The following is a 64,683-nucleotide window of genomic DNA, read 5'->3' as shown; positions in this document are numbered from 1 at the left end:
TGTGGTAAACTATTCCCAGACCCCCTGCGCCTTCCCCTCCTCCTTCCAGCTGAAGAACAATATAACCCTTCTGGGCCAGGCACAGACAGGTGCTGGCGATCACCATACGGCTCTGAAAATGGACCTCAGAGGCCGGTATCCGGGTTCTCTGAAGGCTACTACTGTTTTCAAACAGTGTAATCAGACCTTTGAAACTCACAAGTCAACTACACCCCTACAAGCAAGAATCCTTGAGCCGGAGATACACATGGATTCAAGGATCATTCATGACAACAGACTAGAAAAAGAGACACTTTGGGAGACTATCCTCGACTAAGACAAGAATTTGCACAATATAAGCTTGAAACAAAGTCCAAAGTGACGTAAACGGAGACATCTGGCAGCTCCCGGGTGGCTCAGTCGGTTAAGACGCCGACTCCCGATTTCGGCTCAGGTCACGATCTCACAGTCTTGAGATGAGGCTCTGTGTTGGGGTCAGTGAGGAGCACAGAGCTTGCTGGGGATTCTCTCTCTCCATCTCTGCCCCTCCCCTGCTCATGTTATCTCTCTCTCTCTTTCAAAACGAATAAACTTTAAAAAAATTTTAAAAATAAAAAAGAATTGGAGACATCTTGGCTGAGAGAAAAGAACCCCTCCGGTGCCTAATAAAGTTCTCCAGCCCACGGCTTCTAGAAGTGGTGAAATGCCTGGCACCAACTGGTCCTTCAGATGATACACACTTTCTCCACTGCTCCCTTGCACACCCATAAGGGAAAGGATGATTTTAAAATCAGAGATAAATAAGATGTGGTTTTGTAAGCACAGTATTTTCTTGACTATATTGCATATGCGTTTCAGTTAACAGCTAGTTGGATGGCTTCTGTTTATAAACTTGTGTTTTAGAAATGAATTCTTGATATTGACAATTTAGAAATGTTCAGTATACTTCTGGGGGCTGATTCTTTCCTCCTCGACTGTGTACCTCTCTCCTCCATATCCTGCAAAGCATAGCAATTGGGAGCCTTTAAAAAGTGACAAGATGTCCTTTTATTCATTACTGTCTCTCGATCCTGGAGAGATCAGGTTCTAATTGCTTGTTTCCATGAATTTCGTCCTAAGCCTTGGATCATGGAAAGCAGCAGCAAGAAACTATCCTCAACTCAAAACTTCCTAGGAAAATCATAAAGTTGTCTCATTCAAAGGGTTCAGTTGGGTCCATTAAGTGACTGCAGGAGGTAGCATATCAGATGATTCAGTTATATAAAAGAATACCTTCATTGTAAATAGGAAGCTTTTCGTAATGTTTTATCATACATATGGTATTCAAACTCACCATACTGTACTGATTTGTGAATAAGGGTTTTAAAACTGGTAAAAAGAAATAAACAAAAGCAGCATGAGAGAAGCAGCTAGTTATATACAAAGTAAAACCCCACAAAGCTATCGGCTGATTTTTCAGCAGAAAGTTTGCAGCCAGAAGGCAGCAGCATGATAAATTCAAAGTGCTGAAAGAAAAAAACAAAAACAAAAAACCTACAACCAAGAATACCTGGCAATTCTCCTCAGAATTGGAGGAGAGGTAAAGAGTTGCCCATACCAAGGAAGGCAGGGAGGGAGGAAAAAAATAAAGGAGTTCATCACCACTGAACTGGACTTACAAGAAATGTTAAAGCACTTCTTAAATGGAAAAGAAAAGGCCATAATTATAAGAAAATTATGAAAGGAAAAAATTTCATGAATAAAATCAAATAAATAGTAAAGGTAGCAATCATTTATGAAGCTAGTATGAGGGTTAAAAGACAAAAGTAGTAAAAATCAACTCTATCTAAAAAATTAGATAAGAGGACCCACAACCTAAAAAGATGTAAAATGTGACCATATATACATAAAACATGGACGGGGGAATAAAAGTGAAGCTCTTTTAGGATATGTTCAAACTTAAGTGACCATCGACTTAATACAGACTGCTATATATATTTATATATATTTTTTATATATGAATACAGGCCACTATATATTTATATATGTACATTTAAAAATTTTTTAATGTTTGTTTTTGAGAGAGAGAGAGAGACAGAGCACGAGCAGGGGAGGGGCAGAGAGAGAGACACCCACACACACAATCTAAAGCAGGGTCCATGCTCTAAGCTGTCAGCACAGAGCCCAACACGGGGCCTGAACCCACAAACCGTGAGATCATGACCTGAGCCAAAGTCGGACGCTTAACCAACTGAGCCACACAGGCACCCCTATATGTATATTTTATATGTGAATTTCATGGCAACCACAAACCAAAAACCTATAATAGATGCCCAAATATTATAGGAAAGATAGCCAAGCATAACCTAAAGAAACTCATCAATCACAAGGGAAGAGCAAAAGGAGGAGGAACAGAGAAGAACTACAAAAACAACCAGAAAACAACTAACAAAGTCGTAAGACATGCATCCTACCAATACTTAGGTTGGATGTAAATGGTCTAAATGCTCCAATAAAAGACATGAGGTGTCTAAATGGATAAAAAAGGAAGGCCCACCTATAGGCTACTTAGAAGAGACTCACTTCAGACCATACAGACTAGAAGTTCAGAGGGAAAAAGATATTCCACGCCAATGGGGGGAAAAAAGATGGGGTAGCAATACACATTTGGCAAAAAAAAAGAGTTCAAAACAAAGAATGTAACAAGAAAGTAGGGCGTTAAAAATAAAAGGATAAATCCAACTAGAGGATATAACAATATCCATGCACATAACACTGGTGCACTTCAAACAAAAATATTAACAGACAAAAAGGGTGACACTGACAATAATACAATAATAACTTAGGACTTTAACATCCCACTGACATCAATGCACAGATCATCCAGGCAGAAAGTCAATAAGGAAACAGTGTCCTTAAATGGCACATTAAACCAGGTATACTGAACAGATATATATAAAACGTCCCATCCAAAAACAACAGAATACATCTTCTATTCAAGTGCACATGGAAACTTCTCCGGGATATCTCATGTTGGCCACAAAACAAGTCTCAATAAATTTAAGCTTTAAAGCCTATTAAACATCTTTTCTGAACACATTGGATGAAACTAGAAATCAATTACAAGAAAAAACTTGAAAACGTGGAGCTTAACAACATGCTGCTGAACAACCAGAGGAAAAATGAAGAAACCAAACAGAAAACTTAAAAGTACATGGAGACATAAATGAAAATGAAAACACAACCCAAAATCTTTGGGACACAGCAAAAGGTTCTAAGAGGGAAATATATACCAATACAGGCCTGCCTGAAGAAAAAAGAAAAATCTCAATCTAAACTTACACGTACAGAAACTAGAAAAAGAATAAAACTCAAAGTTAGAAGGAAGAAAATAATACAAGATCAGAGCAAAAATTAAATGAAAGAGACTAAAAAAACATCAAAACAAAACAAAAAAACAAACCAAAAACAATAGAAACATTCAGCAGACCCAAGAGCTGGTTCTTTGGAAAGATAAATCAAATTGATAGCCAGACTCATCAAGGAAAAAAAAAAAGGATGACACAAAATCTGGAAAGAAGTAACAACCAACCAACACCGCAGAAACACAAAGAACTATGAAAGACCTACTATGAAAAATTACCTATCAACAACTGGACAACCCAGAAGAAATGGATACATTCCTAGAAACATACAATCTTCCAAAACAGAATGAGGAAAAATAGAAAATCTGAACAGAATGATTACCAGTTATGAAATGGAATCAGTAAAACAAATCCCAACAAATGAAAGCATTCACAGGTGAATTCTACCAAGAATTTAAAGAAGAGTTAATACCTATTCCTGTCAAACTATTCCAAAAATTAGGAGAGAAAAGAAAGCTTCCAAATACATTCTATAAGGCCAGCATCATCCTCATACCAAAACCAGACTACAAAAAAAAAAAAAAAAAAAGGAAATGACAGGCCAATATCCCTGATAAACATCAACTCAAAAATCCTTACGACAATACGGCAATTCACCAATACGTTAAAAAGATCGTTCGCCACAATCAGCGCTATTTATTTTGAGGATGCAAGGATGATTCAATGTCCACAAAATCAACGTGATACACGTTAACAACTGAAAGATAAAAATTATGTGACTGTCTCATTAGATGCAGAAAAAGCATTTGACAAGTTCAATATCCATTCATGATAAAAACTCTCAAAAAGTAGATTTAGTGGGGACATACCTTAATATAATAAAGGCAAAAACGTGACAAACCCCTAGGTAACTCTATGAAGAAAAACAGAGCTTTCCCTCTAAGATCAGGAACAAGACAACAATGTCCACTCTTGCCACTTTTATTCAAATAGCACTGGAAGTCCTAGCCACAGCCATCAGACAATGAGAAGAAACAAAAGGTATCCAAGTTGGTAAGGAAGAAGTAAAACTATCACTATGGCAGGTGGCATGATTCTATATGCAGAAAACCCTAAAGACTCCACCAAGAAACTAACAGAATATGTGAACTGAGTAAATTTGCAGTATACAGAATGAACATACAAAAATCTGCTGTGTTTTTATATAAAAACAACAAAGTAGCAGAAAGAGATACCAATTCCCTTTATAGCTACACCAAAAAGAATAAATTACCTAGGAATACACTTAACCAAGGAGGTGAAAGACCTTTACTTTGAGAACTATAAACACTGATGAGATAAACTAAAGACAACACAAATGGAAAGATATTCCATGTTCATGGATTGGGAGAGTATTATTTTTTTAAGTTTAATTTTGAGTGAGTGAGGCGGGGGTGGGGGGCAGACACAGGAGAGAAGCAGAAAGAGGGAATGAGAGAGAATCCCAAACAGGCTCCACAACGTCAGTGTGAACCCCAATGTGGGGCTCGAACTCACAAACTGTGAGATCATGATCTGAGCTGAAATCAGAAGTCAGACACACAACCAAATGAGCCACCCAGGTGCCCTGGATTGGAAGACTATTATTAAAATGTCCACACTACCCAAAGCTCATTGCAATCCCTATCAAAATACTAATAGCATTTTTCACAGAACTAGAACAAATAATTCAAAATTTTGCGTGGAACCACAGAAGACCTTGAATAGCCAAAGTAATCTTAAAAACAAAGCTGGAGGTATCCCAGTTTCAAGTTTCAAACCCCAGTTTCAAGATCTACTACAATAGTCAAAACAGTATGGTGCTGGCACATAAATGAACATTTCAATGGAATACAGTGAGAGCCCAGAAATAAACCCACGATTCTATGGTCAATTCAGGTATGACAAAGGAGGGAAAAATAGCTGGTGGGGAGAAGAACAGCTCTTCAACAAACAGTGCTGGGAAAACAGGACAGCGACATGCAAAGTGGATCACTTTCTTCCACCAGACACAAAAATAAAATGGACTAAAGACTTAATGTGAGGCCTGAAACCAGAAAACTCATGGCAGAAAACATAAACAGTAATCTCATGGACTTTAGCCTTAGCAACGTTCTAGATCGGTGTCCTCAGACAAGGGAAGCAAAAGCAAAAATAACCTGTTGAGACTACACCGCCAATAAAAAGCCGTGCACAGTGAGGGAAACCATAAAAAGGCAACCTACTGAATGTAAGAAAATATTTGCAAATGAAATATCTGATAAGAGATTAATATCCAAAAAATATAAAAACGTATACAACACTAAAAAAAATAAAATCTAACTAGAAAATGGGCAGAGGACCTGAATAGACATTTCTCCAGAGAAGACATACAGATGGCCAAGAGGCACAGGAAAAGACTCTCAACCTCACTAACCATCACGATATGCAGATCGAAACCACAATTAGGTATCACCTTCCAACAGTCAAAATGGCTGGTATCAAAAAGACAAGAAATAGGCGTTGGTGAGGATGTGGAGAAGGAGCAAGCCCTCGTGTAGTTTTGCTGGGAATGTAAACTGATGCAGCAACTGCGGAAAATAGTACGGAGGTTCCTCAAAAACTTAAAATAGCAATAATACGCGATCCAGTAATTCTAGCCCTGGCTATTTACCCAAAGAAAATGAAACCACGAATTCAAAAAGATATATGCCCCCCGTTTTTATTGCAGCATTATTTATAAGAGCCCAAGTTATGAAAACAACTTAAGTGTTGATTAATAGATGAATGGCTAAATATGTGTGTACACACACACACACACACACACACACACACACACACAGAGGAATATTACTCAGGCATAAAAAAGAATGAGATCTCACCATTGGTGACAACATGGGTGGACACAGAGGGCATGATGCTAAGAGAAAGAAGTCAGAAAAAGATAAATACCATATGATTTCACTTCTATGTGGAACTTAACAAACAAAACAAATGAAGAAACAAACAAAAAAGCAGGAACACAGCCACAAATGCAGAGAACTGGCAGTTTCCAGAGGCAACTGGAGTGGGCATTGTAAAACGGGGAAAGGGAGTGAGAAGCATAGGCTTCCTTCCGGTTGTCAAATGAAGGTGACAGGGATGAAAGGTCCAGCGTGGGGACTACAGGGTATTCTAATAGCGCTGTGTGGTGACAGATGGCGGCTACACTCGTGGGGAGCACAGCATAACACGGAGCCATCAAATCGCCATGTTGCACACCTGAACCCGACGTAATACTGTGCGTCAGCTAGGCTTCAAGAATGCAAGGATACTGCATTCTTTCATCGGCAATATCATTACCACGACACCAATAAAAGACGACTAAACCTTGCCGGTTAAAAACTGGCGTTCGTGTTTTTTTAAGAAAAAGGTAATACGTGCGCATTTACAGAACATTTTAGACACGCAGTAGAATCCCACAACTTAGAAACAGCATTGTTAAAATTTGAGTCTATTTTCATTTAAGATTTCTTCTCTATGTGGGCACATATTTTTTAATGCTGATTTTTTGACAGAGAGAGCAGGGGCGGGGCAGAGAGAGAAGGAGACAGAGGATCCAAAGCGGGCTCCACACCGAGAGCAGAGAGCCCGAGGCGGGGCTCGAACTCACACACTGTGAGATCATGGCCTGAGCCGAAGCCAGACGCTCACGCGCCCCGAGCCCTCCGCCGTCTTGCACCCTCCTGGGCTGTGGAGCAAGAAAGGCACCGGTTCAGGCCGAGGGCCCCACCTGGTGCGCCGCTCCAGACCCCCTAGGCCTTGCTGCGTCTCTGGCAGCACTGATCTTAGACCTTCCTCGCGACCCTCAGTGCCTCAGTTCCCGGCACGTCACCCACGGTCGGTCGGCCATCTCCGGCCTCTTCCTTCTCTGCTCCCAGCCTCCGGGCCCCCCTGCCGCCCCCACCCTGCTGCTTCTGCAAGTTCAAGGTCCTCTTCTCGGGCTCTGCCCTGGCACCGCTCCCTCCCCCGGAAGCGCGCGCAGCCTCTCCCATTGAGCAACGTGAAAATGGACGACCGTCCCTGTTCCTGCTTCCGCGGTCCGCTCTCCTCTCTCCTTCCCCTACGTCCTGCCTGCCGTCCCTCCCCCGTGGCCTGGAGGCTGCTCAGCAGGGTCGCCGGTGGCCTTGGGTCTGGCTTCCAGGGACAGTGGCGTGTTACAGCCGTCAGTGGCACTTGCTGCCCACAGCTGACGATTCCTCGGATCCAACTCTCTGTCCCGTCCCCCATCGCTCTCGCTTTGCCTTTGGACGGGCTTCAGACGGTTGCCGCTGCACGTTACGCAACACGCCCTGCGTGACCCAAACATTCGGCCCTCGCTGGTCCCTTCCCCTCTTGCTCACACTGCGATCTGGCCCTGAGCACTCGCCTCGCGTCCCCGTGTCTGCCCCTCCTCTCTGCCTCGGGGACGCCTGCTCCCAGGACCCAGGCACCACGAGCCCAACCTGCCCCAGAGCTGCACCTCCTGTAAGCCCGACCGGAGTGGAACCTGTCACAGGTCACCAAGTCCTGTCGATCCTGTCTCCTAAACCCGCCTGAGCAGACAGATATTGGACACATTTTTTTTTTTTAATGAAGACAATTACTTCATATTAACAAAAGGAACGCAAAGGAAATAGAAGAGGGTAAAAGGGTAAAGAATATTTGACCTAAGACTGGATTAAAGGGAGACAAGGGGTTCTGATCCAATGGCGACCCGGGAAGGCCCCGACCTGCCCTCCCCTGCAGACACAGCATACCCGCCGCTATTTGCAGAGCGACTCCCCCTGGAGAGCGGGAGGCTAGCAGGTTCCGCGAGCGACAAACAGACCGTGTACAGTACAGGGGTGGGACCAAGACACCCTAATGGAGGGAACCCCTCTGCCTCCTATTCTGTGAGCTGCAGCGGGAGGGGACACCACTGAGGGTCTGAGGGCACATTCGCCTGCTGTGGGGCACAGAAAAAGAGGCGCATTTTAAAAGCACGTGCCCATAACCCTGTCAAAACACTGGGGGGCGGGGGGGGAGCGGGGGTGGTTACTGGACCCCTCTCCAGATCAGAAAAGCTGGCAAGCAGCATGGCAACCGCCCTGACAGCACAGACAAGAGCGGGTCTGGGTGCCACATGTAGCCCACGCCTCTGGGAGCCCCCAGCCCCTAACCCACGCCCCGAATTCCCCGGGGCACAGAAAAGCACGTGTGGTTCAAAAGAGCAACTAAAACGTAAAAGACGCAGTACTAGAACTCGGCCAAATGGCAGGGAGCCGCTGGGACTCTCTCCGGGTCCCAGGGGCTGGCAAGTGACACGGTTTACGCTCCCCCCCTCTACCTTGATAGGGCAGACAGGAGCGAGGGTTGTGCACCCCAGCCGGTCTAGCACGTCAGTAAACCCTGAGATCCTAGCCCACACCAGCCACAGCGGTTCAGCCGGGGGAACCCCAGCATGGCTCACATAGGAACACCACCGGTCAGCAAGCACTACGGCACCAGTGATCTCACCGAAGTGACACAGGTTCAGAGAACCTCAGAACATTCCAGGCCTGCATCGCTTTGACTCCAGGTGCCACACCAAGGCAGCCCTTGGCTTGCACCCACTTCAGCCTCAGCTGTCTGACCAGGGCACCCTTTGAGAGGAGAGCCACAGGAACAGCCCCACCCCACACCAGCTCCTGCCCATCCCACTCTGGCAGCCCCCACATGGAGTGCCGGAGGACACACAGCCCATGACAGCCACAGCTCCAGCCAGCCAAAGTCACCAAGCACACCGTCTACACAGGGGACATTGATATACAAGTCATTCCTTCAAGCTTAGAAATAGCTATTCTACCTAATTCATAGAAAAATACATAGTTAAACAAAATGAGGAGACAGAGGAATGCGCTCCAATTGAGACACCAAGACAAACCTCAGGGAAAGGGAAAAAAAAAAAAGCTAACTGAAATGGGGATCAGCAATCTACTTGGCAAAGAATTCAAATTAATGTGTGTGAGGATGCTCACAGGATGGAGAGAAGAGTGCAGGAACTCAGCGCGAACTTCAACGAAAAGATGGAAACTATTAAAAAAAATAGCCAGAATTAAAGAACAAAATAACTAAAGTGAAAAATGTGCTACAGGGAATCAACAATATTAGAGGATACAGAAGAACGGACCAGTGATCTGGAAGACACGGTGATGGAAAGCATCCAAGCTGAATAACAACAACAAAAAAAGAATTTCAAAAAGCAGACTAGGTTAAGAGATCCCTTGAACAACATCAAGCAAACAGACACTTGCATTATAGGGGTCGCAGAAGAAGAGATGGAGAAAGGGACAGGAAAATTATTTGCAGACATGAGAGCCTGAAAATTTCGCTAACCTGGAGAAAGAAACAGACATCAGGTTCAGGAAACAGACTTTCAAACAAGATGAGCCAGAGGGGGTACAACCCCCAACATATAAAAATAAAAATGTTGAAGATTAAAGATAAAGAGAATTTTTAAAGCAGCAAGAGAGAAATAGCTAGTACATACAAGGAAAATCCCATGAGGTTATCAGCCGATTTTTCCAGCAGAAACTTTGACTAGATCATGCTTGTCCTTTCTGGCCTGTAAAGTGCTGAGAGGAAAAAACCTGCGACCAAAAATGCTCTACTCGGCAAGGTTATCATTAGACTTGAAGGAGAGAGAAAGAGTTTCCCAGACAAACACATGTTAAAAGAATTCATCGCCACTAAACCAGCTTTACAAGGAATGTTAAAGACAGTTCTTTAAGTGGAAAAGAAAAGGCCGTAATTAGAAGAACATTATAAGAAGAAAACATTTCATGAGTGAACTCAGACAAACATTAAGGAGTAGTGCAATCACTTATGAAGATTCAAAGACAAAAGTAGAAAAAGCAACTATCTAAAAGAAATTAAGGAAAATCACTAAAAATATGGAAAATATGAAAACATACTTAAAACATGGAGGGTGGGAGCAAAAATTAAAGTCTCCAAACTTAAGTGACTATCAGCTTGATATAGACTGCTATATATTTAGAATATTACACATAAACCTCAAGGCAACCACAAACCAAAAAACATAATAACTTCAAGAAAAATAAAGGGAAAAAAAGCCCAGTATACCACTACAGGAAGTCATCAATCATAAGGAGAGCAAGAGAAAAACAAAACAGAGAACTACAGAAACAACCAAAAAACAATGAACAAAATGGCAAAAAAAAAAAAAAAAAAAAAAAAAATACATACCTCTTAATAATGAGGTTAGGGACACCTAGGTGGCTCAGCTGATTGTTTGACTCTTTTTTTTTTTTAATTTTTTTTTAACTTTTATTTATTTTTGAGAGACAGAGTGCGAGCAGGGGAGGAACAGAGGGAGACACAGAATCCGAAGCAGGCTCCAGGCTCTAAGCTGTCAGCACAGAGCCTGACTCAGGACTCGAACTCACAAACCACAAGTTCATCACCTGAGCCAAAGTCAGACGCTCAACCAACTGAGCCACCTCAGCGCCCCGAGTGTTTGACTTTTGATGTCGGCTCACGTTGTGATCCTCGGGTCATGTGATTGAGCCAGACAGTGAGCATGGAGCCTGCTTAAGATTCTCTCTCCCCTCTCTTCCCCCTCCCCTACTCATATGCAAGTTCTCTCTCTCTCTCTCTCTCTCCCCCCTCTGCCCCTCTGCCCTACTCATATGCAAGTTCTCTCTCTCTCCCCCCATCTGCTCCTCTCCCTTATTCGTATGCAAGTTCTCTCTCTCTCTCCCTCTCAAATTAAAAAAAAAGTTTTAAAATTATGATTAGGTTAGATTTAAAAGGTCTAAAAGCTCCAATAAAAGACATGAGGAATCTGAATGGATAAAAAAGGAAGACCCATCTATAGGCTGTCTAGAAAAGACTCACTTCAAACCTAAAGACACATACAGACTGTAAGTGAAGAGATGAAAAAGATACTCCATGTATTTGGAATCAAAGATGACCAGGCGAGCAATACTTAGATCAGAGAAAATGATAGGCTTAAAAAAGCAAAACAAAACTGTAACAAGAGACAAAGAAGGGCATTACATAATGATAAAGGAGTCAATCCAACAAGGGGACTGAGGATTTAATAACTGTAAATATCTATGCACACAACACTGGAACACCTAAACGTAAAACAGACATTAACAGACATAAAGGGAGAAATTGACAGTAATACAATGATTAGGGGACTTTAACACCACACCTATATCTGTGGCTAGATCATTCAGGCAGAAAACCAATGAGGAAACAGTGTCCTTGAAGGACATATTAGACCAGAGGGACTAACAGATATATAAAACATTCTACCCGAGAACAGAATACACATTCCTTTCAAGTGCACAAGGAACATTTTCCAGGATGTACCACGTTAGGCCACAAAACAAATTCTAATAAATTTAGGAAGATTAAAACCATATCAAGCATGTTTTCTAACCACAACCAGTATAAAACTGGAAATCAATTACAAGAAAAAAACTGGAAAAAGCACAAACACACGGAAGCTAAACAACAACGATACTAAAAACCAGAGGGTCAGGAGCGCCTGGGGGGGCTCCATCAGTTAGATGTCCAGCTTCAGCTCAGGTCACAATCTTGCAGTTTGTGGGTTCAAGCCCCACGTTGGGCTCTCTTCTGTCAGTGCAGAGCCCACTTCAGATCCTCTGTCCCCTCCCTTCTCTCAAAACAAACAAACAAACAAACATTAAAAAACCCACAGTGGGTCAAAGGAGAAATCTAAGAGGAAATTTTAAAAAAGGAAAACCATGGAAACAAATGAGACACAAAAACCCAAAATGTTTGGGAAACAGCAAAAGCAGTCCTAAGAGGAAAATTTATAGCAATACAGGCTACCTTAAGAAATAAGAAAAGTCTCAAAGAATCTCACCTTACACCTAAAGGACTAGAAAAAGAAGAGCAAAAGCCTAAGTTTAGTGTAAGGAAGCCTATAATGAATATCAGAGCAGAGAGATTAAAAACAAACAAACAAAAACAAAAGAGAGAGGAAATAACAAGGACCACAGAAGGGCAAGGAAATATGAAAGACTCCTATGAAAAATGATATGCCAACAAACTGGACAACCTAGAAGACATGGATACATTCCTAGAAACATACAATCTTACAAAACTGAAGCAAGAAAAAAATCTGAAGCAGGAAATCTGAACAGAACAATAACTAGTCACAAAAATGAATTGGTAACAAACTAAAGTCCAGGACCAGATAGATTCACAAGTGAATTTAAAGAAGAGTTAATTGCTAGTCTCATCAGACTATTCCAAAAATTAGAAGAGGAAGGAAAGCTTCCACATATATTCTACGAGACAAGCATTACCCTAATACCAAAATCAGGCAAAGACATGGAGGAGGAGGAGGAGGAGGAGGAGGAGGAGGAGGAGGAGGAGGAGGAAGAGGAGGAGAAGGAAGAGGAGGAGGAGGAGGAGGAGGAAGAGGAGGAGGAGGAGGAAGAGGAGGAGGAGGAGGAAGAGGAGGAGGAGGAGGAAGAGGAGGAGGAGGAGGAAGAGGAGGAGGAATAGGAAGAAGAGGAGGAGGAGGAGGAAGAGGAGCAGGAGGAGGAGAAGACGACAGATGAGGAAGAGACAGATGGACGACGAGGAGGAGACAGACGGACGATGAGGAGGACGAGGACGAGGACGAGGAGGAGGAGGAGGAGGAGGAGGAGGAGGAGAAGGAGGAGGAGGAGGAGGAGGAGGAGGAGAGGACGGATGAGGAGATGGATGGACGACGAGGAGGACGAGGAGGAGATGGACGATGAGGAGGACGAGGAGGAGGACAGGGAGGAGGATGGAGAGGACGAGGAGGAGGACAAGGAGGCAGACGAGGATGGGGGAGGACAAGGAGGAGGACGGTGAGGAGGACGAGGAGGACAGGGAGGAGGACGGGGAGGACGGAGAGGATGAGGAGGATGAGGACAAGGAGGACAAGGAGTAGGAGGACGAGGAGGAGGATGAGGAGGATGAGGAGGAGGACGACGAGGAGGAGGAGGACGACGAGGAGGAGGAGGACGACGAGGAGGAGGAGGATGACGAGGAGGAGGAGGACGATGACAAGGAGGATGAGGAGGAGGAGGAGGACGAGGAAGAGAAGGATGACGATGAGGAGGAGGAGGACGAGGACGATGAGGAGGAGGAGGAGGAGGAGGATGAAGAGGACGAGGAAGATGAGGACAAGGAGGATAAGGAGGAGGACAAGGAGGACGACGAGGAGGAGGAGGAGGACGATGAGGACGAGGACGATGAGGAGGAGGACGATGAGGACGAGGACGATGAGGAGGAGGACGATGAGGAGGAGGACGAGGAGGACGAGGACGAGGAGGAGGAGGACGAGGAGGAGGAGGACGAGGAGGACGACGAGGAGGAGGAGGACGACGAGGAGGAGGAGGACGACGAGGAGGAGGAGGATGACGAGGAGGAGGATGACGAGGAGGAGGAGGACGATGACAAGGAGGATGAGGAGGAGGAGGATGATGAGGAGGAGGATGACGAGGAAGAGAAGGATGACGATGAGGAGGAGGAGGACGAGGACGATGAGGATGAGGAGGAGGAGGAGGATGAAGAGGGCGAGGAAGATGAGGACAAGGAGGATAAGGAGGAGGACAAGGAGGAGGACAAGGAGGATGACGAGGAGGAGGAGGACGATGAGGACGAGGAAGATGAGGAGGAGGACGATGAGGAGGAGGACGAGGAGGACGAGGAGGAGGAGGACGAGGAGGAGGAGGACGAGGAGGAGGACGAGGATGAAGAAGAAAGGAAATGACAGACCATGATCACATGAATCCAAAAATCCTCAACAAAACATTAGCAAAGTATATTCAATAATACATTAAAGGGATCATTCACCATAATCAAATGGGGTTTACTTGGGGGGATTCATGGATGGTTCAATATCCACAAATCAATGTGATACACCACATTATTAAATTGAAAGATAAAAACTATATGCTCATCTCAATACATACAGAAAAAGCATATGACAAAATTCAACATCCATTCATGATCAAAACTCTCAACAAAGTAGGTTTAGAGGGAACACACCTTAACATAATAAAAGGCCCTATGTGACAAACACAAAGCTAACATCATATTTAATAAGGAAAATCTGAGGGCTTTTCCTTTAAGATCAGGAAAAGGACAAAGATGTCTGCTCTCACCACTTTTATTCAAAATAATTCTGAAAATCCTAGCCACAGCAATCAGACAAGAAATAAAAGGCATCCAAATTGGTAAGGAAGAAGTAAAACTGTCACTATTTGTAGACGACATACTATACAAAAAAAAAAAAATTCTATGGGGTGCCTGGGTGGCTCAGATGGTTAAGCATCCAACGTCAGCTCAGGTCATGATCTCATGGTCCGTGAGTTCGAGCCCTGCGTCAGTCTCTGTGCTGACAGCTCAAAACCTGGAGCCTGCTTCAGATTCTGTGTCTCCCCCTCTCTCTGACCCTCCCTCGTTCATGCTCTGCCTCTGTCTCAAAAATAAATAAACATTAATTTTTTTTCTTAATTCTAAAGGCTTTATCAAAAAAAATATTAGAGGTAAAAAATGAATTCAGTAAAGTTGTAGGATGTAAAATTAATATGCAAAAATCTGTTGCATTCCTATAAACTAATAACAAAGTAGCAGGAATAAAAATGAAGAAAACAATTCCATTTACAATTTACAAGTCCACTTACAATTGCACCAAAAAGAATAAAACACCTCAGTATCAACTTAACCAAGGAGGTGAAAGACTGTACTCAGAAAACTATAAACATTGACGAGAAAAACTGATGACAGCACAAACAAATGGAAAGATATTCCATGTTCATAGGCTGGAAGCATATTGTTGAAATGTCCACACTACCCAAAGCTATCTATGGATTCAATGCAATCCCTGTAATATACCAATAACATTTTCCACAGAACTAGAACAAATAATTCTGAAATTTGTTTAGAACCATGGAAGACTTCAAAAAGCCAAAGAAATCTTGAGAAAGAATAAAGCTGGAGATATCACCATTCCAGATTTCAAGATCTACTACAAAGCGGTAATAACCAAACCAGCATGGTACTGGCACAAAAACAGACAAAAGAAACAATGGAACAGAGTAGAGAGTCCAGAAATAAACCCACGCTTCTGTGGCCAATTCATCTATGACAAAGGAGGTAAGGACATACAAGGAGGAAAAGACAAGTCTCTTCAATAGATGCTGCTGGGAAAACTGGACAGCTACATGCAAAAGAATGAAACCAGACCACTTTCTCTTACCATGCACAGAAATAAACTCGAAATGGATTAAAGACCTAAATCTTGGCATGAAACCATAAAACTTCTAGAAGAAAACATAGGCAATAATCTCTTTGACATCAGCCTTAGTGACATTTTTCTAGATATGTTAGGGTTAGGGTTAAACAAAACAAAAACAAAACAAAACAAAAAACAAAAGCAAAAATAAACTAATTGGACTAACAAAATATAAAGCTTTTTCACATCAAAGGAAACCATCAACAAAACAAAAAGGAAACCTACAGAATGGAAGATTTTCAAATGACATATTTGATAAGGGATTAATATCCAAATATATTTAAAAAAACCTTTTATAACTGAACACCACAAACCCTAAATAATCCAATTAAACATGGGCAAAGGACCTGAATAGACTTTTCCCAAAGACAACGTACAAATGACCCACAGACACATGAAAAGATGCTCAACACCATTAATTATCAGGGAAATGCAAATCTAAACTACAATGAGATACCACCTAACACTTGTCAAGATGGCTAGTATCAAAAAGACAAATATATTTTGGCGAGACTGCGGAGGAAAGGGAACCCTCCTGCACTGCTGGTGGAAACGTAAAACGGCACAGCCACTATGGAGGTTCCCGCCCAGATTAAAGTAGCAATACTACAAGTCCAGTAATTCCACTACTATTTACCCTTAGAAAATGAAAACACTAATTTGAAAAGATATATGCATCTCTAGGTTTACTGCAGCATTATTTATATAACCAAGATATGGAAGCTACCTAAGTGTTGGTGATAGATGCATGAAGAAGATGTGGTATACGCGATGGAATATTACTCAGCCATAATAAAGAATGAGATCTTGCCATGTGACAACGTGGATGGATCCAAAGAGTATAATGTTAAGTGAAATAACTCAGAGAAAGACAAATTCCATACGATCTCACTTATACGTGGAATCTAAAAATTAAAGAAACAGACACAAGAAAAAGCAACAAACAGACCTACAAATACGGACCTACAAATACGGAGAACTGGTGGTTGCCAGAGGGGAGAGCGTTGGGCAAAATGAGGGAAGGGGAGTTAGAGACACAGGCTTCCAGTTTGGAATCCATTGTAGGGATGAAAGGTACAGCATAGCAAATATAGTTAATGGTATCGTTTTAGCATTGTAAAGCGATACTTGGGGTGAGCACAGCATATCTAGTGTTTGAATCACTGCTGTACTCCTGAAACAAATGTAACACTGTGTTTCAACTACACTTCAATGAAAAATAAAAATGAAGACAAGTTAGTCTTCTCTTCTCCAGAGGAAGAGAATTTCAAGGACAGGAAACTACACAAGCAAAGACCTAAAGGGAGGGGCACAGGTGGGATATTCAGGGGGAGTGGGCATCAATAGCACCCCTCTTCTTTGCCTCCCTCCCCGTTCTGTCTGAACCAATGGTGAAATAAGACAAAAAGACGCAGAAAAGGAAAAAGGATCATTTTTACTAAAGCAGGTAAAGGAGAATGTGGTTTAGTTCACTGTGGCTTCTGATGATTGAGCCCCATCATCAGCCAGATGACTGCCCCCCAGTAGCACTCGATGGAGGTAGACCTCCTCTGGTGCAGAGAGCGCCCTCTGCAGGGCACAGCTGAGGTAGATATCCTCCTTACTCTAGCGCAGAGGGCGCCCCCTGGTGGGGACAGCTGAGCTAGACCTTCTCCTTGCTCTGGGGAAGAGGGCGCCCCCTGGTGGGCAGAGCTGAACTAGACCTTCTCCTTGCTCTGACGCAGAGGGTGCCCCCTGGTGGACGCAGCTGAGAACTGGGGCTCCCCAGGGGAAGGGGAGAGCTCAGTACAAGGGGACAGAGTGCCACAGCTGGAAGAAGGTTCCTACTGGCTTCAAGCCAGGGAGATAGAGTTCAATGGTTAGAGCTCAGGGACCCAGGGCAAGAGGGTGTGACGTGAGCCCACAGATGTGGGCAAGGTCAGGGGGTGTCAGAGAAGGTCAGCTCTTTTCCAGGTGGCTGGCAGAGAGATGGGCATGAGGCAGGTGCTTAAAGTTTTCTCCTGCCGTTGGGACCTCAGACAGCACTGGTACAGGTATCAGGTTGAACCATTTTCAGTTGTTGTTTTGGTAGAGTAAAAATTGGTTGCATATCCACCATTTCCAATGGTTCAACTTAGTACATATAGTCCTTCGGAGCTGTGGACAATGTCCTGCGGAGCTAGCTCGCCGCCCCCACGCTCCTGGCTTCACCCTGTGCTCCAGGGTATGTTTATGAAGCGCCTATGAGTGACTCTGGTTAGGCGTTTCCCTGTATTTTTTGATTTGCTTACTGTGTCCAGCACAGGCCATTTCCCATACTCCAAGATCAATAAATATCAAGTAAATCATCGAAAAACGAGTGGAAACTGCAATCTGGATGATTAGCTGATTTATGCCTTTAATGAACCTATGTCACTGTCCCCACGGTGGGCAGGCACCCAGGAGCTCACCGCCGCCATCTCGTTTCTCACAAAGCCAAAGACAAACGGGAACAGCACCCTTCAGGAGTTCGCCCGATGAGCAGGCATCTTCTGGGCAGATGAAACTGATGTGGCCTGATCGTAACAGGCTCCACTGGGACCTATGGCAGGGCCCAGGGGGAGGCGAGTGGAGACAGCTGGCACCAGAGGGGCTCCCTGTGCCACCAACACACAGCCTCGTGAAGGGGTCCCTTTCTGGCCTCTGCTGGCTGAGGAGGACATCTGGAGACGGCTGTGGTCGCCCCAGCACGTTGTGTTCAGCCCACGGGACACACCGGAGGAACGACTGGGTGTGGAACAATCAGAACTTCCCATTGTTTGTTTGCATTGTGTGGAAGCCGTAAGGGTTCACACTCATACACGGTTTTAAATAAGCGTCAGACACGGCCCCAAATGTTTAACGTACAGCAATTCACGTCATCTTGACGACGGCACTCAGAGGTGAGGACTGTCATACATGCAAGAAGCAGCTGAGGCTCAGGGGGATCCAATGGTCTTAACCATTTCACGGAGGAGGCAATCTTCACCATGTGGTCCACGCATGATTACTATACTACACACACACACACACACACACACACACACACACGCACACACGCACGCACCACAACCGGCTCCAGCTTGGTTGTTTTGTTTTTTACTAGGAGGTAAAGGTTTGTAATGCTTGGCTTAGAACCTTCCATGTGAATAGGAGGCCGGGGTCGCCCGTGAGTTCTGACCCACAGTGGGAATCTGGGCAAGTCCCATGGGCCCTGTGGACCTCAGTTTTGTTTTGTTTTGTTTAATTTTTTAAATATTTATTTTATTTACTTTGTGTGTGTGTGAGTGTGTGTGTGTGTGAGAGAGAGAGAGAGATAGGCAGAGAGAAAAAGAATCACAAGCAGGCTCTGCACCGTCAGTACGGAGCCCAACTTTGGGGCTCAATCTCACGAACCATGAGATCATGACCCGAGCTGAAATCAAGAGTTTATCCACCCAGGTACCCCTGGACTTCAGTTTGTCACAGAAGGCTGTGGACACAGTGATCTTGGGTCATCTCTAGCTGTCACCATTCCCAGGACAGCACTGTGGCAGTGGATTAATCCCCGTGATGAATCATTGGTCAAACAAGAGCTTCAGTGGGGGGCAGCGTAGGTGGCTCAGTCAGTTTAGCATCTGACTCTTGGTTTCGAACCATGATCTCATGGTTCATGGGTTCGAGCCCCACACTGGGCTCTGTGTTGATGGTGCAGAGCCTGCCTGAGATTCTCTCTCTCTGTCCCTTCCCTGCTCATGCTCTCTCTCAAAATAAACAACACTTAAAAAAAAAAAAAAAAAAAGAGCTTCAGTGAGGGTAAGTAGCAGTTTTCCATCGAGCTTAGCGGCCTCACTGGAAGTGCTTCGGGGATTAAATCCATAATTTGGGACCTTTTCATATTAGAGGGATATGATTTGCAAAGTTAAGCTTAAAAGAACAGGAAGAAGGTTTGGAGTGGGGGGGGGGGGTCTCTCCTTAGTGACACAATCGTGGCCTCATTGCCCTAGTGAAATCCAGGGGAAGGGAGGCTCCCTCCTCAGGAGAACAAGTGGAGTATGGGATGGGGGTGGGGTGTACTAGGGGAAGATTCAGGAGATCACAAAACAGATTACAGAGCACTGAAGAGGTCTCCTCTCTGTGGAAGAAAAGGTCTGTCAAGTACCATACAATTTATGGATTGAGAGCAGCTCTTATATAGAAGGGAGAAATAGTACTGAGGTAAGGCTTTAGCACAAACCATTTCCAGGTAAATTCCGGTGCCTTCCATTACCATCTTGTAGAGCATACTGGAGACAGAAAGGAATGCAGCCAGACCTTCAGAAAGTAGGGGACAGAATGAAAGCCTGCCATTTGCAACAACGTGGATGGATCCGGAGGGCATAATGCACGTGAAATAAGTCGGAGAAAGACCAACACCATATGATTTCCCTCATATGTGGAATTTAAGGAAAAAAAGCAAAAAAAAAAAAAGAGAGAACAAAAAAGACTCTCAAATATAAAGAACAAACTGATGGTTACCAGAGTGGTGGCAGGTGGGGGGTGGGGTGTGAAATAGGTGAAGAGCATTAAAAGTACATACACATAATAAGCACTGAGTAATGTATAGAAGTGTTGAATAGTATACACCTGAAACTAATATTATGTTAATTATACTTGAATAAAAATTAAAGAAAAAATTTTAAGGTATAGGACAGGTTTGCAAAAAAAAAATATTTGGGACCCCACTTAGGAACAGTTTTTCCATTTGGTGGATTGTTTAATCCTGAAAAAGGTTTAAAGTGGTGTTAAGAGCAAAGTATTCACCTTTAGGGATTTGGGGTCCACTCTTGTTTACAACATTCTTTTCTAACTCCAAGATTTTATTTATTTATTCATTCATTCATTCATTCATTCTTATTTAGCACATCTTTACAGGCAGCGTGTGAGCAGGGGGGAGAGGGAGGGAGGGAGGGAGGGAGGGAGGGAGAGAGAGGGAGGGAGGGAGGGAGAGAGAGGGAGGGAGGGAGGGAGAGAGAGAGAGAGAGAGAGAGAGAGAGAGAGAGAGAGAGAAAATCCCAAGCAGCCCCCACATGGTCAGTGCACAGAGCCTGAGGCGGGGCTCGAACTCCTGAAACCGTCAGATCATGACCTAAGCCGAAGTCAGATGCTTAACTGACTGAGCCACCCAGGCGCCCCTAATTCCAAGATTTCAAATGGGCACCTCTCATCTTGTAAGTTCCTTGAAGAGACCTTGACTTACCAGTATTTGTATCTCAGGGGCTTGCCGGGCACCTGGCACGTTATAAGCTTCCAAATTACCTTTATGTAGAAAAGGATGAGCCAACCTTGCAAACACCATAACCTTGTTGGCTTTTTAACTGACGTTCTTATTTAGCACATCTTTACAAAGGTCCTGGAAGTGGAATAAAGCTTCCTCTTGTCCCAGAAGCCACGGACACATTTTAAAATGTAACCGATAATGATTTTTCCCCGACTATAAAATGACGCACACAAAAGTTGGAAAAGATAGGAACGTTAATGAGGAGATGGCCCTGATCTCATTAACACATTAACATTGTTTTATTCCCTTCCAGGTTTTTTCCTAAGCACTATCTTTAAATGCGACTGTAATTATGCTATATTCCATAGCCCTTTTTTCATTGTGTTTTAAGCATCTTCCTTGTATCTCTGCATGTGGGTATTTAATAAGTATCAGAAACTCATCCTGGCAATACAGAACTTCTGGTCTTCTACTCCGAAGGAGTCTTTTCTTAGTTTTTATCACGAAAATGTCAAAATCATCCATGCAGTTGCTCTAGCCAAACACCCAGGGATCGTCTGGAATTCTCTTTCCCTCACCACTCCACCCAGCCCATTCAACCGTTCTGCTTCATCTAGAAAACACATCCCAAACCATCCTGTCCATCGCCTCTGCTCCTCCGAACTCATCTGAGCTTCCAAAGAGGCTCGGTCATACTCCCACCCTGTTGGGGAGAGTGATCAAAAACACCTGGCCACTGACTGACCCCTGAGCCGGACCCGGCCGCGTGGAGGCTCCTCCCCTCCCCTTGGGAGTGTGGGTTCCACTTGCCTTTCCGCTCCCACAGGCTGCTCCAAGGACATGGCCTTGAAATGGTGATGATGGAAACACCTGCACAGTACATGTGACTGAGCCCAGTTAGGGCCTTTTATAAACAAGGTTTGCAGGGCGGTGTGGGATCTACTCATCTTGCTGTTGCCCAAGACAAGACTCATTTGTAAGTTTCCTTTGCTATTGTTCTTTTTAATAATGTTTATTTATTCTTGATAGAGAGAGACACACAGAGTGCAAGCGGGGGAGGGTTAGAGAAAGAGAGAGAGAGACACACACATACAGAATCCGAAGCAGGCTCCAGGCTCTGAACTGTCAGCACAGAACCAGACTCTGGGCTTGAACTCACGAACCGCGAGATCATGATCTGAGCCGAAGTCAGACGTTTAACCTACTGAGCCCCCCAGGCACCCCCGTCCTTTGCTATTGTTAAGATCACCACCTACCAACATGGAGAGGCCTGCTTCTTTCCTCTGTCTCTCCCTGTCCTCTGCCGATGGGGGCTGATGTCAGGTTATACCTGGGAAGCTCCTGAGAGGGTTGTGAATCGACATCCCCCCCCCAATCCATCTTCCCGCAGAACCATCATTTAAAAATGTAGAAGATGCTGCCACCCACATGCATTTCTTTTGGACTGTATTTTTTTTTTTTTTTAATTTGTAACGTTTCTTTATTTTTGAGAGAGAGACAGAGCACAAGCAGGGGAAGGGCAGAGACAGGGAGACGCAGAATTCGAAGCAGGCTCCAGGCTCCGAGCTGTCAGCACAGAGCCCCAAGCGGGGCTCAAACTCATGCACCGCGAGATCATGACCTGAGCCGAAGCCGGACGCCCAACCGACTGAGCCACCCAGGCGCCCCTGTATATTTTTTTTAATCAGAAAATCAGGTGCATCAGGTGAGCAAGGGACCAGTTGGGATGCCCACCTGATATGCCCTTTTGCTGTCAGCTCTGGCTGCCCTCAACCCCCTACTGCAGCCATCCTCCGTTCTCCTCCTCCTCCAGACCTGAGTTCAGGGCTCACCCAGCACTACTTGTCCCTACAGCCGTTGAAAGCACAGACCGGGTCAACCTCGCCTGAGCAGCTCCCCCCATCGCACCCCCACCGGCCCCATAGTTAAAGGCGAGGGCACCTCGGGGAGGGCTCTACGGTCATCCAGCCACACCCAGATCTAGACCCATGGGGTGTTGGCAGGAGACCAGTCCACAGCTCGCGGGCACACACCGACTTCCCAGACAGCACGGTGTCACCACCCCCCCCAACCCCCCCCCCCCCCACCCCCCAGCACAGGAGACAGTCTCACACTAGATCCAGCAGCTCTCCCACCGAAGGAAGTGCCTTCTCGGCCCAACTTGGGCCCACGGGGCAATCCCGCTCCGACTCCTGGAAGCCCAGGGGGACTAACGGCACCCAGGCTCTAGCTAGTCCTCTCAGCCTCCTGGGTTCCCCATCCTGGACTCCACTCCCCAGAAAGATCTAGGCACAATAGGCGCCCAGAGCGGGTAAGCAACAAGCCAACACAACCCACCGACCACACACACGTGTTCACACATAGAACAAAATGCAGGCACTTACTTGCTTCCTCCAGGCCAGTCTTTCCCCGACAGCTGCGAGTTGAGTCCCAGGAGACCCACACTGCTGGTTTCTCCGGGCTTCCCCTGAAGAGCAGCCTCAGCACGTAGCTCTCTCCCCTGACCCAGCCCGACGTCCAGCGCCCTGCTGTAGGGGACCCGGCCCCTCCAACTGAGCCCCACCAGCAGGAAATACTCCCTCTTTTGAACACCATGGGGGGATGCCCACGGGCTGGGTCCTGGTGCTGGGCTCCTCAGGAGGCAAACAGTGCAGATACCGCCTGTGGGGTGCACACACGTGGCTGGGGCATGGGGGGCAGTAAGTGGGGGTCCCAACGGATGAGCAGGGAGAGGACAGGTGGGATTTTCTGAACATCACCGCCTCCAGAGCTGCCGCCAGTCTTCACTTGGAAGAAGCCAGATCTCCAGCGAATCTCGGGAGTCCTACAGGTGGCCTGCATTGCATTTGAAAGCGGAGGGGATTTTACACAAGGAGGTTTCTATTGGAAACTGCTGTTGATCAACTGGAGGCTCTGGCCGCACTGGAAGAGGCCCACAGTAGCCACTGAGTGGCAGGTGCTGCCTTTATATGGCCCTTGATTCTCCAGTTCAGCACCATTTGTTTCACGGCTGTCTTACACACGGTCTGCGCCACTCACATCCTCTGCCTGACCCCTGCAGGCGCATCCGTGACCTAGTGAGCATGAGGCTACCGGAAACCGGAAGTCAAAATGGCGCCCGCCTCAGCCTTTCCCGGAAGTCCACGCCTACTGGGTGTGGCCTGCAGCTCAGGCACTGGGCGCGTTTTAATGCATGGAAGTGTGATCGTAGAAGATAATGGCAATCGCTATGAATTGACAACAACTGATTACATTAGCTTGTCGTCACTTTATTGTTTATTCAAGTTGCCTGCAATTTACACTAGAGATCATGAGGAAATGGGAAACATGACAGGCATTTTGGGGAAGAGAGATGTAGGGGTCAGACAGGATGCCACGGAGGAGAAGGTAACTGTGACACCAGCATGCCAAGGGGAAAAAAAAAGAGAAAGGAATCAAGTATGGAGGGAAACAAGGGAGCCCTGTCGGCAGCGCTTTCTACCGAGGGTCTTTGTCATGTGCTGCTTCACCGCTGTCTTTCAGTCACCGCTCAGCATGTCTGTCTTCCTTTGCTGTAGCTGTTTCCTCGATGGCCCTCAAGTTTTTCAACTATGACCCCCCCCCTTTTTTTTGGCATCGAGCTGAGAGCTTTCCTCAAAAAATCTGTGCCTTCGACTTTGCGTTTTGAATGAAAATGTACACGAATGCCTGTTTCGAGCCTGCAGAAATGAAGGAGGCCCCAACACACACAGTCTGCAGAGAACAACTTAGGCATCAATCACGGTCTATTTAAAAAGATATGCATAATATTTTCTCTTAATCATGCAACGCATTTATTATACTAGACTTTAACGTCTCATACACAGGGTACAGTTCCCGTGCAAAGCTTAAATGATCCTTCCAACATCCCTATGTGAGCAACAGACACACTTCATCTGAAAGCAGTCAACTCCTTGATGATGTCTCTGATTTTAACAAGCATAAGTTTATGAGCGTGATCACAGTAAATACTCTCAACTACCACAACTGTAAATTATGTACCACTTCCTTCCAACCTCAACTATCACTTTCCAAAGGTAGTATTTGCCTAACTAAAAGAAAAAAAAGATGTGGAGACCACACGGGGCTCCTAAGGAGGAGTATCCAGGGGCCTTCCATCACCCTGGAATGAAGCCCAAACTCGTCATGAGTGCCCGAGGGTCTGATATGACCCTGTGACCTCCCCACCATAGCTCGTCCACCTGCACCTTCATGCACAGCCTCTAGCTCAGGGTTTCTCAATTTCAGCACCAGTGACGTTTTGGTCCCAACATATCTTTGTTTGTGGAGGATGTTGTGGGACGTTTAGAGCCATCTCTGGCCCTCTCCACGAGCTGCCAGCAGCACCCTCCCACACTGTGGCAACAAAAATGTCTCCAGACACTGCCAATCACCCAGGGTGGGAATCAGTCCTGTCGGGAATCACTAGTCACATCCCACTGAACAAGCCATACATCTCCCCATTTAGGCCCCTTATTAAGGCTCTCCCCCAACCTCACTCTTGCTTAGGCATTGTCACGTCTGCCTCCTTCTCGGTTCTGACCTCAGTTTAGATGTCATCTCTGCAGAGGGGTCTTCTTGACCAATCAGACTGAGGTGGGCCCTCCAAAGTCACCCTGCACTACATCACTGCATTTGAATTTCTCCATATCCTTTATTAACACGTGAAATGATCCAGCTTATTTGTTCACCATTCTCTCGTTGGGCTATAGTTTCATGAGAGTAGACACTCGTCTGTCTTCATGAAGAATCCTGACTATGACCACCAGTACCAGACATATCGCAGGTATGTGACAATTATCAAATGGACACACAAATGACTTCCTTCTTCATTACTGGGAGCTTTTTTGACAGTCAAGGAGTGATGGCAGAAGGGGGTTGCAAAACGCTCGGGATAATTCCAGGCCATGATTATTTGAGAAAGTCTGGGGAGACTTTGTTTTGTTTTGTTTTTTAATTTTTTAAAAATGTTTATTTATTTTTGACAGAGAGAGACAGAGCATGAGCGGGGGGAGAGGCAGAGAGAGAGGGAGACACAGAACTGGAAGCAGGCTCCAGGCTCCAAGCTCTCAGCACAGAGCCCGACGCGGGGCTCGAACCCACAGACCGCGAGATCATGACCTGAGCCGAAGGGAGACTTTGTTTTGACAGCATCCTATAGCCTCAGCTTTCTTAGTCTGGTGAACTAAGTGCTGGGGTCCCAAGGGAGTGACCCCCACCGATCCAATTTTCTTATCAAGCAGGTTCCACGTGGCCTTCCAGGCTCAGACAGTCCATATCTGTGACAACCCAAGCAGAAGTGAAGTGGGTAGAGAGAACAGTCACATCTTGGAGGGTTTATTGACTTAAAGGGAGCATTGAATGTTGAGTCCGGAATAGGAAGCTAATCCAGGAAAAAGGAAGGAGCCCTGCTGGGAGCTAAGGTGTGAGAGGGTGGAGGCCACATTGTTGGAGGCCCGGATGACCCTCCCTCTGAAGCAGCATGGTCCCCCATCCTCCTGACCCCCTCGGTCACACACACTCCTCCTTCACATCTCACAGGATGCGTTTCCGGGGGGCCCCAACCAGCCTCTTGATTCTCTTCTCTTTGCCAAAACACAAGCTAATTCCAGCTCTTTCCTACCTCTCTGAAGCTGCTGATTCAGTGAGTCACTTTCTATCCTCATTGTCTTCTTTGCTCTTGGCAGACTTCCTTGCAGAAAAAAAATCCTTTGCAAGATTAACATTGACCACAAAGGATATGCTTTTCTACCTTTTTTTTTTTTTTTTACATCTCATTTTTCAATCTCAATTGATTTAATCTGTTGCAACTACAACTCACTACGATTAAACATTAGAGGCAGAAGCGTGGTGGGCGGGAGGCAATATTGCTAGAATATATATCAAATATTGAAGTTTTCAACATAAAAATAAATCACTTTATTATTTTCTGTAGGCATACAGCTGCTCAAAGCAGCACCCTCCCGGGTGGCAAAATTAGGTATCGATTAGTAGAGAACACATGCCCGCTGAAATTGACTGAGCTGAGCATCCAAGACTCTGTGGCTTTTTTCCCTAGAGGGAGAAACCCAAGCAAGAGTCTGTAGTTCTCTCCTACGTGTTTCGGAGGTAGCATGGCAGCTACCTGTGCCCCGTGTATGATTCTCCATGCTCACACACCCGTGTGTGCCAGGCTGGGGTATCTGGTACTTGGACTCACAGGAATTTGTCATTTTTATGGCTCTGCGATGAGCCAAGGCTGAGGAATGCTCTGGTTCCAGCTGCTTTTCCACCTGGATAGATCTCAGTGACAATGCTCAAGAAGTACATTGGGAAAGCAATTGGAAAATCACTGAGAACAAGATTCCAGACTATTTTATGAAGGCTCCATTAAACTGTCATATACCCACAGCTACCCTCCCCCACACACACCCCACAGCCCCACACACAGGATGCCCTGGTTACAACTCAGCACTAAGAATTCTGAAATCTCGATAGAATATACTAGATGTTAAAAACTGCTGGGAGGCTTTTTGCCTCAAGAAGCTAAACCCGGTACGTCACTGTTGAGGCTGACTCTGATATGAAATCTACTTACAGTACATAAATGTAAAGAACCATTTTGTTCTAGGAAAACTAGGAAGTGCGCTGAATGCGTACGTTTAGATGAAAAACAGAGCCTTCCCTCTGGGATTATAAAGCCAACCCCCACCTGCCCCAGCAGCACATGTGCCCCGTGTATGATTCTCCATGCTCACACACTCATCTGATGGGAACTATCTCCAGGGGTGTCTCTTTCTAGCAAGTAATTTGAGACACAGCAAAAATCCCCTCATTGCTCAAGCCAATTAGATGGGATTTGGGTTGTTGAGATGTGAAGCATGTTAAACCCACAGATATTCACTCAGACTGACAGCTGGGGTGGGGGTTACCCCTTGTCTTGGTTTCCTGGGGCTGCCATGACAAAGTGCCACAACCCAGGTGGCTTAAAACAGCAAACACTTATCCTCTCATAGCTCTGGAGTCTAGAAAGCTGAAATCAGGAGTCAGCACGGCCATGCTACCTCCGAAACACGTAGGGGAAGACCTTTCCTTGCCTCTTCCGGCTCCCGGTGGTTATTCGCGATCCTCAGTGTTCCTTGGTTTATGGCCACAGCGCTCTGGTCTCTGCCTTTGTTACATGGCCTTCTCCCTGTGTGTCCGTGTCTCTGTCCAAATTTCCCTCCTTTTAAGGACACTAGCTATATTGGATTGAAGTCCATTGTAATCCAGTAACAATTTCATCCTAACTAATTACATCTGCAAAGTCCCTATTTCCAAGCAAGGTCACATTCTGAAGTACTGAGGGTTAGGACTTGAACGTATGAATTTGGTGAGGGGCACAATTCCACCCACAACAGGGTCTTACCCAGGAACTCCTGTAACAACACCCTGCTTGCTCTCAGAAACAACCTGGGCAAACTCTGCGGGGAGTCGAGAGGTCGAGCCGTGGTGGTGCCCTCCTTGCGTACTTGGATCGGTGATTTCTGAGTTGATGAGTCACACGTTAGGGACCCATCTTTAATGAGACTGTACCATGAACTACCGAGACTAGAACCTGCTCTGATTCATGCCAGTGTCACCTGCAGTGATGCACGAGCTGCGGAGCCCGGGGGCGAGCTAGACTACCAGGAGACGCCCCGGGGCCAGGGGCTGTCGCAGAGGTTGGAAACAAAGTGCCCTAATGACAGCTGCCACCCCCTGAGACGACTAGGATGTGCACATGCCCACGCCTGCGATAGCATTCCAGCAGGCGACAGGAAAGGAGGACATGGCCAAAGCCTGGAAGTCCTCCGTGCCCTTCAAGCCAACACAGCTTCAGCATTCCTGCAGACACCGGGGGTGGGGTGGGGGGGGCAGATGAGGACCCTGGGCTGGGTATGTCCACACTGGCAGGGAGTGAGGGGAAAGGTGTATTGAGGCCCGAGACCCCCTCCCAGAAGGGTGAGGCGAAGGGCATGATGGGGGATACGTAGGGTTGGCTCTGTCGCCAGCCCTCAGTGCATCTACTGAGGCTCCACAAACCCAAGTATGGCGTTGGGACAAGAGGCAGGGGCTGGGACCGGCGTGGGCACCTGGAGTTGGACTCTGCATGGGGAGGGGGGGGGCCTGGGTCATGAGCTGGGAAGGTCAGAAGTCAGGGCAGATTAGGGGGCGCGACGAAGTGACAGGGGCTGAGAAAGGCTGCTGCTCTGGGGAATAAAGGGTGACTGCAACACATCCCCAACAGCACTTGGGAGACAGCTGAGACTAGAACAGCATTTCCGGGGGGGCTCTGTGCTACCAGAACCGTCGGTGTATTTCCCGGGCAGCGGCCATCAGTGCTGGCTCCATGTGAGAGCTGCTCGCGGAGTATTAAAAAATAGCCATATGCCAGAATCCCACCTTCAGAGATGCTGATTTAATTGGCCTCGGGGTAGGACTCACATGAGTATTTTGTTATTTATTATTTATTGTTAAAGTTTATTTATTTATTTATTTATTTATTTATTTTGAGAGAGAGAGAAAGCATGAGCGGGGGAGGAGCAGAGAGAGGGAAGAGAGAGAATCCCAAGCAGGGTCCACACTGTGAACACAGAGCCCGATGCAGGGCTCGAACCCACGAAACCATGCGATCATGACCTAAGCTGAAGTCAGATGCTTCGCTGAGTGAGCCCTCCAGGCGCCCCACACATGAGTATCTTCTAAAGCACCCTGGGTGATTCTGTTGTGCAGTCGGGCGGACAATCACAGTTATCGAGGGACAAGAGAAGAAGATGGAGAGTTCTTTTATCAACTCCGGGTGAGGAACGGACTCCAGCACCACATTTCACAGTAAACTGAAAACCAGAGCACTAACTATTCGTAAAAGAACAAGTTCTGACAGATGCATCCACCTCTGGGGCCTCCTTTCGGAACAGAGAGGACCATCCTGGCAGGGCTGTCCTGGCACTAAGCCAGCTGGCCCAGAGGGCGAGGCCACATCCCTGGTAAATGGGCACTTCTTCTCCGAAATTCCACGTCTGTGAGGGTGGGTGGTGACGCTGACGAGGCCAAACCGGAAAACAGCACCAGCCCCGGAGGGGCACCCGCAGAGGTCAACAGCAGGAAGACAGATGGGGCCAGGAGCAGGTCCCCGAAGGCACCTCTGGCAGAACACCACAGAGGCACCCGTGGGGGTCAAAGGTAAAGGGTGAGAGGGAATGGGAGCCTCTCCCGGAGCTCTGGCCCTGTGGGTGGGTGACCCCCACAAAGAGAATACCCCCATCCCACTGCTGCTCAGGAGGTAGGGGCATCCGGCCATCACTTCTAAATTGTAGGGCTGGTTCTTACACACAGGGAAAATTAATTAACCTTTTAGCCTCAGCGGGGTGGAAAAATACCAAGTCACCACGCAGGCTTTCCAAAGGTTAATTATTTCACATTTCAGCGCCTCCCGGAAGCACTGAAGATCCTCATCACGGTTTCTTCGCCCGCCCTGGATCCTCTCTCTCTGGTATTCACTTAAACGGAATTTCGGGGATCTACAATAGCCGAGCTGGCTTGAACTGGGGGACTGACACATAGGAAGGCACCAGAGGGCCTCGCGTCAGTTTCTCTCACCGAGTTGCAAGTTGAAGGCATCTTACAGTAGAGGGGCCAATATTTATACAGCGCCCTGTGGTTTATGAATCACTTGTTTATCGTCTCGCCAAATCAGTAAATTCTGAAGACAGGTGTGAGTAGATGTGGACCTTGTACCGTCCGCGCACTGTTGGATTCCTGAGGCCTCTCATCTCCAGACCACCTTACAGTGAGAGATTTTGGGTGCGGGAGGAACTAACTTCTCTTGATGGAATTCAGGTCAGAGCTGCCATATTGAGAACTCGGAGTCTGAGAACTCGGAGTCTAAGGAAGAGTCCGGTTTTACAGACTGGCTCATTATAGCATCACCTGGGAAAAGCGCCGGCCTCGTGGGTGTGTGACCGGCCGGTGCTATGGGGCCCCACGTTCAGGAGGACTCTGAGGTTAGAAGGATCACGCACTGGTTGAATGTTCTCCCTTCACCTCGAAAAGATTTTTTAAATATTTGTTATTTACTTTCGAGAGAGAGAGAGAACAGGAGGGGCAGAGAGAGGGAAACGGAGAATCCCAAATAGGTTCCGCAGTCTTAGCCCAGAGCCTGATGCGGGGCTCGAACCCACACGCTGTGAGATCACGACCTGAGCTGAAATCAAGAGGTGGACGCTTAACCACCTGAGCCACCCAGGCACCCCGACCTTGAATTTTTTTTCGTAATTTTTAAACAAGGGCTCTTGCCTCTTTATTTTGCACAGGGCCCTGCAAATTCTGTAACCAGTCCTGCCCAGGAACGTCTTAAAAATGCAAAATCTCAGGCCCTTGCCTGCACCTTCTGGTTCAGAATCTGCATTTTAACAGGATCCTCGGGCGATGCACACGCACGTGGAAATCTGAGCAGCGCTGCTTACACCACCTCGGAGTTATCTTCCTAGACGTTAGTACAAAAAGGTGTTACTAAGAAGAGATAAAATATTCTGTAAAATACATGCAGGACAATGAGAACTCTGGCAACCTACAGATTTTTTTTAAGTAGCCTTAAACTTAGTATCTTGGAATATGCAATAGCCTCAGGTTGTTTCAGAAGACTCACGCCAAACAGAGACCTTGGCACAGAATACTTGTACCCCCACAGGTAGGTTTCCTGGGATTCTAATTCTCCTGGCGCCTTGGGAAAGCCATACACCCGTCCATTTTGGAAGTCGCCGAGATCATCCACCTGTGCCTTGGTTCTCAATCGTTTTGCCGTCCCAACACGCCCGAGAGGCATGGCTCTCCCACTAGGCACCCGGGGGCTCTAAGAAAGGGTGATGACCCCAAGTGGCTGCCCAGGCATCTTGAGAGTCGGGGGAAGAAAGACATGCTTCAACCCTTGGCACTCCAGCGCTCACCCAGCTGAGAATCACTGAAGGAAACGTCTGTCGTCAGTATTTTCTGGGTTTGAGATCTTTGAGTGCATGGTGGCGTCTCTCAGCAGAAGAGCCCCCTGGAAATGAAGGGCATGGGTCTCCCTCTCTCTCTGCCCCTCCCCCACTCATTCTCTCTCTCTCTCTCTCTCTCTCTCTCAAATAAATATTTAAAAAAATTTTAAATAAAGCAAAATAAAATAAAAAGACAATACCAACATTTGATGGGATTTTGGAACAATTAAAATTCTCAAGTACTGGTAACGGGAGCATTTCCCAATGAATTTTTAGAATCAGCGTGCCAGTTAAAAAAAAAATACTGGCATCTTAATTGAGATTACTTTAAATCTATAAACCAGTTTATGGGGCGCCTGGGTGGCGCAGTCGGTTAAGCGTCCGACTTCAGCCAGGTCACGATCTCGCGGTCCGTGAGTTCGAGCCCCGCGTCAGGCTCTGGGCTGATGGCTCAGAGCCTGGAGCCTGTTTCCGATTCTGTGTCTCCCTCTCTCTGGCCCTCCCCCATTCATGCTATGTCTCTCTCTGTCCCAAAAATAAAAATAAAAAAAATAAATAAATAAATCTATAAACCAGTTTTGAATAAATGACATTTTAACAATATTTAGGCTTCCTCTTCATGAACTTTGTATATCTGTCCATTTGCTTAGGTCTCCTTTGACTTATTTTTTTTCCAGTGATGTTTTATAGTTTTCGGTGTGGACGGTTTGAACGTCCTTAGACTTCTCCCCAGGTATCCGATGTTTTCTTGACCCGGTTGTAAAAGCCGCCATTAAAAAATATTTTTTTTCCAGTTACTTCTGCCGGTACAGAGAAAGACAATAGGTTTTGGGCATTCGGAATCCAGCAACTTAGTTAATGACTTAGGTCTCGTGCCTGATCTCCCAGGGCACTAACTCAAATCTCACCATGACCACAATTTCTTTTCATTCATCTACCGCGTTTTAAAATTTTGAGATGCATGTTAGCTAAGCTCCATCAGTGTGCGTGTATGTATGTATGCGTGTGCACAACCGTGCTGTATGTGCACGTCCCACTTACTCTTATCAGGCGCTCTTTGGTCTCCTGCAGCCGTTGTGTGTCTCTGCACAAGTGTCCCCGTGGTTCTGCTTTCCATCCCGTCCCCGCCGGGCGGCCTCATGTGGACCTACCATTCTCTGTGGGCGTCACTGGCGAGTCTCCTTAGTGACAGGAAATCTCACAGGTGGTGAAAGACAAAGGAGTCTCTGGCCCTGTGGACCTAGGTGACAAGGGCCCTCAGGGCCCTGGGAGCCCCAGGGGGACCTTCTCTGTCCTCTGTTCTCTATCTCAAGCACAGGGACACCTCAGTCCACCAGTCTGCTCCTCTTGGCCTTCTGGGGTCAGGATGACTCTGGACTATTTTTACTCAGAACTCTGACAACACCTGTGGAGTTGTTTTTTTTTTTTCCATACCAACGATGTCCCCAAATCTCTGGACATCAAGTGAGTGCCCTAATGTTGAATTCAAGTCTGACACCGACTACCTGAAGTCTGTGGCAGATTCTACACATCTAAGGGCTCAGTCCCGAGACTGCCCCACTTCACACACCAGTCAAAAGTCCTGGACTACCCATACTTCTGGCCAACCGGCTATGAATCAGGGGTTCCTACAGCCCCCCTCCTCAGGTTGGATGGTTTGCTAGAACTGCTCACGGATCTCAGGTTAACACTTCTGTTTACCAGATTTATTATAAAGGAACAGCCAGGAACAGCCAGGTGGAGGCGACACACAGAGCAAAGTGCGGGGGCTGGGGTGTGGGGCTTCCGTGGCCCCTCTGTGCATGACACTATCCCAGCACTTCATGTGTGTGTGTGTGTGTGTGTGTGTGTGTGTGTGCGTGCGCGCACGCGCGCCCCAATCCAGAAGTTCACCAAATCTCTCACATCAAGAGTTTTTACAGAGCTTAATCTCCAGCCCCTACTACTCTTCATGGTGGCTGCTAGGTGGGGCTGGGAGTTCCGACTCTCTAACCACTTGGTTTTCTAGTGACCAGCCCTATCCTGGGTCTTTCTAGGACCCAAAACATCCCTTGGCAATCTAGGAACTGCATTCCAAGTCACCCTAGTAGCGTAAACCAAGGTGTGAGCAGAAAGAGCTCTTCAGGAATAACAAAAGACATCCCTACCACTCGGGAAATTCCAGGATTTTAGGAGTTCTGTGTCAGGAATGAAGACAAAGGCCAAATACATTTCTTTTTTTTTTTTTTTTTTTTTTTTTTTTTTTAATTTTTTTTTTTTCAACGTTTTTTATTTATTTTTGAGACAGAGAGAGACAGAGCATGAACGGGGGAGGGGCAGAGAGAGAGGGAGACACAGAATCGGAAACAGGCTCCAGGCTCCGAGCCATCAGCCCAGAGCCTGACGCGGGGCTCGAACTCACAGACCGCGAGATCGTGACCTGGCTGAAGTCGGACGCTTAACCGACTGCGCCACCCAGGCGCCCCTACATTTCTTATACCACAGAGCCTCTGCCCAAGCACGTGGTCACTTCTTTTCTCCTTCAGGAGAGACTATGGACCCCTCAATTTCTTCTCAAACTGTGCCCTTCTGGTTCTTGTTCTGGGCTCTGTGTCCAATTCCCAGTAGATGACTCTGACTTTGTCATCTCATTCCCAATGTCCTCTCAATCCCAGCAAAACTCATTCACACCGAGTCACCCGCAGGTCCCAGCAACACCTGCTCAGGTAGGCAAGTGCCTTGGAACTGAGTGTGGAGGAGAAGGAGGCCATGTTCAGGTCTGAGGTTCCAGCCAGCGTGGCCTCTCTTGGTGAACTGGCCTGTGGCTTATCTGTTGGGCACACTGTTAGAAGCATGGCAGGACAAGGCACTGATATATAAGCTTTGTTATTCATCTTTTTCTTTCCCTCCATTTTATGGAAGTAAGCAGGATCTGAGTGGCCTCTCCCCAGGGAAGGTTTGGTGATAAATCTATTTAATGTCAGTGGCTCTGTTTCTTTTGGAACTGCTTGAGGGGATCCCTTTACGGGCTTCGAGAAGGGAAAGGAAAAAGGTGAATAGGGTCAAGACTAGCAAGCCCTCAGGTCCCTGGTGAAGTGGCAATATTCAGAAAGGATACTTATGTAGGGTGCCATATTACCTAGCCAACACTCTGGACACTGGAGTTGCCAGTGAGGCAAGGGGTTTGGGGCTTTCAGGCAAAGCATGGCTGGCTGGCTGGCTGCTGACTTGGAGACACCATGCAAGCTTGGGCACCATGCAGCAAGTAAGACTTAAGACAAAGGGCTCTCCCAGGTCCTCAGGTTTGGCCAAAAACATCAGCAGCTCAGTCCCAGGCTGGAGGATATGTGGGTGTGGTGAAGAGGGAGCTAACGGTTTCCCACTAGCTTGGCGGATGGAGACTGTTATGGGTTGAATTGTGTCCCTTCAAAAAAGATATTTTGAAGTCCTAACCTCTAGTACTTCAGAATGTGACCCTATTTGGAAATAGGGCCTTTACAAAGTTAAGTTAAAAAGTGAAGTGGAACACCTGGGGGGTTCAGTTGGTTCAGTGTCTGACTTCTGATCAGGTCATGATCTCACGGTTCCTGGGTTCAAGCCCCAGGTCAGGCTTTTTGCTGGCAGCGTGGAGCCTGCTTCAGATTCTCTGTCTCCCTCCCTCTCTCTGCATGCCCCCCCCCCACCGCAGTCTCTCTCCCTCTCTCTCTGTCTCTCAAAAATAAAACATTGATTTTTTTTTTTAAGTTAAGTTACAGAGGCACCTGGGTGGCTAAGTTGGTTGAGTATCCAACTCGTGATTTCAACTCAGGTCATGATCCCAAGGTCGTGGGATCAAGCCCCCCATCAGGCTCTGCACTGAGCAGGGAGCCTGCTTATCTCTCTCCCTCCCTCTGTGCCTCTCCCCAGCTCATCGGTTCTCTTAGAAAAAAAAATTAAGTTATAAGTTAAAATGAGATCACTAGGGTGGGCCCTAAGCCAATATGACTGTATCCTTAAAAGAACGGAAATGTGGACACAGAAACAGGGGCACAGGGAGAACACCACAAACTCCAGAACTGTGAGACATTCCTATTGTATAAGCCACTCAGCTTGAGGTACTTCATTACGTCAGGCCTAGGAAACTAACAGAGATTCAGAATTGGATTTAGGGGAAATTAAAAACATAGCATTTCTTACACCCCAGTGAATTTGTGAACTGAGGTTCCCACTAGCTAGTGACAGGAGAGCTAATTTTCTGAAAGTCAATGTGGTTTTATGGGAAAAGTTCCTAAAACTGTACAGTATCCTTCAGCTGTCCATTCAAGATTATAAGGAGAGGAGGCTTTCTCTCCTCTAGAAAGCCTTTCCCCCTCCTATAATCCTTACAAGATCGCGCTGAGGTAAATTCCATGCTACTGACAAGGAGCATGGCAGCCAGACAGGGTTGAGGCCAAGAACACAACTTTTGATTCTTGGCCCCAGGGACATCCCATCATTCTTCCTGAAAGAGAACTTTCAGGAAGTTCTTTCCTCTGTGGTCAAAATCCTTCAGGTTGGAATTTCTCTTTATTGTCAGATTATGATCCAGTCTCCTGGCAAAAAAACAGAGACGAAAATAAATTTCCCACAGCTATACTGAACAAAGAAGCCACCGTTATGACGGCAGAATGAGAAAAGCCTTCCTTGGCCACTATCCATGGGAAGGTGACCGGGGGCTGTTGGGAGGTCAGTTGCTCAAGAGGAGCCAGTCGGATCCTAGGTTTGGTAAGGGAGCTAATGCAGGCTCAGTGGCATAAATAAAGACATGGTTTGCGTGGTCTGTACTTCACCAGAAATAACCATGCTTGGTGTTGAGAACCCAATTCTCTTGGGGCTCCCCCACACTAGTGTAATGTTGAGAGCACAGGCAGGAGGAACTCGGTGCCAGGAGCCAAGGCATATGAGGAAGGTGCCGTTCTTGGTCTGGACAGGAGTCCAGGCAGGGAAGCAGATAACCCCACCAGGTGAAGGCAGGCTTAGGTCTTACTTGGGAGGTTCCAGGTTCTAGAATGCAGCCGAGGAGGGACATTTCATGCTGGTTCAAATGGAGCTGTCACATAAGGGGTCCCAGAGTGGCAAACAACTGTCCCAGAAAGTATTAACACCAAAGATGGACGGCCACGGATGGAGCCTGTTGGAGAATGAGAGAGAATCACTTCCTAAATTCTAGATTCTCGATGCCCCTCACTGCACATATATTTTCTAGTAAAATTATATTTCACTCATTTAATTTTTAACACAGGGCACTTTGAGGTTGTGGCAAGTTTAAGGAAATCTTTTTTTCATAAACAATAACAAAAACAGTAAGAATAGAAGCAACCAGGGAAACTGAGAACCATGAAGGTTCTTACAATTTGTCATGAGGCCACTAGGGGGCAGAGGAAGATAGCTATTTGGAGCCACTAAAAAACACTGCAATCCCAATCCTTTTTTCCCCACCACAAAATGCTTGAGCAGAAAAGAAAAAGTATAGTACAAACCAAAAATGGCTTTGCTGTTATTAAGAATTGCCAGTATTCTGAGGTAGCTTCTATTTCGTATATAGAATGCTGACCCTACTTTTAACTACAACTCAACCGGTCAAAATTCAACCATACCTACGATTCGGCGCCGTGCTTCTGACCTCGCCATGAGGACACCCCAGCAGATGTATGTCATGGTCAATGCTCTCAAAGAGCGCTCAGTCAGGCTGGGAAAAGGAGGAACACACAGTTGCCATTTAGGGTTGATACGGCTGTTTGCTTGGCTGCTGCCATTTGATTTTGAGGGATTCTAAGTCCAGCATATGTCCAAGTATATCAGCCTCAGGTACAGCCTTGTTTTAGTCTCAGAAAAGTCTGAAGGTGTTACTACACGACAGATCTTTTCCATTGCAACCATTCCTGTCTCACAAAGCACAAAGGAAGCAGATAATAATGAGTGGGAAACCAGTCACCAGGCACAGTGGGATAGCACTGGGAGGTACCTGTGTTAGTGTTTCACAGCTTGTGAGAGCCCCTTAGTTAATTATCTTAGGCAGGGAATTAAGGATTTGATGCAGTGATCTTAGGGGTGAATTAAAGCATCTCCCCAAATCCCATGAGGTCTATGGGATAGATCCATGATCTATCCTAGAGGGCCTATGATGTCTCCAAATCCTATGAGGTCAGGACAAAAGATAACATCCCATTCAAAGAAGGTGAGGCATTGAAGACTTACTTCTCCAAGTTCATTCATTCAGCAAACATTTATGAGCTCTTTGCTAGACCTGATGAGTGCCTGAGGGGCTTCTAGAGTAACTGAGGACACAGACACACAGTCTCCAAACAGAATGCTGTTTGAGATGCCATAGAGATATGGACAAGGAGCTATGTGAGCAGAGAGGAGAGGTTCCAAGGCTCAGCTGAGAGAAAGGGGCCCAAGGAGGCTATGTAGAGGTGGTGATGTTTTTAGCTGATTTGACTATCCCCAAGACAACTGGCAATAGCAAAAATAAAACGACCGTGGAGGGACACTTCTGTGTTCCAAATTGCACAGGATTCCCACAGAGAACAAGACAGAACAAAACAACATTTTCCCTGTGGAAGGCAAGCTTACAATAAAAATAAAAAATTACAAAGCACTAGAGGACACAGTCACCATGAGTAAAAGTGAATGTCCACACTAAAAATAGCTTTCAGATAATACAATGTTCAGATAGAGTGCATAAAGTAATGTTTAAAATTAAAACCGCAGACGAGAGACTAACTAATGAGGATAAGTATGACCAGTGGGTTTGAAGAAGAGCCAAACGGAACTTCTAGAAATGAAACACGGGATCGTTTCAATGAAGCACTGGGTGGATGGGGCAAGCAGCAGCTTGGGACACAGCTAAAGAAAGAGTCTGTAAATTGGAAGAAGGAGCCAACAGGAGATAGAGAATACTAAAGAAAGCTTAAGAAACATGGAGGATAAAACAACCAGAGCTATCTTACCCTTAAAAGAAATTTCAGGCGAGGCTAGAAAGGTTGAGAGAGCGGCAAAAGTCAAGGAGAAACTGGCTGAGGTTCTTTTTTAAGTTTTTTCAGAATGGGGAATCCTGAGCAATATAAATAAAAATGAAGGCATGCCCAGACAGATGGGAATGAAACTGCAGAAATTAGCAAGGGAATAAAGGATTTAATCTCTCTGGATTAAGAAGCCAGAAATCAAATCACAAAGAAACAGGCTTACCTGCAAAACAACAACAGTCCGGTTGAAAACAGCCTTCTCAGTATCAGCTATAGAAGCCAGAAGACAACGCACGTGCGGACAGAAAACGTAGACTTCAAAGCCTGGCTAAGCTGCTGTTCGAGAGCAAGGACAAAACAGAGACCTCTTTACCCAATAAAAATGGAAGGTTCGCCCCGAACAGATCCTCCCTGAATGAAACACTAACGAATGCACTTCAGAGAAAAAAAAAGTAAGTTGAATCTAAATGAAATGAGAAGGATGCAGAAAGGCCATCTGTTTTTCCCCCTCATTCTTCTCCCTGAATGCACTTCCTCTATTGCCTCTTAGGCCTCCTTCCTCCCAGGTGGGAGACTGGAGAGGCTGCCCACAGATTACATCACCTCTGTCCACCTACACATGCATTCTGAGTGCCTCTGGCTGGGGTTCTCTACCAGCTCACCACTCCTGGGACAGCAGGTGACAGCCAGAGGAACCCCAAAGTGCATCAGAGGGCCCCCAAATTGTATACTACAGCTGAGGCTTATAGAAGGGGCTGCACTTTCTGATTTTGTGAGGGAATCTCCTAGGTGTCCAGTATGTGTTCCTCCAACCCCTGCAACAGCATCCCATTGGTCGACGTGGGCCTTTTTGGGGGGTCTCTCTGAATCTGACTCTAAGACAGAGATTCCAGATGGAGTAGTTTATCTGGAAGACAATCCCAGGAGATGCTGGCAGGGGCACAGGGACGTAAGACAGAGAAGAGGCAGCCAAGAAAGCATGTGGTATCTAACCAGCTACCTCTGGGGTGACTGAAGCTTAAATCTGCTCAGAAAACTCTGGAAGTCAGTGAGAAGCATACACCTCAGAGCAATCCCACCTGAGGGGCAAGGGAGCTGGGGCATTTATACACCAACTCCTATTCACCATTGTTGGGAGTCTGCTCCCGGGGGCATTGATTTCCCAGCACTCTGGCCTGCTGCACAGGTGGAAAAGGGGGCTCCAGGTCAAGAGAAAGTCCTCAGGACACAAAATGAGGTGTCAGCAGTTGGAATTCCAGCCTGTCAGCACTGAAGGGGAAAGACAAGTGTGTGGGTGGGGTTCAGGCAGCACCTGCTATAGCACTTTAAGTCAATGCCTTTAGGAGAATGCACTTTTTTTTTTTTTTTTTTTTTACAGGCAGAAATAAAAGACCCCAACAAACTCAGGGCCATGACTCGCTGTAGTCCTCAGAGGTAAAAGGTGTTTGAGAACTTTCCGTTGCTCGCTGGCAGTTTCTAAATGAACGCCTGCCTCCAGCTCTGAGTTGTCTGGCAAACACTGGGAGGGGTTGCAGGCAGTCTGGAGCTTTTCACTATCATTAAAGTGACAGAATCTAAAAACACCCAAGTGTGTGATTCGTCCACTGGCCTCGCTAATGGCCTGGCAGGCAGTCCGGCAGGTAGACACGTGCTCAGAAAGCCATGCAGGTGCAGCTGGCATGCACACAGCAGGTGAGGAATGCCAAAGAAGCAGGAAATTCAAGATATTAAACTTCTGGCTGATTTAAAGTACAAAAAAAAAAAAAAAAAAAAAAAAAGAGGACACATTTCATATTACTGGTATTTGCCCAGATCTGAGTACTATAAAAAGAACTAGAGAGGAATAGAATTAGAAACCCACCGTTTGGCACTCCTAAAATAAAGCGGAATAAAAAGCTCTCGGGAGTGACAGGAAGAATACCAGGGCAGATGGCCTTACACACTGCAATTTAGCCCTGGCAGTAACCACAGTGGGAAGACCTGTCCCGTCCCACTGAATGACTTTAATGACCCTGCCCTTCCTCTTCTTTTGTTCATTTCTATGGTTTACAATTTTATTTTAAATGCCTGGTATTTTATAAGGTCTCTAATAGCTTGGACATTCATTATTTGCAAAGGGGTTTTGCATTCAGGTTGGTTACCTCACCTATAAAATAAAGTGCTAACTTTTGTGCCTCCTCGTTTCGGCCTCTTAAGTTTCTCTGCCATTCTTTGGATGTGAAGAAGAAGGACTGCTGTTGAGGGCCCCACATCTGTCTTGGCGGCTGTTAATGAGACTGGCATAAAAAGCGGAGATAGTTCCATCCTTGCTAAAAGAGAAGAAAATTATGTAGCAATATCTCTGTACCTGCGCTGAAACAGCCCACAGTACTTGAGTGTCTGTTAGACTTTAAAATCAACTGCAGCTTTATCCATCCATTCCATCCATCAGTCCATCTTTTCATCCACCCACCCATTATTCCATCACACCAGCCAGCCAGCCATCTTTTCTTCCACCCTAACCAAACTTCCATTCATCTATCCAACCAACCCCAGCAGCCTCCCTTCCTTCTTTCTAGATTCCATTCCTCCCTCCCTCCCTTTTCCTTCCCTCCTTCCTTCCCTCTTTCAATTAATGCATCTCAAACAATCACCCATCCATCTATCCATCCATCCATCCATCCATTTATCACAACCATCTAATACCTACTGAGTATCTCTGGGATAACTAAGCACTGAAATATGGAGATAAAAAATAATCTTACCCTCAGTAAGTTTATCCTTTAATAACACTTTCAAGCAAGCTATAAATGGGGATAATCTATTTTTCTTCTTTTTATTTTAACGGGAATCCTTTTCTCTAGAAATATTCGTGAATCTTCCCACATTCAGTGGTAAGCATGTTCACAGGAAAGTGGAAAGAGAATTCTTGAGGCTTTCACTGCAGTTCGGTATGGGGCCCTCAAGCAACTGTCTTTCCAGGAATGCTTTCTCTTGTTGGTTAGCCCCTCCTTTTGAGGACTTTTATTGGATATTGTAGATGACCCTGTTCACTTCTCTGGTGGAGTAGGAATTGAGTCCAAGCCTTCCAGATGTCTAGGAGGGCTCTGGGAATGTGCATGGCAGGTAGAATGAGCACTTCTGGGCCATGTGTTAATCAACGTGGCCCAGCTTCACTTTATTGGCTTGGCAACTGCCAGAAAACCTCCTAACTTCCCCAGTCTCTGTTTCTCCATATAGAGTTATCATGGCTCTGCTGGGTTTTGCACATATTGTGTGCAGTCTGTAAAAAGGGCTTTCAAAACCGCCAACTATTAGACAGAAATATTTCTTTTTAAAAGTGCTTATTATTTCTGAATTACATAAATAATAAGGGTTGACAGTAGAAAAATCAGGAGATCTGAGGAAAGAAACTAAAACAAACAATCATAAAACCATTGTAGTCTGACCACTCGATTTCCCTGAGATGTGTTTGCTGACTGGGAAAGATATGGACGATAAGTATTCAAGATGAAAAACCAGGTGCCGTAACAGGATATATGCTACTGGTCCTGTTATTAAAGACTATATTTTTGTATATATACATATAGCTGCAAGGTTATTTTTTTATTTCTTAATGTTTTTATTTATTTTTGAGACAGAGAGAGACAGAGCATGAGCAGGGGAGGGGTAGAGAGAGAGGGAGACACAGAATCCCAAGCCAGGCTCCAGGCTCTGAGCTGTCAGCACAGAGGCCAACGCGGGGCTCGAACTTACGGAGCGTGAGATCATGACCTGAGCTGAAGTTGGACGCTCGACCGACTGAGCCACCCAGGCGCCCCTGTAAGGTTATTTTTAATTAACTTTACTTGTAATGTTAATACATAATATCAGAAAAGTCAGATGAATAAAAGACAAAACTGATCCCGACCTACTATCTAGCTATGGTCACTGATGATATGTTGGCATATTACCCTTACAGAGTTTACTTACTTTTATATTTCTATATTTTACAAATATTGTACCAGACCATACATGCAAATATGTTACTTGCTTTTCCATTCTATAACAAATGGCCAACTTTCCATGTCAGTACATATACTTTGTGGTATTTGAATTAGCTTTGAGTATTCTGTCCTATGGATGTATCACTGTCTTATGGGTATGTCATCATCCCCTGATGTTGGGACATTTAACATGTGCGTCTTCCAAAAGTTGGGAGTGTTTCGCTTTAAACAGTATGTAATCAAGACCCTACCAGTGAAATCTCTGTGCCCATACATATTGCCAAATTGCATCTCAGAAAGGTTGGACTATTTATTCTCTTATTGTAGCATAGGAGAATCCTCACTACCCCCCGAGAATAAGAATATATTTATTTAAGTGTAAACTGGTAACACCTTCATGCTTTCAACAATCAATATACAGAAAGAGAAGTTTGGAAACTCTAGAAGGAGCGGAAAGGAGAGTGGATAACTCCAAGCCTTATCCCCATCAGTCTAGGTGCTCCACGGGTAACCCTGTGAAGGCAAAACCAAGGAAATACAAACATAAATTCGTATCTTCCAACCCTTTAGATAAAAAGGTAGTAGATTAAATACACTGCCCTGAACCTTGCTTATTTTTATTAATGGAATACTGTAGAGTTCTTTCCATGTCAATACTGATAGCACATCTCCTCTCTTTTTTCACTGCATAGAGTTCATCCCAGGGAGGCAGTAAATGTGGTAAGAGCCACCTGTCGCTTCCATTGTTTTCTATCACAAACAATGTTGCAATGAACAGTCTCAATGCATTGTATGTTCTCTGTGCACACGTGCAGCTATAGAAGTGGAATCATATATTTGCAATTGCTGACAGGCCACATCCCCCTTCATAATGGATATGCCGAGTCCCATCCCCACTAGCAATGTTCCAAGGTGCCTGCCCTTGCACAGACTGGCCCACAGAGTGTGGTATTAAACAGGAGGATTTTTGCCAATTCAGTGGGTGAAAATGGTATTTCGGGGTTGCTTTCTGTGAATGTGGCCCATATTTGCTCATCCTCCTCTCCCTTTCCTTCCTTCCTACTTTCCTTCCTCCCTTCGTCCCTCCCTCCCTTCGATTTCTATGAGTTCTTTATGTATTAGGAAGAAGAGTAGGCCTTTTTTGGTCATGAATTACAAAACTGTTCTTTCCATTTTTCATTTTCTAAAATTTAGCATATGGTCGTTTTTTCCTTTCTGTGCAAAAGTTTTAAAAATATAGAACATATTAGTCTCAGGGCACCTGGGTGGCTCAGTGGGTAAAGTGTCCAACTTCGGTTCAGGTCATGATCTCAAGGTTGGTGAGTTTGAGCCCTGCATCGGCTCTGTGCTGACAGCTCAGAGCCTGGAGCCTGTTTCAGATTCTGTGTCTCCTTCTCTCTCTGCCCCTCCCCTGCTCGCGCCCTGTCTCTCTCTCTCTCTCTCTCTCTCTCTCTCTCTCTCTCTCTCTCTCAAAAGTAAACAAACATTTAAAAAAAATTTTTTTTAATATAGAACATATTAGTCTCACTGTGTCCCTGGATTTTGAGTCTTGAAACGTGAAAGTGGGATGTTCTTCAGGAGAGAGTACATCGTAGGCGTCTAGGAGCCCATTTGCTGGCTGAGACCCACAACCTGCCCCAAATCACACACAGGGGCTGTATCTCCTTGGGTTATCAGAGGCTGGCTGCCTTTTTCTTTTCTTTTTGTTAAGCCTCATTTCATGGGAACAGGAACGCTGTAAGTATCTCACAAATCCATTTAGAGAGAACAGAGGGAACAGAATCAGGAGTGGGCTTAGGTCAGGGGAAACATAACACCATCAGGCCTCTGCAGTCCTCCCCGCCCCCAGCTGGCTGGAGTGACTTGGGGCTGCAGTGCGCGGACCGCTCACAGGGGGCAGCACTGCTGAATGAAAGCAGACACGACACGCTCAGATTGTGTGGAAGCATGTGAGCACACTTCAAGTGATTTTAGACTGCCCTGATCCCAACCCATTGATTTATAAACCACGTCCTACAGAAATGCAGAGATCATTCCACATCGCCGAGTAAGTAAGGATGTGCGTGGGCAACATTTCCTGTGTATCTTTGCCTTTCTTCCCGGCTCTGATGCAGCGTTCTAGGAGAGTCCTGGGGGGTTTAAGAATCCTGCAAAAGGATTCTAAGTCCAAGAAGCTTGCACGCTGGCCATAGACCCTCAGCTCCCTCAGCCCGGTCGTGTGCTACCAATGACAACACCCAACAATGAAAGCACTTGGGGTGCCAGCCACTGCTCCAAGCACCTCACGCGGGTGACTTCACTTTATTTCCACAACCACCCCCTGCTATTACCGCTTCCCACAGGTGGGAAAACAAGGGACAGAGAGTTTAAGAAACTTGCCCCAGAATCCCCCCTAGTGAGTGGCAGAGCTGAGATCTGAAGCCGGTGCAGCCTGGCTGCCGGGTACATGTCAGCACGCAGAGCGGCCTCCATTAATTACAACCCAAAACCAGAGAAAATATGACTTCAAGGGAAGACGGGAAAGACAGTCACAAAGAAACACAGGTGCAAGAAATAGGCGAGGAAGGCCGCTGCCTTCCCATCCGGGGGGTACTGCTGCTGCTGTAAATCCCCGGCCAGTGTGAGCACCCCGCTTTGTGCTGGGGAGCAAGCAGGGCTGGGAAAAAGGGACCCCCGGATGCCAGGCTCAGCACTTGGCTCCCCTAGCTCAGCGACCTGGGGCAAATAACTTTCTTTTTCTTCCTTTTTTTTTTTTTTTTCTTATAGTGGTAAAATATACCTAACACAACATTTACTATTTTTGTTTGTTTTAAAGTGCACAATTTAGGGGCACCTGGGTGGCTCAGTTGGTTAAGCGTCCGACTTCGGCTCAGGTCATGATCTCGCGGTCTGTGGGTTCGAGCCTCGCGTCGGGCTCTGTGCTGACAGCTCAGAGCCTGGAGCCTGTTTCAGATTCTGTGTCTCCCTCTTTCTCTGACCCTCCCCTGTTCATGCTCTCTCTCTGTCTCAAAAATAAATAAATGTTAAAAAAAAATTTTTAAAAATAAAGTGCACAATTTAGCAGCGGTAAGAGCATTCACAATGTTGTGTAACCATAGCCATGGTCCATTTCCAGAACTTTTCATCACCCCAAATAGAAACTCTGTACCCGGTAAACAGTGACTCCCCCCCCCCCCCACCCCGGCCCTTGGGAACACCTGTTCCACTTTCTATGGCTACGAATCGGACTACCCTAGGCACCTCATGTAAGTGGAATCACGCGGTCATTTGCCCTTTTGGGTCTCGCTTATGTTGTTGAGCATGTTTTCAGGGCTCCTCCACGCTGAGCACGTATCAGGATTTCACTCCTTATTCAAGTTCAGGAACACTGTGTGCATATACCACGCTCCGCTTATTCAGCCATCTGTGGGTGGGTTGTTTCCACCTCTGGGCTGTTGGGAACAGAGCCACCACGAACGTCGTTCTACACGGATCAGCCTGAGACCCTGCTTTCGATGTTTCGGCATCTACACCTCACAGTGGAATTGCCGGGTCACATGGCAAGTCTATGTTTAACGTTTTGAGGAGCCGCCAAACTCATTTTATTTTTAAACAGGAGATTTTTTTCCCCCCCCCTCACTTAGGATCCTGGACATAAATAGGCTTCCTAATTATTTCCCCGGGCCAACAAGCAGAGTTTTCCAGCCCCTTCTCCAGGAAGCAGCAGCCCTTCCAATGTCTCGTTCGCTCAGGGCTCAGCTCTACCTTCCGCCCCCAGGGGCCCAGTGAATGGAGTGCAAGCACCTGTTCGTGGGTCCTTTCCTCTCCTCACCTTGACTTTGCACCAGCCTCTGACCCAGCGGACCCCACTTCCTTCTGCACGTCTGTTTCCTTTAGAGTCGCTCCCTGTCTACAGTGTAAGCTCTGTGGAGCAGGGACATTTTTTTCCTCTTACCTTCTGTTATATCCTCAAAGCCCAAGATGGAACCTGGCACATAGGAGGAACTCAGGAAATGCTTGGCACCGAAGACAAAGTGCCGTGTGCTTCCATAGCCTTTCTATTCATGGTCTCATTTAACTCTTATAACACTCTGCGAACCCCACTTATCCCTAGGGCCAAAAAACAGGACGGGAGAGTTTGAATAACTTCCCTGAGGTTACATGGCTACTAAAATTTACATTCTACCTGTAATCCAAGTGATAACCACACAAACGTGTGCCGGCGTCACTGAAGGAGACCAGTTCTCTTCAAAGGACCCACAAGCTATTCTTGAGGCCCTAAGGATGCCGCCCCTGCCAGTGGGCACGCTCCTGCCCCTTCCTGAGTCTGGACTTGGAGACCTGCAGCATGACTGTCTTCCGACCCCTCAGCGAGGACCTTCTTAATGCCCCACACAAAGCAGAAGCCAGGCAGTGACAGGTCATAGAACTTTCCTGATGGTGCGAGGATAATGAAAGCACCAACCGGAAAATAAATTGGCAACACCCTCAGGCTCAGACCTGCGCCCAGGGCTCCTCATCGTCCTGCCCGTTCTCACTACCGGCCTGGTCCCTGGTTCCCCACAGAGCCAGGCAGCCGGGGCCACCACTGAGGTCCGGGCGTCCCCCAACCTCCATGTTAGTTCCTTCTGGCCGCCATAAGAAAGCACCGCAGACTGGGTGGCTTAACAGAAATTGATTCTCTCACATTCCTGGAGGCTGAAAGTCTGAGATCAAGGTAGCATCAGGGTTGGTTTCATCTGAGGACTTTCTCCGGGGCTCGCAGATGGCCACCTTCTCCCTGTGTCCTCACACAGCCTTCCCTCTGCGTGTGTCTGTGCACAATCTCTTCACGAGGGCAGCGCTCAGATTGGATGAGAACCCGTCCAACTGACCTCACTTTAACTTAATGATCTCTTTAAAGCCCCTATCTCATGGGGCGCCTGGGTGGCTCAGTCGGTTAAGCGTCGGACTTCGGCTCAGGTCACGATCTCGCGGTCCGTGAGTTCAAGCCCCGCGTCGGGCTCTGGGCCGATGGCTCAGAGCCTGGAGCCTGCTTCCGATTCTGTGTCTCCCCCTCTCTCTGACCCTCCCCCGTTCATGCTCTGTCTCTCTCTGTCTCAAAAATAAATAAACGTTAAAAAAAAATTTAAAAAAATTAAAAAAAATAAAAATAAAGCCCCCATCTCCATATACGGTCACATTCCGAGGTACTGAGGGGTTAGAACTTCAACACGGGGGGGGGGGGGGGGAGCAGACAATTCAGCCCAACAGGACTCAGCCCAAGGAGTACACTTCTGCACTTTGTAGGAACATAAGAATCTGCTCCAAGCTGTGCTGATCTCACTGACGTCCTCCAAAGAGGACTGCTAACAGATCTATTCTTCTCAGCTCCTCCAGTCAAGTGGGGAATTTGCCCAAGTCACAGGGTTACATATAAAAGGAAATGGGGTGCCTGGGTGACTCAGTCAGTTAAGTACCCAGCTTTTAGCTCAGGTCATGATCTCACAGTTCATGAGTTCGAGCCCCGTGTCAGGCTCTGTGCTGATACCTCAGAGCCTGGAGCCCACTTCAGATTCTGTGTCTCCCTCTCTCTCTCTGCCCCTCCCCCACTCGCTCTCTGTCGCTCTCTCTCTCTCTCTCTCTCTCTCTCTCAAAAATAAACATTTAGAAAAAATTTTCAAAAAGGAAGTGTGTGTCTGGTGGGGATGATGGGTTGAAAGAGCCCACCAAGCCATAAAATCGTAAGATTTTCTATTTCCACCGTATTTCCACAGAATACCAGTTATGAGGTGGTGTGGAAAGGGGGGGGAAGGTCGAGGTGCCACGCTGGAAATGGGAGTGCACCCTCAGTTCAGAATTCTGCTCATCCTAGAATCGAAGCCCCTGATTTTAATCCTACGAACAGAGCCATTGCCCATCCTGAAGGGGCAGGATGCCTTGCTTCACACGTATCCGTGCGGGACCACAAAGCACGGCTTTCTTCCTCTCCTGGAACCATAAATTGAGGCCTGTTCTACACTCATCTGCTCGCCAGCTCTTGGCAGCCTTCTCTGGACCTTGGGGCTCTTTGAGTACTTCCAGTCTTTGTTCAAATAAGCAGCCTTCTGATGGCTGGCCCAGATGTGAAGCCCACATCTGGAAACTATCCCTTGTCTTGGCCCAGGCGTTCAGGTCTGGGAGATGTGTGAGTGTCGGGTACGCCCACGCCCTGCCTGGAGATCCCCGCACAAGGTCCTGTGCAGGACAGAGGTTTTGGAGGCTGGAAGCTTGGACTGGAGACAGTGTGTTGGGTTAAATCCCAATGAGAAGTCAGTTGGAAAATGCTGGGACCTGCCAACACATGGGCGCCCCATCCTATCATCCTTCTTCGGTCTTCTTGGTAGGGCCCACAGTATCAGGCCCACCACAAGCTTCCAGCATGCAACCCACTGAACGTGCTACATCTTGCTGATGCCCCCCATTTTGGCCCAAGGATGGAAAATGTTGTCCAAGCTTGGGACTCAGTCTCCCAGTTTGGCGATTCATACCTGAGATTTACGGGGCGGGCATGAGGGTGAGTTCAGCGGGCTCCTATTCTTAAAGAAACTGCTGTGCTATGAAGCCAAAAAACTAGTATGACCCCATTTGGACCCACATCAGGAAGGACATGCTCTGTTCACCATCCCGAAGGAACAGTGAGCAGCAAAGAGTGGTTTGTGTGCAGGAAGGAGGTGGCATTTCTGGTAGAACCAAAGTTTGTCTGAGCAAGTGCTCGTACCAGGTACTCGGGTCAGTCCCCATTGACAGATTTAGGGTCTGACTGTTCCTATGAGCCCAGAAGGATCCTCACTGATACACCTGCCTGACCTAACCTTTTTCTCCCCCAACTTGAATGCGTTCTAAAATTTCTCAAGTAGAAAAAAAATTTAAAAACAGAAAAAAACAAAAAAACTATTCCTCAAATTCCAACAAAAGGAATAACCACTGTTAACATTTCGGTTTATAAATGCCAAGCCTTTTCTCATATGCATGGACAAATACTTCCTAAAATAATGAAAAGCAACATTCTATAACCTAATTTCTATTTGATATCTCATAATACTTCTGTATCAAGACTGCACAACTACATCTGTGCTCTTAACAGCTGTACTGCTGCTCAAGAGAGGACCAAAAATCTGTGGAGGCATTTTTAGTTGTTACAACAACAGGGGTGAAGCGGTGGGGGGGGGGGGGGGGTGGATATGCAAAGGGCACTTAGAAGGGAAGAGACCAGGAAACTGGATGTTCTATAATCCTTAGTCCTGCTCAAATTTTGAATGTCCTGATGGATATTCATGAAGGTGGGAAAAAAACCTATTCCTAATGATTTCAGCTCCAGACCTAACTCCATTTGACATATAAACACAAGGCTTTTTGGCATGATTTAAGTATACACTGAATTTTGTAACAATGCAACTAATGAGTTCTGTTTTGTTTACACGTTTTACTATAAATTGTCAACTCAACTGTTTCGAAATCTCATCAGGAATGGCAAAGCCGCCCATAACATTTGAGTCACCACTACAGCCACCTGGATCTCTGTTGTAGTCACTGCATTCATAGTGATTATACATATATGGGAATCCACTATTCCACCTTTTCTTTCCGAAAGTCAGATACAGAAAGTGTCTGTAACATTTAATGGAACTTTGTTTTACTTCCATTAAATCCTAATTTATTTAAATGCAGATTCAAGCATCTGGCATCTTCATTATATCTTCAAATGTAGTTGTGCCTAAAAATTTGCAAATTGAAACTATTATCTGTTGGCTCTGTACATCCCTTGTGAGCCCTGCTCTCCACCTCTAGGGCCAGAAACCTCCAAGTTACAGCTTCCAGATTCCTTCCCATCTGGCTTCTCTGAGGGTCTGCCAATGGGAGGCACTGGGGAATGGAAGAGATCAGGAAGACCCCTTTTCCCCCTGTCTTTTGGGTCGTGTGGTGTGCCGGGTGTGGTGTGCAGGGGGGGCAGACACCGTGGCCTTGCATTCGGAGGCTCTGGGGGACATCATTTTCCCCTTTGCTTCTCCAGCTCCAGGGGGTAGTGAGTTCCTGTAGTTACTAATCCTGGATAACCCTACCTTCCTCCATATGCTCATCCAGCCCTGCCCAAACCTTTATAACCAGTTCCCTAGATTAACTTGCTTCTTTTGAAATACTTAGAGTGGTTTGTTTTCTGACTGGACACAAAAAGGATAAAAGACACTTAGGATTTTATTCTATTTAACTTGTTTATATTAGGCCATCATATCCTTTTTCTTTAAAAAATTATGCACTTGCGGGGTGAAAGGGCACAAACTTCCAGCTATAAAATAAGTCATAATAAAGGAAAGAAAGAAAGAAAGAAAGAAAGAAAGAAAGAAAGAAAGAAAGAAAGAAAGAAAGAAAGAAAAAGAAAGAAAGAAAGAGAAAGAAAGAAAGAAAGAAAGAAAGAAAGAAAGAAAGAAAGAAAGAAAGAAAGAAAGAAAGAAAGAAAGAAAGAAAGAAAGAAAGAGAGAGGAAGTCAGTCACGGGGAGGTGTGCACCATGACTGTAGTTAATAATACTCTATTACATATCGGAAGGTGAAGGTTGCTGAGAAAGCAGATCTGTAAAGTTCTCATCACAAGGGAAAAAATTTGTTCTGAAAGTATGCAAGGCAATGAATGTCAGTAGTCATCATGGTAACCACTTTGCAACGGACACAAGTACTGAATCATTTTGCGGTACACCTAAAACTAATATAATATGTCAATTATCCTTCAATTAAAAAAAATACACACTTGGATAAACATATTACCTATGAATTTAATTTGGGGTTAACAAAGGGGGGTGTTGCGAAATATTGATTACTATAATAAAGTGGTGTTGAGAGTGTCGGCAAGGATACGGACACATTTGTTGGTGAGCTTTTGTGGGTGGAAGTGTAAATTGGTACGGCCTTTAGGAAAAACAGCGTGAAGTCCCCCCCAAAATTAGAAATCGATCTACTCTATGCTTCAGCCATCCTACTTCCGGCTATTTCTCTAAAGGAAATGAAGTCAGTATCCAAGAGATCGTGGCACTCTGGGTTCGCTGCAGCCTTATCTTGAGTAGTCAAGAAACAGTACTGCTTATGTCCACCAGGAGATGAATGGATAAAGAAAACATGACCTCTCTACCCTTAACGGAGTATTATTCAGCCCTAAAAATTAGAATTCAGAGATGCTGAGGGAGGAATGGGGGGGGAGCCAGGGATCGGGTGAAGCGGGGAGGAGTGGGTCTCTGGGTCACCGCCTGTTGGGATGTGACATGAATGAGTTCCAGGGACTCTAATGTAGAGCTGGCGACTGTAACTAGTGACACCGTATGGTGTATTTTAAATTTGCTGAGAGAGTGGTTTCCGGTGTTCTCACCCCACCCAAAGCCTGGTAACTTAGCTTCAGGTGGGAATCATTTCACAATGCGTAGCATATTAAGCCATCACACGGTACTTCTTAAATACACACCTTTTTTTTTTTTTTTTTTTTTGTCAATTATACCTCAATGAAGCTGACAAAGGCTTATTTTTAAAAGTGGTGTCGGGCCTGACAGAGTTGAAACCCACTCAGGTACGTCATCAGGGGTAGTTTCCAGCAGGCCCACATTCCCCTCTCCGACACCGAGAACTGAGCCTTTCCAGGACGCCGGTGCCACTTGAGTGACTTACGGGTACTCACAGCTCTCAGTGCACTGCAAACCCTCCGATGACTGCGTCTAACAGAACTCAGTTCGGCCGCCTCTCCCCGCCTTCCTGGACGCGCGTTTTCGCAAAGACCCACAAAGCCTGCGCTTGGGGAAGGCGCGGCGGCGGCCCGGGCTACGGGGGGCGGTGGGCGGGGCGCAGGCGGCCGCGCGCGCGCACGGGGGCGCGCACGGGGCGCGTCCACGGCGCTCGGCCCGCGCCGCCGCCGCCTGGAGCCCCCGCCCGCGCTCTGCGCAGACGCGGCGCACGCCAGCGCCCGCCCCCGTGAGGCCGGCCCCGCCCCCGAAAGCCGGTGGTCCCAGAAGAAGGGGCAAAGGTCCGGGTGGGCCGAAGCTGAGGCGCGGAGCGGACGCGGAAACCGCTCTCCAGCCCTTGCCCGACCTCTGCCCTGCGGCCAAGCCGGTCTGTGAGCAGAGGGTTTTGCTTTGACGCCTAGGGTTCTGAAGATACAGGTCCTCTACAGGGAGCGACCATTTTTGAAAGGGCTTCGTATGAGTCTCTACAGAGACCCATAAATCTAGCTTTCATCACAAGCCTAAGGAGATACGTATCTAGTCAACTCTTCAGCTTCTCACCATATTTCATGATTTCCACCCGAATGCGAAATCTCGTGAAATCCTTGGCTTCCGCTTCCCGTTCGCCCACCGGATCCAGCCACTCATCAGATCCAGTCCATTGGGCAGCCAGGGGTTTCTGCACGTTGTCACACTCTCCATCCTGACGTCACCTTGCCAATTCGTCCCCGGGATTACAGCACCTATTGGTTTTCTTCTTCAGGTCTTCATTTTCCATTATTCATATTCCAGCTGGAGTAAGCTTTCTCAAAATCAAATGTGACCGTGTGGACGATGACGACCCTTCAGGGCTTTCCTAGTTTTAAGATAGAGTTCAAAGCCCTTCATAAATCTCAACTGGTCCCCATTCCTAATATTTACCGTTTTTTCATTGTTTCTGTATCCTTCTCCACATTCTGTCCATCCACAGACAAATGACTCCAGTTGATTGATAACAACATTAACCTCTGATTTGTGGGGGAAAGGCTAGGATTAAATAATAGGCAATAATAGCGTGCAAATAGGGAGGAGCACGACTGGAGTTTAAGCTTTCTACATTTCTCAATAGTACCTCGGAGTTACTAAGTTTTTTTAAGTATGCATGCTAACACTACAGTAACCACCAAAGAAAGACCTATTGCACATCATTTCCAAATAAATAAATTCTTAAAAAGACCAAAACCAAGAAAATAGTAGAACAAATAACACCGAGATCCAAATATATCAGTAATCACTATACATGTAAAAGGACTAAACACTCCAATGAAAAGACAAAGACTGCCAGACTGGACAAAAAACAAAGTCCAGATATAGGCTGTTTAAAAGGGCTACTTCTTGGGGCACCAGGGGGGGCTCAGTTGGTTAAGTTTCCGACTTCGGCTCGGGTCATGACCTCACTGTTGGTGAGTTGGAGCCCCGAGTCAGGCTCTGTGCTGACAACTCTCAAGTCTAGAGCCTGCTTCAGATTCTGTTTCTCTCTCTGCCCTTCCCCGACTCATGCTTTGTCTCTCTCTCTCAAAAATAAATAAACACTAAAAAAAAAAAAAAAAAAAAAAAAAAAAATAGAGGTGCCTGGGTAGCACAGAGCTGGCTTTGGATCTGTCCCCTTCTCTCTCTCTGCCCTTCCTCTGCTCATTCTGTCTCTCTCTCTCTCAAAAATAAATAACTTTAAAAACAGAGATACTTCTTAAATGTTAAAGTAGACTAAAAAGTCAAAGGATGAAAAAATCACAAACCAAGAAAAATAACTGACCAAAAGAGAAATCAAGTAGTAATATTAACATCAGACTAAGTAAACTTTAATATGAAAAGCATTACTGGAGAAAAAGGTCATAACATAACGAATGATAAAAAGTCCAATTTAACATTTACAAATTTGAATGCAACTAATAACAAAACCTCAAATATGTATAAAACAAAAATTGATAGCTCCATGAGAGACATTACCAAACTCACCATCTCACTTAGAAATTTTAACACCTATTTGGTAAGTATTTCAAAGCGCTGACATATAGGCGATAATCTTAAATACAAATTAGAAATAAAAAATATAACTAAAAAAGCCCCATGGGTTTGGAAGCATGCATAAAACGTTTAAAATCTGTTCATGTACTGAAAACGAAATTATAATTGAAATTAGAAAATACTCAGAACTACACAGCAACTTAAAATAATGTATCAAAATGTGTCCAATGAAGCCAAAGTGGTACTTAGAGAAGAGTTTATAGCCTTTGATGTTTATATTAGAAAAGAACAAGATCTAAAACTTAATAAAGCAAAGAGCCAGCCAACTTAAGAATGAGGAACAACAACAAAAAAAAAGCATAAGCCCAAAGAAAGAAGAACGATAATACAGGGAAAAACGGAAGTTAATGAAATAGAAAATATATTTTAGAGAGGATCAACAAAACCAAAAGTTGTTTTCTGGGGGAAAAATATAGCAATATTAACCAAGGGGAGAAAAGCACAAATAGTAATAGAAATTTTAAAAGGATTATAACAATAATAGGAATTTCAAAGGTGCTGCAGACATTAACCAGATACCTGGAGGATATTACAAATGATAATGAGTGGTCATGTGGCCAATTAGTCACCTTGGTAAAGTCCATTCCTCTTTTTTTCAAGGAGATTTTCTGTGATTTTTTTTTTTTAAGATCAATTTTTAAGTAATCTCCACACCCAATGTGGAGCTTGAACTCACAACCCTGAGATGAAGTCACGTGCTCCACTGAATGAGCTAGCCAAGCACCCCAGTCCATTCCTTTCTAAATAAAATGTCTGAATTAGCTGATGTCAAATATTCTGTAAAGCAGTGCTTCCCACAAGCTAATAGGAATTTTGTTAAAATGCAGATTCTGATTCAATAGGTCTGGGAATCTGCATTTCTAGTAAACTCCCTAAGTGATGTAGATGTGCTGGTCCATATTTGAGTAGGGAGGCCTTAAGGCATTATCACCCTGTACCCTGGTCTTACGGTCTTTTTTGACAAATTCTATCCTGCATTCTGTGCTGCCGTTTTTCAACACTCACTCCCAAACTCCCAAATCCTTCCCATGCCACCCAGATATAGTAAGGCTAAGATTCATCAGCTGAAACCTTAAATAACCTTAGAGAAGCAGGAAAAAAAAAAAAAAACCCATAAAGCAAGCCCATACCCTCTAATTTTACTACGAGTTGCAACTAAAAGGACAGCATTCCTAAAAGAGGACACCTGCAATTAAGCCCTCTTTTTTCTTTTGTTTTTTTGTTTTGTTCTGTTTAGATGAACCAATTTACTCTGTATTATGGGAAATGGATGAATCAAAAGTGCTATGCAGCCATAATGCGTGCCAATAATTTACTTGTAATGACTCAGGTCTGTATAATGCATTCGTTGGCAATAAACACTGTGAAAAATTCTCTTTTAATTATGTAAGTGGAATTTCTGTTTGTCTTCGTACAATGTTTCAGAGGCTTATCTTAATTATCCCAATATCATTCGCAGTTGAATAAAGTCAGTTTGATGTGCAGTGTGGGAGGGAAAAAAAAGTCTCCTACACAATGCTTTCTAAAGCATGAACTTTAACTTGAGATTCCCTTTGTGTAAGTCAAGGAGAAATGGATGAAGTCATTTTGCTTGAGTACACACAATAAGAATTTTCTTTTACTTGCAGTTTAACAATAATAAGGGTTGTCATCTTTAATATTTAAGTTCAAGGCTGGAGGGGAAAAGATATTTATGCACATGTACGTGCAACCTGGCAAATATTACTCATCTGTTCCCAAATATCTGGAACCGAGCAGAAAAATAAAACAGGTTGCTCTGGCTATCCCCGAAAATGTATAAGCTTTTTAATAAAGCATGCCTTTGTCACTCGTGTGACCCTCACCCTGGGTGACCCCGTTCTTGTTGCTGCTGGTACTTTGCACAATGTCCTCATTGCAGCCATAGGCCAGGGCTGAATGGGTGGGAGAAGATATTTGATAGAGGTCAGGACTATCTCTGGAGTGTTAACAAGTAACAGGCTTGCAGGAGGGTCCAGTATTCGTGCCATCTTCGGCCCTGTTCTAATTAGCTGTGCCTCAAAACAAAACTCGCTCTAGACCCAAGTAGGCCATTTACAAATTTCAAGCACCCAAGGTAAACAAGTTATACATGATTCTAAGACACCAAAACTAGATAATCTGAGTGAAAGACCCAGGGCCTAGTCCACAAAGCCCCTAGCCACTGAGAGTACAATTTTGTGGTGACCTCCTCCTTGGTCATGGAACCCTAGCAGAGACATTTGTGATGAAGGCCTGGTTGGATACAAAGTAAGTGGAGAACTGCCTTCCATGTAAACAGACAAAACATTTCTCAAGGCTGTGTTTTCAAAAACCTAGTACAGTTTTTAGGCTTCTCAATAAGCTTTCCCAAGGAAGTTAATCTAATATCTAGTAACAGAGACTTTTTACATATCAGGTTTAAGAATTGTAACCCAAGGGTGCTTGGGTGGCTCAGTTAAGCATCCAACTCTTAATTTCAGCTCAGGTCATGATCTCATGGTTTATGAGTTTGAGCCCCATGTTGGGCTCTGCACTGACAGTGGGGAGACTGCTTGGGATTCTCTCTCCTTCTATTTCTGCCCCTCCCCCGCTCTCTCAAAATAAATAAAAACTTAAAAAAAAAAAAGAATTGTAACCTAGAAAAATGGTCATGCAAAGGTCTTCCCTCATGATTTTCTCCTGACTATCCATGAGGTAGGATTGCTCCCACCCTTGTACAGGTGAGCACCTTGAACCCAGACCCAGGATTGGGTCAGCCCTTCCATTCATCCTGAGTTTTTCAGATTCCAGAACTCATGAACTGTCTGCTGCACTATGTTGCCCATCTTGCAGTATGTAACACAGCAACTCAGAGATGGATCTGTCCCTTACAAGTGCCAGGAAACTGGATGAAAGTCACAAAATCACACTTTCTCATCACACCTAGGGAATAAATCTGTTCTTCCCCAGAGGTACGGTCTTTATGTGTTAAATAATCTAGTCAGTGAAGCCTTTTATTTTTATTTTTTATTTTTTAAAATTTACATCCTAATTAGTTAGCATATAGTGCAACAATGATTTCAGGAGTAGATTCCTTAGTGCCCCTTCCCCATTTAGCCCATTCCCCCGCCCACAACCCCTCCAGTAACCCTCAGTTTGTTCTCCATATTTATGAGTCTCTTCTGTTTTGTCCTCCTCCCTGTTTTTGTATTATTTTTGTTTCCCTTCCCTTATGTTCATCTGTTTTGTCTCTTAAAGTCATCCTATGTGTGAAGTCATATGATTTTTCTCTCTCTAATTTCACTTAGCATAATACCCTCCAGTTCCATCCACGTAGTTGCAAATGACAAGATTTCATTCTTTTTGATTGCTGAGTAATACTCCATTGTGTATATGGATATATATATCCATATATATATATATCATATATATATACACACCACATCTTCTTTATCCATTCATTCCATCGATGGACGTTTGGGCTCTTTCCATACTTTGGCTATTGTTGATAGTGCTGCTATAAACATGGGGGTGCATGCGCCCCTTCGAAACAGCACACCTGTATCCTGTGGATAAATGCCTAGTAGTGCAATTGCTGGGTCATAGGGTAGTTCTATTTATAGTTTTTTGAGGAGCCTCCATATTGTTTTCCAGAGTGGCTGCACCAGCTTGCATTCCCACACTGAAGCCTTTTAAACATAATCATTTGTTACTCTTTTCAAGGTACCTGAGAGGGGAGAACCCATCTCTCTCGTTCACAGCCAAATCCTGTGACCAGACAGTTACTGGCACATAGTTTGTGCTAAGCAAATATCTGTGATGGATTCATTGTTTTACAACCACCTGTTGAAAGAAATCATTATTGTGTGAATAAACGAGAGTCTGTGGAAGAAAAGAAAGGTCCCCTCTGAGGTCATCCAAAAGATCTGAATTATGACATAAGCCTAGTCTAGGACTGCCCATTGTGGGAGAAAAGGGATAGCCTAGTTAATACGGTTGGTAAGTTTTTGGGTAAGAGATTGTTTACTAGTGTATTAAATTAGAAAACAAAACTATGAAACTATGTATCAGAGCCAATTGTTCAGTATTTTTTTACCTCTTTCTAGAAGCCTTCCCTGAATAACCATACATGTTATTGGTCAGTCCCTCACTTTCCTTGCCTATTTAATTATTTATTCTCACCCTATCTATCTCTCAGTTATTTATTCACAAAACATTTACGGGGCACCTGGATGGCTCAGTCAATTAAGCAGCCGACTTTGGCTCAGGTCATGATCTCATGGTTTGTGGGTTCAAGTCCCAAGTCAGGCTCTGTGCTGACAGCACAGAACCTGCTTGGAATTCTCTTTCTCCCTCTCTCTCTGCCCCTCCCCCACTTGCTCTCTCTCTCTCTCTCTCTCTCTCTCAAAAATAAACATTAAGAAAAAAACAACAACAACAAAAAACCCATTTATTGAACAATTTCTAGAGACCAGGCATTTTAGTTATGAAGGGGAATTTAACAAAAGCCCTGGGCCCAAAGACTACATAATAGGCACACAGACAAGTAAACCAGGTCATGCAACAGACTTCTGGTTAAGGTGGTAGAATGACTACATGTGAAATCTTCCCCTTTTCGTGTGAAAAAACATATTGTAGTGCATGCATTTAATGTAACACAGGCATTGTAATTCATGGCCGTTTTATTCGTTTCCTAGGGATGACACAACAAAGTACCACAAACTAGTGGGCTTAAACAACAGAAATTTACTCTCTCACAGTCCTTGTGGCTAGAAGTTCAGGATCAAGGTGTCTGCAGGGTTAGTTTCTTGTGAGGAACTATCACCAAATCCTAGTGCTTCCAATCAGCCTTTTAGGGCTTTGAATACTGAACAACCAAGGATCCTCAAACACACGAGGAGAACCTCTAATGTGAAGAAGGCTGAAGTAAACAACTGCAAAAATGAAACCAGAGGAAATGGAACTAATCAGGGAAGAGGGAACATTGACAAATAGCCCCAAATAACATTTTTAGAAGAAAACACTACAGCTTTGAAGCAAGGGTAAAGCACTATACAATGGTAACAATTAGGGGTTAAGAATAAGCTCTTGGAGGGGTGCTTGAGTGGCTCAGTCAGTTAAGTGTCTGACTTTGGCTCAGATCACGATCTCACAGTTTGTGAGTTCAAGCCCTGCGTCAGGCTCTGTGCTGACAGTACAGAACCTGCTTTGGATCCTCTCTCTCTCAAAAATAAATAAAATTAAAAAAAAAATCTTTAAAGAATAAGCCCTTGGAGATTTAAAACACAGACCACAGCTAAAATGAAAATGTTTAACACAGGTCTTGGTAGGTAATGTTGAATAAATTAATACAAATGCTAAACAGATGGAAAATATGAGAGAAAAGATAGGAAGCATAGAAGGTTATTCTAGAAGGTCTAACAACAGACTAAGAGGAGTTTCAGAATGAGAGAACAGAGAAAATGGACAGGAAAATAATTATTGAGCATTTTCTAGAACTGGGACACAGATTGAAAGAGCTGATCGAGCGACCAGCACAACAAAGGGAAAAGATCCACACCAAAGGCATGTTGCTATTGACAACAGAGATAAAGGAATGTTCCCAAAAATTCTCCAAGGAGAAAAAAAAAATAGCTTGGCATCAGGCGTCTCAACATTGGGTGCAGAAGATGGGGATGAGGGGTGGGGGTGAGTCATGCCTTCTAAATCCTGAGAGAAATGGATTCGATCTAGGAGTTAGTTCTCCACTAACCTCACTCAGATGTGAGACAAAACAGATTTCCAGACATGCGACAGGACTCAGCATCTCCCCCTGTCCCCATTTCTTCTGTCTTAGGAAGTGAGTGGGCTTTATGCTCTGGAAAGATGAAGGAGTAAACCAAGAAAGACAAAAAAGTGGATCCAGGAAGGAGTGGATATAACCCCGGAGACGAGTGAGGAGGAATTTCTAACAGACAGAAGAGCAGCATGGCCAACCTGGAACAGGTGGATAGAGAATTTGGGGAGAGAAGACTGAGAAAGGGGGCTCCCCAGGATACCTGAGGCGGTCGGTCACTAGGGCAAGATAAAAGACAGAGGGGTGACCGAATTGATGGAGTGTTTGAACCAAAATGAGTAATACCCACATAGTCATAATCCTGTGACTTAATTTAGCATAGTGATCCATCATAACAGATACCAGATATCATCTAAGATGCATACATCGAGAACAAGCCATGTATGCATATTACACAGTATTGTGAAGGCAGTTGCCAGAAGCAACAGCTCCAAGAGTTCAAAGTGGCTGCCTCCGGGTGTCAGAACTCGAGTGTGTGAGAAGGGGCGAGAAGGGGTTAAGGATTGCTGTGATTTATTACCAGCCTTTGGGAAATTTTAATTTTTAACTCTACGTATGTATGAACTTTGATCACAAATTTTAAACTAAAGGAGAACAAGCACAGGGTGGTAAGTGCTACGAGGCAGAGTGGAGAGGAACTGCAGAGCCTTGAGGGGTGCGTCGGTGGGAAAACTTTCCTAGAAGTTGGGCACAATTGTGTGATCCCAGAATTGAATGCCTGTTTCATTCACTCATTTATCCACCATTCTCCAGGCACTGTTCTAAGCTCTGCATCTGTATCAGTGAATAAGAGACCTAGATGTGGCACACTTGGGTGCCTCTGTCGGTTGAGGGTCTGACTTTGGTCCAGGTCATGACCTCATGTTTCGGGAGTTCAAGCCCCACGTGGGGCTTACTGCTGTCAGCGCAAAGCCTGCTTTGGATCCTCTGTCCCTCTCTGTCTGCCCATCCCTGGCTTGCACTCTCTCTCTCAAAAATAAGTGAACATTAAAAGAGAGAGGTGGGGAGCACCTGGGTGGCTCAATCGGTTAAGCATCCAACTTCGACTTCGCCTCAGGTCCTGATCTCACAGTTCATGAGTTCGAGGCCCACATTGGGCTCTGTGCTGACAGTTCAGAGCCTGGAGCCTGCTTTGGATTCTGTCTGTCTCTCTTTCTCTCTCTCTCTCTGCCCCTGCCCTGCTTGCATTCTGTCTCTCTCTAAAATAAACAAACATTAAAAACATTAAAAAAAAAAAAGGGAGACCTAGATGCTGCATGCTGTTTTCCCCAGCTGCCCATGAACATGCTCATGGGTTCTCTTATATCCACACATAGCACTTTGAATAATGCTGTACTGACATGACCAGTAAATAAATCCTGGTCACATGAGTGAGTGAATGAATGAAGGAATGAATGATCTAACCCGTACAATCCACAGCCATGTGAACAGGCAATGACCTGTGAGGACAAAGAACATTTTCTGAATGTCAAGTGTAAAGAAATTTCTCCTCTAATCAAACGGCAACAAGTTTAGAGAAAATTTAGAAATCCAACATCCCACACAGAGAGTTCCCAGATCTCTCCTTAGTTCAGTAACTTTAGTTGTCATTTCATCTCTCAATACTGCATAAGACTTATGCATAAAATGGGAATAACAGTAATACCTCATAGCACCTTTAGTTGTTATAGGAACCAATTGAGATGGTGCTTTGAAAACTGTGGAGCCCTATAAACATTTGAATTCTTTTATCCTTGGGATTTGATTTTGCCTGTCACTTTTAGAATGATGGCAGCTTAGGACCTTGGATTTCATGGAATCTATTCTCTCATTTGATAAAAGAGGAAACTAAGGTTCAGAGGGGGGTGGGCTACCCAAGACCATACAACCGGGTTGTGCAATGTTTAAGCTGGAAGTCACGGCTGCTTCTTCAGTGTTTCTTTATGTTCAATCCGCTTTGTAGATTTCAATTCAGAGTCTTTCGGAAGTTCCGTACTTGAAAAGTAAAATGTGGTTGGGGCACCTGGGCGGCTCAGTCGGCTAAGCGTCTGACTCTTGGTTTCGGCTCAGGTCACGATCTCACAGTTCGAGGGATCCAAGCCCCGTGTTGGGCTCTGCGCTAACAGCTGGGAGCCTGCTTGGGATCCTCTCTCTCCCTCTCTCTCTGCCCCTCCCCTGTTTGCTCTCTAATTCTCAAAACAAATAAATTTTTTAAAAATTTGAAAAGTAAAATCTGGTCATTTAAAAGTGAAAAAAGAACTAGTAAAGGATGAAAAAATTCAAAATGCTGCATATCAGAAAGTCCAAAGGCCCAAATGAGCAAGTTCAGCTCTTGAGTCTGACGGAATCTTCTTATTCCAAGTGATGTGGGCTATTGATATACCGGTAGGATCTGTAAGGAGGGTCCTCACCAGGTGAAGCCCAGTGACACCCCCTGGTGACATCACCAGGGACTTTAACCTGTGAGACTGTCCACAAAGACTTTACAGTAGTTGAACAGAGAAAAGGGGAGGCAATCAGTGAGTGATTCTGTGGCCCCCCAGGAAGATGGTTTGTCATAATGAAAGCTGAACGAGGAAACAAGCCACTGCCATGGCCATCGGTGCCACATTCCCAAGGAGAGCAGCCATTTTGCTTTTGCAGGCAATTATCTACAGCTGTGTTAACTAAAATTTTAATTTTGTTGGTTTTGTGGTTTATTTTTGATTTGTACATTTGTTTCTATGAATCAATGTCTAGGAGCCATGGAGTTACAATGGCGTTTTATACTTGAACGGAACATTACTATAGAAACAACTTAACCCAACAATAGGGATCCACGTGCTATTTCCCTTTAAGAGGGGTCCAAATGTTGCTCAAGCTTAAAAACACTTGGCAGGTAAGGGTACATTGGTCCCATGTGGCCCCCAGAGGCAGGCTGCTTATTAACAGAAGCTCAGGGGAAGGAGAGAGAAAAGCTGTCCTGTCTTATATCAAGAAATCTGGGTCTCCTGGAGCCGTGGATTTCAAAACTTTCCCTAGTAAGCTTATATAAGTATTAAAATCAAACATTCCTCTCACACATTTTTTAGTTGACATTTAAAATTTTCTCCTTTAAAAAATTATTTGAGGGGCGCCTGGGTGGCGCAGTCGGTTAAGCGTCCGACTTCAGCCAGGTCACGATCTCGCGGTCTGTGAGTTCGAGCCCCGCGTCAGGCTCTGGGCTGATGGCTCGGAGCCTGGAGCCTGTTTCCGATTCTGTGTCTCCCTCTCTCTCTGCCCCTCCCCCGTTCATGCTCTGTCTCTCTCTGTCCCAAAAGTAAATAAAAAAAAAAAAGTTGAAAAAAAAATTAAAAAAAAAATAAAAAATTATTTGAGGGGTACCTGGGTGGCTCAGTCGTTAAGCACCTGACTTCAGTTCAGGTCATGATCTCACAGTTCATGAGTTCGAGCCCCACATTGGATGAGACAGAGCCCCGCATCTCTCTCTCTTTCTGTCTCTCTCTGCCCCTCACTCACTTGTGCCTTCTCTCAAAAAAAATTACTTGAAAGAGAGAGTGAGTGAGCACATGCATGCACGCATGCCAGGTGGGGTGGGAAGAGGGAGAGAGAGAGAATTGTAAGCAATCTCCATGCCCAGTGCAGAGCCCTACGTGGGGCTCAATCCCACTACCCTGGGATCATGACCTGAGCTGAAATCAAGATTCAGAGGTTCAACTAACTGAGTCACCCAGACAATTCACCAGAAGTTACAATAGTCACAAAAGATAGGCTCCCAGTGTGTTGTAAACACGGGCATTTGAAAAACAAATGGTTACAGAACTCTTTTCAATACACATAACAAAGTCTAAGTATCAGAAGAGTGGAAAGCCTCCATGGTTCATTTAAAAAGGATGAGAACCACTCTTGTTTACCTCTTGGAACATCTGTATCACTCCTTTTTCTCCTTGAACCCACATTTTCATTCCACTTCTCCCACACAATTTTGCCTCCATGTAATGTGTGCATGCTTCAAGGTGGTAACTGATGATCCTATTATGTTTCTCTGACACAGGTGTATGCATATAAATTGGAATTTTGGACTCTTTAAATGTCTAGTGACAGTAAGTTCCTAAGTGTTCCTTTCTGTCTGGGTTGAATTATTGCTACAAGTATCGTTAGTTCACAGCTGAGCAAAACAGCATAAATATATTTCAAATGTTGATATGTAATCATTACATATAAACATAGAATGTCACTGAAAATGTCCCTCTTAAAGAGTTGGATTCAGCCACAGGTGACCATGACCCATTACTGCAGTAAGCCAGCAGGCAGCTTCCATTCCCTTCCTGGTTTTCGTTATTACGTAGGTAAGTTC

General features: G+C 45.4%; 1 long non-coding RNA gene and 1 pseudogene across 6 annotated transcripts; one reads left to right on the top strand and one right to left on the bottom strand.

Moving 5' to 3' along the window:
* The window catches only part of LOC131489569 (centromere protein N-like), a 2,336-nt pseudogene extending 460 nt beyond the window's left edge, over positions 1-1,876 (top strand).
* A 29,036-nt stretch (positions 1,877-30,912) lies between these two features.
* On the bottom strand, positions 30,913-52,663 carry LOC131489965 (uncharacterized). 6 transcript variants are annotated; one of them, XR_009250855.1, is made up of 6 exons: positions 52,450-52,663; positions 37,458-37,549; positions 35,604-36,991; positions 32,905-33,103; positions 31,275-31,928; positions 30,913-31,091 (listed from the first exon to the last, which is right to left on the bottom strand). It is a non-coding gene; the product is annotated as an uncharacterized LOC131489965 (long non-coding RNA). The 6 variants fall into 6 exon arrangements; XR_009250857.1 differs by having other exon boundaries at positions 30,913-31,373; positions 31,462-31,928; XR_009250854.1 differs by having other exon boundaries at positions 30,913-31,737; positions 31,834-31,928.
* Between the last annotated feature and the right edge of the window lie 12,020 nt (positions 52,664-64,683).

Source organism: Neofelis nebulosa, chromosome 11, assembly GCF_028018385.1.
Source record: "Neofelis nebulosa isolate mNeoNeb1 chromosome 11, mNeoNeb1.pri, whole genome shotgun sequence".
NCBI classification, from domain to species: Eukaryota; Metazoa; Chordata; class Mammalia; order Carnivora; family Felidae; genus Neofelis; species Neofelis nebulosa.
This window is presented reverse-complemented; position numbering and strand designations above follow the sequence as displayed.